Source organism: Ixodes scapularis, unplaced genomic scaffold (assembly GCF_016920785.2).
Source record: "Ixodes scapularis isolate PalLabHiFi unplaced genomic scaffold, ASM1692078v2 PGA_scaffold1__304_contigs__length_218370807, whole genome shotgun sequence".
Classification (NCBI taxonomy): Eukaryota; Metazoa; Arthropoda; class Arachnida; order Ixodida; family Ixodidae; genus Ixodes; species Ixodes scapularis.
This window is the reverse complement of record NW_024609846.1, coordinates 142,416,195-142,488,283: the sequence shown is the minus strand read 5'-3', so window position 1 is coordinate 142,488,283 and position 72,089 is coordinate 142,416,195. Positions and strand designations below refer to the sequence as shown.

The 72,089-nt window shown below is 46.0% G+C and overlaps 3 protein-coding genes across 3 annotated transcripts; 2 read left to right on the top strand and 1 right to left on the bottom strand.

The window, feature by feature from the left end:
- The first annotated feature begins 44,754 nt into the window (after window positions 1-44,754).
- On the top strand, window positions 44,755-47,488 carry LOC115332568. The gene is made up of 4 exons (XM_042290962.1): window positions 44,755-44,959; window positions 45,374-45,572; window positions 45,660-45,797; window positions 46,656-47,488. The coding sequence occupies exons 1-4, from the start codon at window positions 44,937-44,939 to the stop codon at window positions 47,427-47,429; spliced, it is 1,134 nt and encodes a 377-aa protein (XP_042146896.1). The 5' UTR covers window positions 44,755-44,936; the 3' UTR covers window positions 47,430-47,488.
- Window positions 47,489-47,504: 16 nt separating this feature from the next.
- LOC115332569 lies at window positions 47,505-48,740 on the bottom strand. The gene has a single exon (XM_040207782.3). It carries the CDS (start codon window positions 48,678-48,680, stop codon window positions 47,763-47,765), a length of 918 nt encoding a protein of 305 aa, XP_040063716.1. The 5' UTR covers window positions 48,681-48,740; the 3' UTR covers window positions 47,505-47,762.
- Window positions 48,741-59,961: 11,221 nt separating this feature from the next.
- LOC120838048 lies at window positions 59,962-61,238 on the top strand (the record flags this gene model as incomplete). The annotated part of the gene is made up of 2 exons (XM_040207786.2): window positions 59,962-60,184; window positions 60,676-61,238. Coding segments are annotated over 2 exons (786 nt in total), but the record flags the coding sequence as incomplete, so codon positions are not given.
- Window positions 61,239-72,089: the final 10,851 nt, after the last annotated feature.

Genomic DNA, 72,089 nt, shown 5'->3' with positions numbered 1-72,089 from the left:
CATAAGATTGGTGCGGTGTAAACGGGAAGATCTGAGTTTTGGTACATATAGACCTGGGTCGCTAAACTCGTCAAGCACAACTTTGTGCCCGAAGTTTGCGGAACGCGCTAATTGGACTCTCGCGACGCTGACGTCGCGCCGAGCGAGGTGTCAATCATTCGAACGCTCATTTCTTGGAGAGAGGCAGAATGTAGCAAAGTTCATCGAGGCGCGCGTGCGGCGCGTGAGGGGCGCGAGGAGCCCGCTGATTGAACGGCTTCGTCGATGACGTAGCGCCCATTTATCCCTAGATCCCTACGCCAAGCTAAAATTAATGCTTTGCAGATTGTCCCTAGGCGACCTGCTGACGCTCAAAATCCCTCCGAAGTTTGTGTAAAAAACAAACCTCGTTTGTCGAAGTTGTCGCTGACGTCAAAGTGACGTTTTCGAACTTTGCGAGAGCCGTGGTTTGAGCTCGAGATCTTCGCTTCGGATCGAGGCGAAGTTGAACTTTGTCAACATGGCGGTGCCGTACGCTGCTGCCGAGCTTATCTTCCGCCACCGTCGGCGTCGCTACTGAGACCACCGGGGACGCCTTTCAACCCCCCGACGACGACTTTCGGCGACTATACCGGCTATCAAAAGCCGTTGTGCATTGACTCTGCGACGAGCTACGTTCGGCTTCCGGACTTCGAGGCGGCGGACAATCGCGTCTACCATGATCGTGGAACAACAAGTTCTCTGCGCGCTCCGGTTCTTCGGAACCGGTAGCTTTCAAGGCATGGTGGCGACTGACGAGCACCTGTCAGTGTCTCACATGACTGTGAGCCGGGCTGTCAGAGTTTTTGCGGCTGCCATCGTTTTCTTTTTTTTTTTTTTTTTTTTTTTTTGTAATATTTGAAGGGGTACTAATAAGCTCGTATACAATTCAGAATGTTGGGAAGCAAACAAGAACCGGGGTAATTCTTGGGTAGAGTCGAGTCTCCCGGCAGCCGGCAGAATTATTTCCCCAAAATTCTACTGGTAGTCGTCACTCATTGGCGGTCAAATCAGTTCATCGAATGACGTGTCATCGACAGATCGTTTCATCGGAACGCGATGTGATCACATGAAAGAGTTTTTCTTCCGTTAGAGGCATATACACATTAAACATTTTCACACCTTTATACATCTAAGTGGGGTGTCCCATAACTAGGGTTCCGCGTTTTCGGTTTCTATTTTTTCAAAATTCGGCGTACTTATTTCGATGTTTATTTTAAAATCTGATTTTCGGTTTATTTCGACGTATATTTATTGCCACAAAATTTTAATGGCTTTTTTCGATGAATAAGACGAAAACACCAACGGTCACCGGATCAGACGATCCTTGTAGCTCTGATATTTGTGATCGCTTTAAGAATAGCGGCACAGATTCATTCAAAAAGAAATTGACACTTTATTTTTCAGATGTGTGCAACTGTCAAAAAAAAACAAAAAACACAGAAGTACAGACAAGTTGGATATGAAGCCTATAACCAAAAAACATGGAACTTCACCTTCTGTACATCAGAATTACGTGATCTTATTATAGTACACAGACACGTACTTTCTCAGGCTCTCCTCGTTGATTCGCACTCTTTATTTCCTGTTAATATGACCCTGAGCTTCGAGAAGGACCTCTCAACGCTAACACTGAACACTGGCAGGCTGATGAAATGGAGTGCTGCCTGAGCCAAAATCGGCCAATCAACCAAATGTGACCACGAAAAGAGACACGGTGCGACGTTTTGAAGCACAACACAACATGCAGAGCTTGCGTCAAGTCAGTCTTCCTTACAACGAGTTTGAAAACACGCTCGTACATGGCGAACTGATGAGGCATTTCGCACATCACGTTCCGATCAATGATGCGTAAACCAAAACGTCGTGATGGCATCCGTGTATCGTATCCTATACATTCGGACACGTTTCGAGAGACACTGTCGTTCCACTTTTTCGCCACGGCTCTGCGGTACGAAGGAACGTGAGAGTGACCTTTCCCGGTTAAAACTGAATTAAAAAAATGGAATCGATGTACTTTTATCGTTTTTTATTGGTTTAAATCGGAAGTGCCGAACCTAAAAACTGACCTTTTTCGGTTAAAACCGAATTTCCGAAAATGAATTCGGCATACTTTCATCGGTTTTTACCGATTTAAACCGAAAACTCCGAACCCTACCCATAACTAACACCCTGATATGTGTAGCGATGGGCCTTATAAAAAGAAATGTAAACCACACACCTTTAAAATTATGTGATAGTGCACTACGCCTTTTTATAAAGATGTAAAACTACAATACCCTTTCTCGTCAGCCACGTAGCCAGGGGGGGGGGGCATAAGGCCCGCCCCCCCCCCCCCCCCGAAATCCCGAAATCTTCAATTTTGCTGGGGCCTCCTCTCCCCCCCCCCCCCCCCCCCCTCGTAGAGCACTTTGTCATGGGCGCCCTGCCCCCCCCCCCCCCCCCTTAAACAATATTAGGCTACGTGCCTGCTTCTCGTCAAGGTGTAATTACCACAGTACATTTCTTTTTTGGGGTGGAAGCAGTGGCCAGGGACCCAATAATATGTCTGAACAAATAAATTATATAAACGAGTCGCCGAAACAGCACGTTGCTTGTTGGCGAGTGTGGAGGCCATTTCGGCCGAAAACCGGCTTCAATATTGGCCGGGTGTACGGTTTTGCGCCTCGTCCCGACATCCGGCAGGTATGGGTGTATCGATGCAAATAAACGATTTATATCTAATAGCACTGGCACCACTGATTTCTTAGGAGGCTAGATCGCGGATTGAGGCCTGTATTGCTGGAGTCGAGCGGCACCACCGGCAGTCATCGCTTGACATGAGCTAACGCATGCTATAGGAGAAACGTGAAAACTCAATTTTATTACGTTAGTAGGTTGTTCTCTATCATGAAACTTCTATCGTGTTTCCGCAAATAACAGTTGATATTGTGGGCAAGAATATTAAACGCGTTAGAATACCAATCTTGTTTAACTAAATGTCGTGTGGTTAAGGGTCGAGGGCGACTTTGTTGGGCGTTAACTGTGATGTTTTTAATGAGACAAGGGCTACCGTGAGTTATTGTGGAGTCATCCGTGATTTCGGAGTCATCAAAGCTCAGCAAACGATAAGTTAGAAGGCCTTTACTGGGGACATTCGCATCGTTTTAACCGCTTGTACCTAGTACTTTATGGTGAAAGCTTTTTCTTTGAACTGCTGTGAGGGCTTCCGTGACAAACTGAAACTCGGAGCGTGCCGTTCAGTCGCTGAACGTACCATTTATTTAGCAACCGAAGCAAGCGACGTCGGTAAAGTCAGTGGTGCTCCGGCCGATTTTTTTTTCAATCGATGTTCAAACGGTTGACGATCGTCTATTTGATCTCCAAGAACCCGACATAATCATCGCAGCACGTCATAAAATGCTCGCCCTCGAGCACCGCGTACAAGCTTCCAATTTTTGCGTGTTTCTCTCTTAGACTTGCGTGTATTGGCTCATAATGTAATAGGCCAAAACAACAAGGACGAAAACGAAGGGAGAACTAGACAGGACGCGGCGTATTGCCTGTCGTCAAACAATGGCTGCCGGTGAGGCCAGTGACGAGCTCCCGATTCGCGATCCAGACTTGCACTGTGAGAGTTCGAATGCATTACACCCGCGGAGTGCTGCACGGAGAACAGGCCCCGAACGAACTTGCCGAATGCACCGAGTGCAGACTGATGCAGTCGCCATAGATGTTGTAGAAATGTACCGACCAACCGAAACTAGCGCCTTTTTGTTCGACGTGATGGGTGGGAATGCGAGAGTGCAGTCGCTGCCATCGTTTATCTATAAACGTTGGTTGCTGCAACGTGGAACTTACATTTGCGATGACTTCCAATTAAGCAACTCGGCTGTCAGAGATATCTACAGACGGCATAAGTTTCCGAAACCGGCTGACTACAAAACAGCATACACTTGAGAAAATTGATGGCACTGAGAGCTTGCTTCGTTTTAAGCAAGTAAAACGAGCAAGAGCTTGCTTCGTGTTAAGCATAGTATTATGAGTGAGCCACTGAGAGGATACGTCTTAAATCTAGTTCTTTGAACATCTAGCAATACGTTTCATAAGACTTTTTTATTTCCCTGGTAAGGGCATTGAGAAGGAGAGCTTTCTCAAAACAAAATATGACGGGGCAAGATAGCTGCCGTTCAAATATGACTTTGCTTGAGTCTCGGGCAACGTCTCCATGTTCAGCCTTCCCGGACGCTGAGTGAATGCGTCACATTTTTCTGCTGTGGGTGCCTTGTCGACAAATCTTCCACTTTTCACCCATACACAAATGATGCTAGATCTCGCGGCCTCTGTGGCTGTCCTGTGCCTTTCATTACACACTGGTATGTTTCAGCGTCTGTACGGCTACAAAACGACTCAAATTTTGCAAATAAAACACGGGTCGTCGATTCCTCCGTTCGTGAAATATCACACGCTTACAATTCAAGCTCGCGTCTGAGTTTGTGGCCCGCGGGACGCGATTTCGAGCAGAAAACCAACTTTTTTTCTTTCAGTTCCGCTGTGCGAATGCCGCATCGTAGCAGACGAACTCTCGTCGTCTCCTCTCGCTCCTTGCCTGGGCGAGGCATGACGGGATTGTCGAGAGCTCAAAGACAGCGTACAGCGAGCGGCGTGAACGCTCGCCTCCCCGCGCTGTCTCGTGCTCTCGTGCAACGCCTAGGGATCGCGGGGGATTTCTCGTCAAAAGTTGCGAAGTTGAGCGCGCGCAGGGAGGAGGAAACTTTGCGGCGTTCGTTTGACCACTCCCCCCGCTACGTCAAAAAGCGAAGAATGTTTTGCTCCACGAGTTTAGCTACCCAACTCAGCTCTTTGACGTCACATCACTGCGGTGGCGCTGCTGTCGGTACAGCGCATGCGCAGCGCCTCGCTTCCCCCGGATCTAGTTCCTGCACACACGCTGTGGGGGCGAACGAGGGCTTGTTTTGTAAACACTGTGGTGGTGTATACGGTAAATAAAATGAGCGCGAATTACTGCCTCGAGGTATTCAAAAGTAATTTTCAAAGTAATTTCAATACTTCTGGAAGGAATCGTAATTTAATGTCATTATATTAAGTCTGCGGTAATTTGCAACGTAACTTAATTACATTTTTTCTGTTTTCAAAAAGTAATTAGTAATATAATTTAATTACTTTTTGAAAGTAATTTTGTCAATCTCTGGACGCTGCAGTCGCTCTCTCGCCGAGGAGCAGGTTCGCCGTTGACGCGTTTCTCTAGGTAGCGTGACTGAACCTCGTTTGGCGCTTAGACACGACGCGGTCTCTGCGAGGTCCTTCAAGACCATTCGCGGGGCTTCTGCTATCTCCCTCCGAGGTACCCCTCCCGGCGCACGACCATCTGCCACATTCGTTTCGGCTGATAACGGACGGCGCGCCGAAAAGATACATCCGCTTCGTTCTAGTTTTATCTGTTTTGGGGTTCACCCTCGCGCTTCTACTTCAGGCTAGGTTAATTAAAGTAATGAATCGGTAGCCGAGCAAATAATTGATCATAATGCAAAGTTATAAAGGGGCCCTCGTACTTTGTATTTGGAAGGGCGTTGCGCTAAGGTGATTCCACGAGTCAATGAGCAAGATGGTGCCACATTAACAACGTTCGGAGCAGACGTCCCTCAATAACTATACTTCGTTTCGCCCCAAGTCTAGACGCAGACGACGCCACGAGCTGATGGGACCAATCAGACAGCGTTAAAGTGGCACCACCAATGGTGTTCGTCATGTTTTGTACGTGTTCTATCACGGCAGAACCAATCATAAACAGAAAAAGTCCAGTGACTTGCGCTTTTGACGCGGTTTGATTGGTCCGACTAGCTCGTAGCATCGGCTGCGTGAGGACATAAAGGGCCTCTCCAGCCTAAAAATAGCGATCATGGGCCTTCACGCCGCGCGCATGCTCGCGTACCCTCAAATACGGTGCTAAATTATCAAACCAAAAAAAAAGATCTCTTCATCGGCAAAGTAATTTGGGAAGCTCAATACACTGATACACACGTTTTCGTTTCGTCACTAGACAAAACCTATGACGTAACAAGATACTCCGGCCACTAATCGTGACGTCACGCCTTTTTCGGTTCCACTCCTTCCCAACATCGAGCCGCTTTCCCGAGACACCCAAATATCTCGAGAAAGCGTATAGTGTAATTTTTTTCACAACCCAGAGTGAGGATACCTGAACTTCCTCTGCTGGTGCAAGCCCGTGCAATGCCAAGCTTCTATGCACTATAAAAATTAAAAGGCAACCGCTTGGGTAGCACGTGTACATCCCATAGTGAGGAAAACAAGAGCGCCCCTAGCATGCTTCTCACTGCGAAGATGAAGCTCTGTTCGGACAAACTGTCAGATGCCTAAATGATCGACCGTGATTATAACATGAACGAGCTGTCTCTTGCCATCTAGGGGTTTACTGACGAGACGGTGGTTGTGATCCCCAGTTCACAAAATGCACTCTACTGGCGCGGTGTGGCGACCCTTTATAGTTAGAAGAAGTATTAAGGCAAAGAAGATCGGCTACCAGATGGCAAGTGTATCAGCGCCCCTTCTGTTTTTTTATCCACCAAAGAATTATAGTACTTCGCAAAGCAGTTTATGTGATCAGCGCAAATTTCCAGGATACTTTTTCCTTCGTTGTTGTTGTTGTTGTTTTTGTACCATGCTACTGTTTCTTACAGAGAAGTAAGAGAAACGTAGCTTGTAAGTTATCGCTGTGTTTGTCCCTTTAAATGCCCTCTCCTTTTGTTCTTGCTCGTAACGCGCTGTTGCTGCTAATATGAGCCCGAGATACGTTGAGCAACGCGATGACAGCAGACGGAACCGAGGAAGGAGAGCCATAAGGAGAAAGCATCCTGATCTTATCACGTCACGGCTCGTTCATCGAGTGAGCTGCAAATCAGCAATTTACAAAGGCCGTTTTAATGCTTTATTCTTCACATCGCGAACTGAAATTTATTTTGTGAACACTTCCACGAGGAGGTTCTGGTACCTGCCACAAGGTAGGTTTCTACGTAAAAATTTCCGACCCCATTTTTAGTTAACTCCGCCGACTTTTCGAGCTACCTAATCCAAAGGCATAATCTGAACGCGGATGGCTTCCTGATTCCGAAATGCTATCTCGTTCTCTCAGATTCACTCTAGTTAATTAAAAAAGTGATATTTTGTTTCTTGCCGAAACCGAAACATCGTTCGCCCTAGTTTTGCCCGCTGCTGCTGCCCAAACGTGACGTCACTTGTGTGCAGCGAGGCGCGCGGCCGGCAATCGGGTACGCTCGCGCCCGCCTTTTTCACGTCTAACTGCAAGAAAACTTGGGCGTTCGTGCTGTTTGAAGTTAATAATTATATATATTTGCACGAAGTATGGCCTTGGCCTACGTGCATAACTATAAGAAAGTAAAAAAAGAAAAACGAAAGCATTTGGAATTTTCATATAACCGTTTTTGCAACACGCTACGCTCAAGCCGCGGTTCGCTAGTTTCGTGATATCGCTAGTAAATCCGTTCTCTTTTATTAGAAGATGGCTGGCGAAGAAAGGTCGAAGAGTCACGAAATACATTTTTTGACGAATTGTCAAAGCGCCACAGAAAATGCTCGGAATGTGGGTACAGATGCCCCACATGCTAGAATGACCTGAAGGAACGTGCCATTTGTTTTAGATTTTCTTTTGAAAAGTTACTGTTGCTGGCGTCAGGATGTGTAAGTACTTTTGTGGCATGAATGTACGCCTTGGGGTGCTTAAGTAATTTAGCAAAATATCTATAGATTGTTTCTGAAAAGCGCTTCTGGTCGATGCCATTTTCAGCGTACGTGCGTGTGGCGCGTAAATTTCTCGCCTTCCAAAGCGATGAACATGTGCGTGCTGCCTGGGACCTAAGACACGTAGACTGTGATTCTCGTAAACAATGAAATGTATAGAATGGAATGAACTGCATTTGTGTAGATCAGATGGCAGGTTACTGGTCATGAAGATCGTGTTAAAATGACAATTAAAAGAACTTCACAACCACCAAGCCAAACATCAAGATGCAATTGAATGAGTATAAAATACAAGAATACACTGTTCATCCCCAAATAAAGAAGATTTGTTTGAAGATACAATAGTGCATGAGGTACAGAAAGACATCATAAATCTTTTAATTCAAAATAAGTTAACAAAAGTTCCTAAAAAAAGGTGTATTCGTATTTTATTTTTTTTAACTTTTGGAGTAGAATGCAATGCGTTCAAACACCCATCCACGAGAGCACATGGGAAGATTATAAGATTTCCATATAAGATTTCTTTTTTTTAATTAAGTTGGTTTAGCACAGTTTCCACCAGCTGTAAATTTGCGTGCCTTCCCTCTACGACATTAATATTTTCATGGTTTAAAAAAATGTCAGCCCTATATAAATTTTCTTTGCAACAGAATAAATTGAAGACGTTGTCATCACTTCTTCTGCAGAGAATATTGCACACCAACCATTTGACAAACCAGTCGAGGCTCAACACCTGCTCCAAAAACCTCTGTAATAGCAGACAGGAGTAGCAATATGTCGAAAGTCATATCTAAATTCAGACTTGAACTTTGTTTAGACGTTTCACTTCTCGTCTTCAACATATCGGCCGCGTGAGTGGAATTCCGAGAGTAACCGAGCTAGATTCGACGTTCGAAACAAATATAGTGTTTATAAAAAATTTAAAAAAAACACTGAACCAATTGTGAATAACAAATATGTGACTGTGCAAAACGTAGACTATAGTGCTACGTTGTGTACTATATTTCTCAATATTATTAGCACTCTTCTTTGGACGGATATCGTAATGGTCACAGCCGGCTTGAGTTTGCCCTTGCCACTCTTGAAGCTGTCCCAGCTGCTGAAGGATACTCAACTCGCAGCACGCGGTTATAATGTATTCCGAGCAAAAGTGAAAATGTTTCACGTGACACTAGTTCTCTCGGCACACAGCTCGGGCAAAAAGCACCTTGACGTGGCTGGCCTCCATTGCTGCCGGGAAACGCTTTTTTTTTTCTCCCACGAAAACAAGAGTAAACAAAGAAGCTTTTTCCCGGCACTGTTTCTGCAATCGTGGAGCACAAATTGCAACCCGTTGCAAAGGAACTTTCAACCTTGCAGCTGCGAAAAAATAATCTCGGTCGTGGCTCCCGGAAAGCCACTTGGCGGCTGCCCGGGTCGCTTGTCCGCCTGCATATCCGTGACGTACGCGGGTTAGGGAAAAGTAGGGATTTTTCATCGTTGCCAGTAGAGAGTCGCCCCCTGGAACACTCGCGGCGGGGGAACTGGAAAATGCGATAACTTCACGGAAAATGTTTATTTTCGTTTAATATTTTGGTTTTCAGTTGAGAAAGGGGTATTGATGCGGTCTGCAAATTTTCAGCGAAATCGAAGTTTACCGAAAAATCGGCGGAGTTCCCGTTAAGGTGAGTCGAAGTATGAAAGAGTTCGTTTCTCTAGTGATACAGGAAATTATTAAAGTTGCTTTTCTATACAATAGGGCAAAACATTCCGCGTAGGTGGTCTTTCTTTTAATTGTGTGGAGATAAAACGCGCACTATATAATATCAGTTCTGATCAATTTTTACATATCCGAGTCGGATCGCGGGCGTGAGGTGGATGATGCGATGCCCGGAAAGACCAGATGGCTACACTACCATCCAAATCGATGAAGAACAAGGCGTACAGATATCGGTTTTCGTTTGCACCAAAACAAATACGCGGCTAGAAGCGGCCCAGACCAAGACCCGATAAGCTCTAGCGACAGTTCCAACAAGCAACTGTTGCCATGTCCTAAGTCTACATCTGAAGTACGTATATACCACGCTTGCAGTCCCAATACTGTCATGAATAAAAACGAGCACACAAAAGTAAAACTTAAAAGTTTAAATGAGGTAAACGTGTGCCTACAGACTAAATCAGAAGGTATCGCACATCCTGTATCGGCCACGGAAGGGCGACTGATCCGAAGCAGCGCGTTACCGCTCTTTTTACACACAATTGCGCTGAGTACTGAGTACTGCCATTGGCAGTATACAATTATAACACCACGTTCCCGCGATTGGCCGGCGCCTGGTCAGATTGGGCCATCTTTACGACACATCACATGCGACGGTCGTGTGGCCGTCGGCCTTTTTGTCGTGAATGCGTCTTGCAGCTTATTCCTCTTTCAAAATATCGCATCCACGTTTCGTATTTAGGGTGCCTTCATGTGCGCGTTGCTTAGGGTGGAGACGTCTGGCCATTTTGTCCCACACGTTTATTTTTCTTTTTTGTTCAGAAGCGCGTGAAAGAGCGTGTTCCTGCATGCGCTTCTAACGATGACTGTGCTATAGCGACATTTTTTTTTCGTCGATTTTTTTTTTGTATTTTACTCATGAGCGCGTTCTGTAGGCATCAGGTACTACAAAGGGTGGCATCACACAAAACAGGAGGCCATTGAGGCACCCTAGTCATAATATTTGCCTATTTTTTATACCAAAAGAGGCAGGTGCCAATACGCCATTAGTTCTGTACTATTCCAGTCCCTAATTACCGCGCTACAAATACGCCATGACGAAAGGTTCATTGCACGTCACTTCGCATAAAAATCAATGCGTCCATCGAAAAATTTGGTCAAACGCCGTCAGTTGTAAAAGTTGCCATTGGAAAGAACGTAAACCATCTGTTTCTACTATGGATGCTAATAAAACCATGTTTTACGAGTCTGGCTCAATAACATAGTTATACAATAAGGGATCAAGCTTGATGGCCTGCGTCGTTATTTAGAAAATGGTAAAAAATAGCTTCACACAGCTCATAGCTGTCGGGGGAAAAGGAATGCGTGCTTGCATGGCGGTTCAATAAAATAGAAATTAGTATGGCGTTAAGAGGGCGACTGTGCCTAAATGTTGGAACAGGAGTAAGGTAGCAAGCCAGGCAGGTTGAGAGTTAAGCATGGTGAAAAACAGCGCACCAGTAACAAGGAGATAGCAAATGAACACACACGACACGCAGGCTATGACTCGTATTTCAGTATTTTTTTTTATATATAGATAGAAAGCACGAAAGCAGAAATTAAAGGAGATGAGAGGCATGATCTATCGGTCGCAGAAAGCAATAGTAGCAGCAAGGGAAAAGTAAAATATATCAACCAAACATATTGCACCTGTCTGACAAATTATGTCACGGAAGACTGGCGAACGCAACCCACACTCAAGATACATACATATCTCAAACTTGATATATCAAATGCTACTAAAACTTATATTGTTCATTTATTTATTCTATAGGCCCGTTTACACATACACCGCAGCGCTAACCTAACGCTATGCACTGAGAAACTGAGGAAAGGAGGAGCAGACGTGACAGCGCAGATACGTCAGAAAGCCGAATTCTGGCTAACATGATTAGGGAGTAGGCCTAATCATGTTAGCTTCCAGTGTGAATGAAGGGATACTACAACGAAATTTCGACGCTTATTTTTTTGGTCTGTATATGTTCAAAGGAGCAGTGTCACATCGAACACACCAATATCTTGCTAAAAAAGTAACGAAAAGGAATTTTAAAACGAATTAAACGATTAGCAAGGAGCACCTGGTGGATGTCGCTAATGCCTCGTTTGTGATGCCCGTCTAGGAACCTTGAGTGGTAGTGACGGTAACTGTCTCGCCTCCGGCCACGAAGAGAGAAGAGGGGAAGGAGGAACTCCCCTCTTCCCGAGAATCCCTTTCGTGTGTCCCAGAGGTGACTATTGTCCCTCTACAAGATTATAGAAGATTAACCCGTCACTCAAAATTCGTATACAAAAGCAGACGCTTCTGTGGCTGGAACGACTGGGACATCCTCTTGATGTCAGCCTCGCTGTAGCTTTGCTCGACTCGAGACGAACTACGTCACGATTGCGTTGGATGTCACGTGGTCTCCGCTGGCTGTTCTCCGAGCGCTTGCCAGAGTGGGCCGTTTATAACGAAAAATACAGCCAGAAGGCTCGAAATACAAACGTGCCATTGTCATTTACGGATATTGTGGATCATATATACTCAACTTATTTTTGAACACGACGGGTATATTTCAAATTTCGTTGAAGTATCCCTTTAAGGCTGGTTCACACTGGCCCATTTTCTTACGTTAAGTTACTTTACGAAATATTACGATGAAGTCCCCGGGATCTCTGTGCTTCAAATTAAGCAAGGCCACCACTTCAAGGAGAAAGCATGACACGCGAAATTAGAGACACTAATGTTTCGGTGACGTATACGTAACGTAACTTAACGTACGAAAATGGGGCAGTGTGGATGAGTCTTTATGCGTCAAATGACGGACCAACTTTACCCGACGCCACACGCAGAGCAAATGCTGCCAAACGAAATTCGTTGATTTTTCGTGGGATATTATTTGCCCCATGGAGTGCACTCTAAAGGCGTTCGTCGAGTGCCGAGGAGACCAAGGCAGCTCTATTTAGGTCTACCCTCTAATCATTCCAACCAGAGCTCGGCGTTCTGACGGCCCTGCTTGCTCTCGTCTCCTTTGCTCCCCAGCTTCTCGGCGCATAGAGGTACAGCGCAGACTTCCTGCTACAAGCACCTGCAATGTTGTTTGGTTTTGCGCTATCTAGCGACTGAAGCAAGAAAGATTGGGTATTCCTGGGAGTGGCGGCTGCATTGTTCAAACGTGAGCTATTGCTCTGGTGGCGCCGCTTAGCCTAACGTCTGAAGCAAGAAATACTGAGTAGGCCATGAAGCCATGATCGCGTAACATCCAAGCGCGGCGGTAGCTACGGCCCTGGCGGGCCAATCGGGACGTGACTACGTATCACTGGAGTGCGCTTTTACTGCGAAGGAGTATAAGGCTTTTCGCTGCGTCATGCTCCAATATGTGTGCGTTCACCCTTTGCCAAGTTAGAGCCGTCGGCACGCAAGGTGGGGCTTGTCGTTCACCCTTTGCCAAATTACAGCGAGACAATGTATAACCGTGGGTTCTCAATCTGCTGGCGCCGCCTGGCTGTTGCCGGCTGGCTATAATATCAGCGTTGTCTCGGCGCTCCGTTGCATGGAACTCCGTATTTACTTGCTTCCCCATACAATACAGCAATAACTCAGCACTGAATCAGCGTCGACGTTAGCGCTGACACGACGCTGACTTCGGGTTATCTCAGCGCCGAGATACATCTGTAGGTATGGGCGAGCGCTGCGTCAGCCAGTCACAAGAGGCATTATCAGACAAGGAACTGCAAGACTGTTGATTCAAAACCAACACATTAAAGCGCTTTCTGGTGCGTGTCTGCTTTACTTCGGCGAGGGGGTTCTATTTTCTGGTTTTTCAGGCCCGTGTGCTTCTTCTCACCAATCTTTTTTTTTTGTATATGTAATATAGCTTAGAATTAGCTCTCCTGTGTCGTCCACGTTCATTCCTTCTTGTATTGTGCGCCGTTTCTCACCATGTATATTGTTGCGACAGCTGCCTTTATTAACAGATATTGTGTTAACACCAAATATGTTCATGGGCTGGATTTTATGCGAGAGTGTCACGCTCGAGTTTGACAAAAACGAGTTACATGCCGGCCAAGAAATAACCCGTAACATGCAATAGAATGTATAAGGATACACAGCTCACAGCAGGCAATGTATAAAGATCCAAAGCATATAGAAGGCATACAAAGTCGTAATATTCGTAAATAATTATAACTCGACACAAATGATCCCAGACAGCGAGGTTCACCAAAGGGCTCACCCTAGTGAAATATCTAATTTGTACGGGAAATTTCTTGTGTCCAATAAACACATATAAATCTTACAAGATATGTAAGAACATATAAAAACCATATAAGAAACGGAACACGTCCTGGCGTCCCGCCACGCTTCATTTAAGATCATATTCACTAATGGCTCTGTTAATCTCATTAACGATTCCGCGTCTGCGGCATACAATATCCCATCAGAGCACCATTCTTGGTCAGGACGGCTTGATCATGCTGTTTCATCGACTACGGCCGAGCTTTGTGGAATTCACGCAGCTCTTCTTTATATCTTGAAAAGGCCACCAGAAAACTGGCTGCTCGCAACGGACTCTCAGTGTGCAGCGCAAAGCATTCGAAGTGGCAGAGGCGTTAATGCCAACATGACTCGTGAGATATTTAACTTGGGACGTCTACTTGTTTTCCGAGGCTGTAACATTCGAGTGCAATGGACACCTTCACATGTCGGCATTCTTGGCAATGAAAAGACGGACCAACTGGCTTCCAACGCTCTGCTCCTACCTACTGCTACTTTACAGCTTCCGACCCAGACTGACTGAAAAATAGCAATCCAAACCTGGATACAGCATAGACATCCGGTTTCAAGAATTGCAGCGCATGACCCGCCTCCCCTGGCATGTACGCGGGGCTTAACACGCAAGTTTGCTTCCCTTCTTCACCGTCTTAGATCAGATTCCGCTTATACAAACGTTAACTTGTACCGGATTGGAAAAGCGGCCAGCCCTAATTGCCAACACTGTGACCGACAAGAGACGATTGAACACATTTTTTTAAGTGCGAACACTACTCATCCGAACGAATTGAATTCTTGAACTGCCTGAGAGGGCTGGACATTCCTTTCACGCTCGAAGCTACATTATTTACGAGGGGACCAACTTCCACTTGCATACGGCTGAGAAAATGTGTGTTTTGTTTTTTGGGCGCGTGCGAACTACTCTCAAGACTGTGACTGTGACGTGTAAGAAACTTTAGAACGGTAGCCTATACTTCGTTTCGCCTTATCTGCGGGCGGGGCCGGGGCTGAGGACGCGAGACCAGCGCTTTTAGCGCTTCTCCCCAGCTCGCGCGCTCGAGCAAAGCCTGAACGCGCGGAGCTTTCGTGCTCGCGCTTCCAGCTTTGCCTTCGCTTGCACGTGGGGTGAAACGAAGTATAGTTAGATCGATAAAAGTACTCTCATTATTTATTTTGTGCTTGCTGGTGCGCGTTATGGGGTTCTGTCGTGTATATAGTGGCAAAAGCGCAAAATTTTATTATTTGCTTGGACGTTTTTGAAGTGTGCAACAAGGGAATGGTTGGTTGGTTGGTTGGTTGGTTGGTTGGTTGTGTTGTTTGCCAGACGTGACATTTGCCACCAGGCGGATTTTTTCGGTCGCTCACCAGTCACCTAGCTGTGTTTGGAGATTTGTGTTTGTCCTTCGTCCCTCTTGTTCCCCTTCTCCAGGGATTATTTTCATAATTATTGTCCAGCTCACTTGCACCTTTGCATTTAATTGCATTCTAATAATAACCTTAAATTGCAAGCTTCACCCTTGTTGGTGTTAGACTGGTGGCGGCTGATAAAACCCGTTTGCTGTACTGACGTCTAACCCCTGGTTAGCTCAGTTGATAGAGCGCTCCACCTGTAATGGAGAGGTTCCAGGTTCGATACCCGGACCAGGCGGATTGTTTCGGTCGCTCACCAGTCACCTAGCTGTGTTTGGAGATTTGTGTTAGTCCTTCGTCCCTCTTGTTCCCCTTCTCCAGGGATTATTTTCATAATTATTGTCCAGCTCGCTTGCACCTTTGCATTTAATTACATTCTAATAATAACCTTAAGTTGCAAGCTTCACCCTTGTTGGTGTTAGACTGGTGGCGGCTGATAAAACCCGTTTGCTGTACTGACGTCTAACCCCTGGTTAGCTCAGTTGATAGAGCGCTCCACCTGTAATGGAGAGGTCCCGGGTTCGATACCCGGACCAGGCGGATTTTTTCGGTCGCTCACCAGTCACCTATCTGTGTTTGGAGATTTGTGTTTGTCCTTCGTCCCTCTTGTTCCCCTTCTCCAGGGATTATTTTCATAATTATTGTCCAGCTCGCTTGCACCTTTGCATTTAATTACATTCTAATAATAACCTTAAGTTGCAAGCTTCACCCTTGTTGGTGTTAGACTGGTGGCGGCTGATAAAACCCGTTTGCTGTACTCACGTCTAACCCCTGGTTAGCTCAGTTGATAGAGCGCTCCACCTGTAATGGAGAAGTTCCAGGTTCGATACCCGGACCAGGCGGATTTTTTCGGTCGCTCACCAGTCACCTAGCTGTGTTTGGAGATTTGTGTTTGTCCTTCGTCCCTCTTGTTCCCCTTCTCCAGGGATTATTTTCATAATTATTGTCCAGCTCGCTTGCACCTTTGCATTTAATTACATTCTAATAATAACCTTAAGTTGCAAGCTTCACCCTTGTTGGTGTTAGACTGGTGGCGGCTGATAAAACCCGTTTGCTGTACTGACGTCTAACCCCTGGTTAGCTCAGTTGATAGAGCGCTCCACCTGTAATGGAGAGGTTCCAGGTTCGATACCCGGACCAGGCGGATTTTTTCGGTCGCTCACCAGTCACCTAGCTGTGTTTGGAGATTTGTGTTTGTCCTTCGTCCCTCTTGTTCCCCTTCTCCAGGGATTATTTTCATAATTATTGTCCAGCTCGCTTGCACCTTTGCATTTAATTACATTCTAATAATAACCTTAAATTGCAAGCTTCACCCTTGTTGGTGTTAGACTGGTGGCGGCTGATAAAACCCGTTTGCTGTACTGACGTCTAACCCCTGGTTAGCTCAGTTGATAGAGCGCTCCACCTGTAATGGAGAGGTTCCAGGTTCGATACCCGGACCAGGCGGATTTTTTCGGTCGCTCACCAGTCACCTAGCTGTGTTTGGAGATTTGTGTTTGTCCTTCGTTCCTCTTGTTCCCCTTCTCCAGGGATTATTTTCATAATTATTGTCCAGCTCGCTTGCACCTTTGCATTTAATTACATTCTAATAATAACCTTAAGTTGCAAGCTTCACCCTTGTTGGTGTTAGACTGGTGGCGGCTGATAAAACCCGTTTGCTGTACTGACGTCTAACCCCTGGTTAGGTCAGTTGATAGAGCGCTCCACCTGTAATGGAGAGGTTCCAGGTTCGATACCCGGACCAGGCGGATTTTTTCGGTCGCTCACCAGTCACCTAGCTGTGTTTGGAGATTTGTGTTTGTCCTTCGTCCCTCTTGTTCCCCTTCTCCAGGGATTATTTTCATAATTATTGTCCAGCTCGCTTGCACCTTTGCATTTAATTACATTCTAATAATAACCTTAAATTGCAAGCTTCACCCTTGTTGGTGTTAGACTGGTGGCGGCTGATAAAACCCGTTTGCTGTACTGACGTCTAACCCCTGGTTAGCTCAGTTGATAGAGCGCTCCACCTGTAATGGAGAGGTTCCAGGTTCGATACCCGGACCAGGCGGATTTTTTCGGTCGCTCACCAGTCACCTAGCTGTGTTTGGAGATTTGTGTTTGTCCTTCGTCCCTCTTGTTCCCCTTCTCCAGGGATTATTTTCATAATTATTGTCCAGCTCGCTTGCACCTTTGCATTTAATTACATTCTAATAATAACCTTAAATTGCAAGCTTCACCCTTGTTGGTGTTAGACTGGTGGCGGCTGATAAAACCCGTTTGCTGTACTGACGTCTAACCCCTGGTTAGCTCAGTTGATAGAGCGCTCCACCTGTAATGGAGAGGTTCCAGGTTCGATACCCGGACCAGGCGGATTTTTTCGGTCGCTCACCAGTCACCTAGCTGTGTTTGGAGATTTGTGTTTGTCCTTCGTTCCTCTTGTTCCCCTTCTCCAGGGATTATTTTCATAATTATTGTCCAGCTCGCTTGCACCTTTGCATTTAATTACATTCTAATAATAACCTTAAGTTGCAAGCTTCACCCTTGTTGGTGTTAGACTGGTGGCGGCTGATAAAACCCGTTTGCTGTACTGACGTCTAACCCCTGGTTAGCTCAGTTGATAGAGCGCTCCACCTGTAATGGAGAGGTTCCAGGTTCGATACCCGGACCAGGCGGATTTTTTCGGTCGCTCACCAGTCACCTAGCTGTGTTTGGAGATTTGTGTTTGTCCTTCGTCCCTCTTGTTCCCCTTCTCCAGGGATTATTTTCATAATTATTGTCCAGCTCGCTTGCACCTTTGCATTTAATTACATTCTAATAATAACCTTAAATTGCAAGCTTCACCCTTGTTGGTGTTAGACTGGTGGCGGCTGATAAAACCCGTTTGCTGTACTGACGTCTAACCCCTGGTTAGCTCAGTTGATAGAGCGCTCCACCTGTAATGGAGAGGTTCCAGGTTCGATACCCGGACCAGGCGGATTTTTTCGGTCGCTCACCAGTCACCTAGCTGTGTTTGGAGATTTGTGTTTGTCCTTCGTTCCTCTTGTTCCCCTTCTCCAGGGATTATTTTCATAATTATTGTCCAGCTCGCTTGCACCTTTGCATTTAATTACATTCTAATAATAACCTTAAGTTGCAAGCTTCACCCTTGTTGGTGTTAGACTGGTGGCGGCTGATAAAACCCGTTTGCTGTACTGACGTCTAACCCCTGGTTAGCTCAGTTGATAGAGCGCTCCACCTGTAATGGAGAGGTTCCAGGTTCGATACCCGGACCAGGCGGATTTTTTCGGTCGCTCACCAGTCACCTAGCTGTGTTTGGAGATTTGTGTTTGTCCTTCGTCCCTCTTGTTCCCCTTCTCCAGGGATTATTTTCATAATTATTGTCCAGCTCGCTTGCACCTTTGCATTTAATTACATTCTAATAATAACCTTAAATTGCAAGCTTCACCCTTGTTGGTGTTAGACTGGTGGCGGCTGATAAAACCCGTTTGCTGTACTGACGTCTAACCCCTGGTTAGCTCAGTTGATAGAGCGCTCCACCTGTAATGGAGAGGTTCCAGGTTCGATACCCGGACCAGGCGGATTTTTTCGGTCGCTCACCAGTCGCCTAGCTGTGTTTGGAGATTTGTGTTTGTCCTTCGTCCCTCTTGTTCCCCTTCTCCAGGGATTATTTTCATAATTATTGTCCAGCTCGCTTGCACCTTTGCATTTAATTACATTCTAATAATAACCTTAAGTTGCAAGCTTCACCCTTGTTGGTGTTAGACTGGTGGCGGCTGATAAAACCCGTTTGCTGTACTGACGTCTAACCCCTGGTTAGCTCAGTTGATAGAGCGCTCCACCTGTAATGGAGAGGTTCCAGGTTCGATACCCGGACCAGGTGGATTTTTTCGGTCGCTCACCAGTCACCTAGCTGTGTTTGGAGATTTGTATTTGTCCTTCGTTCCTCTTGTTCCCCTTCTCCAGGGATTATTTTCATAATTATTGTCCAGCTCGCTTGCACCTTTGCATTTAATTACATTCTAATAATAACCTTAAGTTGCAAGCTTCACCCTTGTTGGTGTTAGACTGGTGGCGGCTGATAAAACCCGTTTGCTGTACTGACGTCTAACCCCTGGTTAGCTCAGTTGATAGAGCGCTCCACCTGTAATGGAGAGGTTCCAGGTTCGATACCCGGACCAGGCGGATTTTTTCGGTCGCTCACCAGTCACCTAGCTGTGTTTGGAGATTTGTGTTTGTCCTTCGTCCCTCTTGTTCCCCTTCTCCAGGGATTATTTTCATAATTATTGTCCAGCTCGCTTGCACCTTTGCATTTAATTACATTCTAATAATAACCTTAAATTGCAAGCTTCACCCTTGTTGGTGTTAGACTGGTGGCGGCTGATAAAACCCGTTTGCTGTACTGACGTCTAACCCCTGGTTAGCTCAGTTGATAGAGCGCTCCACCTGTAATGGAGAGGTTCCAGGTTCGATACCCGGACCAGGCGGATTTTTTCGGTCGCTCACCAGTCACCTAGCTGTGTTTGGAGATTTGTGTTTGTCCTTCGTTCCTCTTGTTCCCCTTCTCCAGGGATTATTTTCATAATTATTGTCCAGCTCGCTTGCACCTTTGCATTTAATTACATTCTAATAATAACCTTAAATTGCAAGCTTCACCCTTGTTGGTGTTAGACTGGTGGCGGCTGATAAAACCCGTTTGCTGTACTGACGTCTAACCCCTGGTTAGCTCAGTTGATAGAGCGCTCCACCTGTAATGGAGAGGTTCCAGGTTCGATACCCGGACCAGGCGGATTTTTTCGGTCGCTCACCAGTCACCTAGCTGTGTTTGGAGATTTGTGTTTGTCCTTCGTTCCTCTTGTTCCCCTTCTCCAGGGATTATTTTCATAATTATTGTCCAGCTCGCTTGCACCTTTGCATTTAATTACATTCTAATAATAACCTTAAATTGCAAGCTTCACCCTTGTTGGTGTTAGACTGGTGGCGGCTGATAAAACCCGTTTGCTGTACTGACGTCTAACCCCTGGTTAGCTCAGTTGATAGAGCGCTCCACCTGTAATGGAGAGGTTCCAGGTTCGATACCCGGACCAGGCGGATTTTTTCGGTCGCTCACCAGTCACCTAGCTGTGTTTGGAGATTTGTGTTTGTCCTTCGTCCCTCTTGTTCCCCTTCTCCAGGGATTATTTTCATAATTATTGTCCAGCTCGCTTGCACCTTTGCATTTAATTACATTCTAATAATAACCTTAAATTGCAAGCTTCACCCTTGTTGGTGTTAGACTGGTGGCGGCTGATAAAACCCGTTTGCTGTACTGACGTCTAACCCCTGGTTAGCTCAGTTGATAGAGCGCTCCACCTGTAATGGAGAGGTTCCAGGTTCGATACCCGGACCAGGCGGATTTTTTCGGTCGCTCACCAGTCGCCTAGCTGTGTTTGGAGATTTGTGTTTGTCCTTCGTCCCTCTTGTTCCCCTTCTCCAGGGATTATTTTCATAATTATTGTCCAGCTCGCTTGCACCTTTGCATTTAATTACATTCTAATAATAACCTTAAATTGCAAGCTTCACCCTTGTTGGTGTTAGACTGGTGGCGGCTGATAAAACCCGTTTGCTGTACTGACGTCTAACCCCTGGTTAGCTCAGTTGATAGAGCGCTCCACCTGTAATGGAGAGGTTCCAGGTTCGATACCCGGACCAGGCGGATTTTTTCGGTCGCTCACCAGTCGCCTAGCTGTGTTTGGAGATTTGTGTTTGTCCTTCGTCCCTCTTGTTCCCCTTCTCCAGGGATTATTTTCATAATTATTGTCCAGCTCGCTTGCACCTTTGCATTTAATTACATTCTAATAATAACCTTAAGTTGCAAGCTTCACCCTTGTTGGTGTTAGACTGGTGGCGGCTGATAAAACCCGTTTGCTGTACTGACGTCTAACCCCTGGTTAGCTCAGTTGATAGAGCGCTCCACCTGTAATGGAGAGGTTCCAGGTTCGATACCCGGACCAGGCGGATTTTTTCGGTCGCTCACCAGTCACCTAGCTGTGTTTGGAGATTTGTGTTTGTCCTTCGTCCCTCTTGTTCCCCTTCTCCAGGGATTATTTTCATAATTATTGTCCAGCTCGCTTGCACCTTTGCATTTAATTACATTCTAATAATAACCTTAAGTTGCAAGCTTCACCCTTGTTGGTGTTAGACTGGTGGCGGCTGATAAAACCCGTTTGCTGTACTGACGTCTAACCCCTGGTTAGCTCAGTTGATAGAGCGCTCCACCTGTAATGGAGAGGTTCCAGGTTCGATACCCGGACCAGGCGGATTTTTTCGGTCGCTCACCAGTCGCCTAGCTGTGTTTGGAGATTTGTGTTTGTCCTTCGTCCCTCTTGTTCCCCTTCTCCAGGGATTATTTTCATAATTATTGTCCAGCTCGCTTGCACCTTTGCATTTAATTACATTCTAATAATAACCTTAAGTTGCAAGCTTCACCCTTGTTGGTGTTAGACTGGTGGCGGCTGATAAAACCCGTTTGCTGTACTGACGTCTAACCCCTGGTTAGCTCAGTTGATAGAGCGCTCCACCTGTAATGGAGAGGTTCCAGGTTCGATACCCGGACCAGGCGGATTTTTTCGGTCGCTCACCAGTCGCCTAGCTGTGTTTGGAGATTTGTGTTTGTCCTTCGTCCCTCTTGTTCCCCTTCTCCAGGGATTATTTTCATAATTATTGTCCAGCTCGCTTGCACCTTTGCATTTAATTACATTCTAATAATAACCTTAAGTTGCAAGCTTCACCCTTGTTGGTGTTAGACTGGTGGCGGCTGATAAAACCCGTTTGCTGTACTGACGTCTAACCCCTGGTTAGCTCAGTTGATAGAGCGCTCCACCTGTAATGGAGAGGTTCCAGGTTCGATACCCGGACCAGGCGGATTTTTTCGGTCGCTCACCAGTCACCTAGCTGTGTTTGGAGATTTGTGTTTGTCCTTCGTCCCTCTTGTTCCCCTTCTCCAGGGATTATTTTCATAATTATTGTCCAGCTCGCTTGCACCTTTGCATTTAATTACATTCTAATAATAACCTTAAATTGCAAGCTTCACCCTTGTTGGTGTTAGACTGGTGGCGGCTGATAAAACCCGTTTGCTGTACTGACGTCTAACCCCTGGTTAGCTCAGTTGATAGAGCGCTCCACCTGTAATGGAGAGGTTCCAGGTTCGATACCCGGACCAGGCGGATTTTTTCGGTCGCTCACCAGTCACCTAGCTGTGTTTGGAGATTTGTGTTTGTCCTTCGTCCCTCTTGTTCCCCTTCTCCAGGGATTATTTTCATAATTATTGTCCAGCTCGCTTGCACCTTTGCATTTAATTACATTCTAATAATAACCTTAAATTGCAAGCTTCACCCTTGTTGGTGTTAGACTGGTGGCGGCTGATAAAACCCGTTTGCTGTACTGACGTCTAACCCCTGGTTAGCTCAGTTGATAGAGCGCTCCACCTGTAATGGAGAGGTTCCAGGTTCGATACCCGGACCAGGCGGATTTTTTCGGTCGCTCACCAGTCACCTAGCTGTGTTTGGAGATTTGTGTTTGTCCTTCGTCCCTCTTGTTCCCCTTCTCCAGGGATTATTTTCATAATTATTGTCCAGCTCGCTTGCACCTTTGCATTTAATTACATTCTAATAATAACCTTAAGTTGCAAGCTTCACCCTTGTTGGTGTTAGACTGGTGGCGGCTGATAAAACCCGTTTGCTGTACTGACGTCTAACCCCTGGTTAGCTCAGTTGATAGAGCGCTCCACCTGTAATGGAGAGGTTCCAGGTTCGATACCCGGACCAGGCGGATTTTTTCGGTCGCTCACCAGTCACCTAGCTGTGTTTGGAGATTTGTGTTTGTCCTTCGTCCCTCTTGTTCCCCTTCTCCAGGGATTGTTTTCATAACTAATTTAACGACGCTTTAGCGAATATGCACGTGCCTTTCCCGGAATTGTGGAAACTGCCATCTTAGATGCTGACTATGTCAACACCCGTTGTATCGTGGCGCCATCCATGAGTGGCAATCGAAATCAGATATGCCCACTGTAGTGGCCACTATGCAACAAAGGGTCATATATCTTATTTAGTTCTTATATGGTTCTTATGTTATTATATATCTCCTATCATTCATATGTTAATTGCACACAGAAATTTCTCAAATTGGATTTTTCTATACACCAACTTATGTTTACAAACAAACCGGAGCGCCCCCAGCGGACGCCACCGACGCCGCGCATGCGCGATGGGGGTGTGGGCAAGAAGCTCGCCATCGCGCATAAACAAACCATTGGTATGGGATGTTGTCGGCGTCGGCGTGAGTCCCCGCGCTTTTTTTTCACTTTGGAATTGTTGAGTCTGCGTCTTCCTGGGCAATGTCTGACTACTTGAGTGGCCTCAGCGAAATTAACGAGGCTCGTTACACCGCTAAACTTGGACCGAATAATGTCACATGCGGCGATTCATTCCGCGTGGACGCCGCAGAATCGACGCTAAAGCCAGATCCACATGGTGAGGTTCTGCTCGCTATTTTCAGTCATGACGTCGCTCGGACTTCAAAAGCCTGAACCGTAGCCTAAATGTCGACGTCGATACTGAAAATCGCAAGCAGAATCGGACCAAGTGAATCAGGCATAACAAGTCGGTGATGGCCACAGGTAACAATTATCAACATCTTATATCTGCTGTTTACACCGGGCCCACTAACCCAAAGTACCCTTCAAACTTAAACGTCTTTTGAGGTCTGCACTTATTATCGCAATTACCGGGTCAACGTTTGTTCTACGGGTCACTGTCGTTTGAACGAGCAGACGATAAGCAGAAACGTTTGAGATAGCAGACGACAGCTCGAACGATGAGGCGACCGTTTGAACGTGGTGACGCACTGAACGTATTTACAGGTGGTCCGTGCAACTTGACGGTTTTCCCGCGTTCATGTTGGAACAAAACAAATAAATCCGACGATCACAGGTATCCGTGAAATCAATCCAAGGTGCTTTCCACCCAAGCAATCGTGGTCCGACGGCGTCTGTTTTTCCTTTTTAACGCGCGTGAAAGCGAAGGCAACGCGCGTGGATCGACCGTCGTAACGCGCTTTTAGTCACATACGCGTGTTTTATTAGCTAAAATGAAAGCTGCACATAGCGACGGGTATAGAAAACATTTTATTACACGGGCGAAATATTACACCACTAAACAATCGGTATGAAATGGTACGAGGTAGGCGAATAAGAGAAAACATTGAGTCACGCTATTATTGCTGTAGGAATGCATATTTTACACAGAAATACTTCGGCAAAATGGCGAGACACGCAGTGATTTGGCACAGCAAAACAGATCACAGTTAAAAATCAGGTAGACGTAGTCAACGCGGACACGGCTAGACAGGTGTCACTTACGATCATGTAAGCGATGTTATCACGTGCAGTCACTGAATTCTTGCATCATACCCCGGCCACATGGCAAAAGTAATGCAATTTCGATCGAATGACATTATGGGATCGACAAATCAGCTTGCGACGCTCGTATAATCACTCAAGAGCGCGAGCTGATTAAGTCCCTTATCATTTAATGAAAATATATTAACTTTTCCGTGTGGCAGGGGTACTAAATTTACTGTTTACAGTCACCTAATTTGTTTCTCCCTATGGGATCGAGCTCCCTTAGAACAAATTATCTTATTTTGTATACAATAATACTATTACCTTAATACAGTTAAGATTCTAGTATAAAAGCGGTAGAGGCAATAAAATAACATTAGTATAAACAAATAAGCACAAACAACGCACTTCGTATAATCACACAAACTTGTTATTCACCTTCCAGTGAAAACTAGAATATTACCACGCATATTTACAAATGTCGACGCAACCGCACATGGATAACGACGAACAAGATACCATTCTATCACGAAAAAAAAAACAAAAAAAAAAACCTACTGCAGCATTTTACTCGCGTTTCACATGACTAAGAAAGCCCGTTAAATGAGTTGTATCTCACCTGTCGATCGTATTCATACGTCCCACAATATCCGTGACGAAAACATTTTAACACGAACTTTAAATCTCTCTCTGTCGAAAGAGGTCTATCAATAATCGACCAGTGTCATCATTGGCTAGTTGCCACGCATGTCACTGAAACCGTTGCAGGACTTGTTCCGCGAATCCCCGTAAATGCCGTAATATCAAGCGAACACAAAAAAAAACTACCCGAGACTGCAATGACGACCAAGAAACGACAGGAAGGATCAAAAGAACCACACACACACACACACACCAGAGCAGCGGGCGGCAGCAGCGTGGGAGGCTTAACCTCGTCGACCCATCTCTTGCTCGCGTGCGCTCCCTGCGGCGAGGACTGGAATTTTTTCAGTTCCCTTCCCTTCTGAAAGTCTCAGCGTTCCTTTTTAGATAGTCAGCAGCTCACACACAACGTAAATTTACCAGAATCGGAGCCCGTACGAGGGAAGAAAACGTCGCAGTGGACTGGTTCTATCGAAAAGTGTCGGGATCTACGGGATTGCACGTAGTCCCGCGGTTACGGGGATAATCAAAAATGTAAAATTGGTACTTTCAACCTTGGAAGCGCGTTGTACATTATGTTTATATTAGATATATATAATAAATTGTAAAATACTGCGCTTTTAAAACACATATTAATGTCGGATAAACGCTCACGAACACCCCGCGCACAAGAAACGTTTTTTTCACGTCGATGCCAGAACTTTTTCTCACGTAGTTGCTCTATGGACTTCCTTCTCCGACATTGTGACGTAACCACTCGGAGTGCTACGGCCTTTTCTTCTAGGAGGCGTTGGCTGAGCGAGCGCTACCCTCTCTTTAGATGCACGTTTCTCGCGGTCACAAACAACGCCGGCGGCGCTCCATGGGGCCAGGTAATGCTTTCGCATTAAAAAAGAGAGCCCATAGAAAGCTTCCATTAAAATATGCTCGTGATACATTCCACTCCTGAAGAAATATTGATCGTTCTTATAAACCCGGAGATCACAAGGGTGCGGCGTGTGTGCTGTGCATTCGAAGCCAAACAAAATTCCCCGTAACCAAGCGTAGCGAATCATAACGCACGAATAATGCATGCAGAACGCATTCTGCGCTCCCCGAATTTATCGGAATGTTCGAGATATGTCTTTTTCTCTTTTTTATCTCTACATTTTGATAGGATGTGTGGTACCTAGTATGAGTCTGCATCTCTCACGTTTTTAACAGTGCCACTTGCGAGTAAAAGTCAGATGTTGCTATTTGGTCGCTATACGGGCATGTGCGTGTCACTGAGCTCCTTCAAGCTACTCACAGAAGCTAGGTTGACCCACCCCTTGACTCAATATCAATTGTTGAAAGAAAGGAACGAGTGAAAATAAATTAAAGTAGGGAATGTTTACCATTGAGGTAGCACGCCGGACGCAAGAGCTATTTTGTTCATTTTGAGTTGTTTGTAGTTCGTTCATTTGTTTTTTGTTTACTCAAACGACTTGTTATGCTTGCGGTGGTGGTGGCAAAGTAATTTTTGTTCAGTTTTGAATTAAAACATCTGTGTAAAAAAAGAAGGAAAAACACCTAATATTTTCCCGATAAATAAGACAGACTTAATTTAGTTCTAGGTCTTGCAGAACTCAAATTGTTAAATGTTCACCATGACTATGGATTCACTGCTATATCTTTATTCGAAGGTCATGAAAATGTTCAGTCATTTTGTAGATCACCATTTATTCGCTAGAAATGGAAATGCATAAAATATCGCCGTTTCCGAACCTCTTCCATTCAACGACTTCAGAAAGCGGTCGGCTCGTTTGGTATGTATACAATGGTTGGGCTTATATTTAAAGTTGCAACAACGGCACGTTCTGGTTTTGGTAGACCCCGTTGGCGTAGGCACGTTCTCAAGTCGTCTTAACGACCCACGGGGTCTCTGTCTTAGCTCCTGACTACGACATCACCGTCAATCGATATCTCCTCAAGCTCGATCACAAGCACACGCAAGCGTACGAAATCGTTCACAAAAAGGGAAACTGAAGCCATTACTAATTGCTCGCTCGCAGCCGAGAGCTCAGCTCGAAACTCGGAAACAAAGCTTGATCCCCCAAAGGCCCTCGCTTGCGTCACCAAAAACCAAGTCCCGCGCGACGAGCCGCCCAACCCGGGAAAAATATCCAAAAGCGGCGGGCGTCGCCGCGGTTGCAGCAGCACCAGCAGCGACAGTCGAAGAAGCTCGTCGGCAGCGGCGACGACGACTTTCCGCGGGATTTATTTACAACCCCGAATAATTAATCGGAAGCGAGACGAGATAGGAAGGAACGAGACGACAGAGGCCCGAAAATTGCCTCTCCTCTTATTTTTTTCTTCACTAACATGTCAACCAGTAAACTGGCGCCGTCGTGGGGAAGTTTACGGACAAAGAGAACAAACGAGCATGTTGCTCGAGGCAGAAAATACTTTTTTTCTTCTCAGTCTTACAGATGGGGCCGAAGAAACATTGTTTAAACGTCGCCACGCCCCTTCTTTCGTCGATGCCACGAACAAAAGGATACACAAACGTAACATAGACGCAATTAAATTGAGAAAATGACCGCGTGCGTTTATCACGTCTCTCGCTACTCAGATAGAGATAAGTTGAATGATTTTCGGGACTAAACTGTCTACCGGGGTAACGAGTACCAGGAAGAGTGTACGCGATCGCGCTAATCATTGGTCGGTAATACGCTAAATTACTCATATTGTCACCGACAGCTTACAATGTGCTGGACGCGGCCTATCATGATCGAGCTTCTCGCTTCGCAATTCGTTCTTATTAACAAATGCCACAATCTGATTCGCTGGGCAGCGATGGTGATATGTTCGATGGACTTGGCAGGCCCTACGGGTTATAATAACAATAAATGCCTTTATTTTGCCAATAGTTTACAGTTGGAAGGTGAAGAGGGGGAAAAACTGTAACACAGCTTGTCTAGTCCCGAGCGACCTAAATAGCAGTTGAGACGCGGGCACCAAAATATTTACATATGATTAGGACATAAATGAAAACATTAAGACATCCTTTACACGAGAGAAAAATTGATTAGTGTCATTATATAATGCAAATTTAGCTTGAACAGACTAGCATTTGTAGACAAAACGCGGCCAAAAAACAACTTCAACCCCCAAGAATAAACACTTTTTTTCTATTTGTTTTGGTTTAAGATGGGTATATCAACACTTAGCTTCTATTAGGTTTGGTTTGAGATGAGTATGATTAATTTTTGTAAGCTGCTCACCGACACCCATTGTTAAGTTCTCTATTTTCCAGCTGAACGTATTCAGTGTAGTCGGAAGGGTATATAATGTAGCGTTGGATATGCATATACCTTTTTTGTTAGTTTTGCTAAGTTTTCGAATATTGTTGAGATTGATTTTTTATACCATATATTTCGAACATAACCAATATTTGTATAAATCAAAATTTTTCATTACTCTAAGTTGATTGAAAGCCTCACATGAGAAATTCTTAATATCTGTTTTTGAAATATAAATATATTTTGAAGATTGGTATATGTAGTGGTTCCCCATATACACTCTAAAAAAAGTCTGTGCGTCTACTTTCTCGCACAACACTCGCAGAGCCAATCACCTCAACTTACAGAGTCAGATCAGCGAATGACGATGCCGAAACATATGGTTAGACCAAAAAACGCAGTCTGAGTTGTGACATTAAGCAATGCAAGCGTGACGTTATGCATTGCTTAATGTCACAACTCAGACTGCGTTTTAGAGCGCAGCTCTTAGGCGCCCGTTTCCGGCTTGAGCGGCGTCGGGGTCGCCGTCGCCGTCGGTGTAACCGCGCGGTGCATTATGGGTAAATTTCCCGGCTAAATTTAGCGGAAAAATCTCTCCTTGCTAAATCTAGCGGAAAAATTTCCCCGCTAAATCTAACGGAAAACTTTCTCCCGCCAAATATAGCGGAAAACTTTCCCCGGTAAATCTAGCGGAAAATTTTCCCCACCAAATCTAGCGGAAAAGTTTCCCCGCTAAATCAAGCGGAAAAGTTTCCCCGCTAAACCTAGCGGAAAAATTTTCCCGCTAAATCTAGCGGAAAAATTTCCGCGCTAAATGTATCGAAAAAATTTTTTGCGGGTTCACGTGACCCCCCGAGGTCACGTGACACCCCCAGGCCACGTGACCCCCCGAGAACACGTGACCCTCAGTACCCTTCCCTCCTCCTCAAGAGCTGCGCTCTAATTCGGCGTTACAGGGAGTTGTAAACGGCTTTTTTTATATATTTTGGTCTAAACATATGTTTCGGCATCTTCATTCGCTGAGATTCCTTTGTAAGTTGTGGTGATTGGCTCTCCAAGTGTTGTACGTGAAAATAAATGCACAGACTTTTTTTAGAGTGTAAGATGGCCATCATTTATATGCGAGTAAAAGAATGAATTATATAATAATAACTTTGTTTGAAGAGGCAAGATGTGTTTATGACAATATAAAATACCAACGGCGCATGATCATTTAGATAAGATGAAATTAATATGATCGTCCCATGACATGTTTTCCTGAAAAAAGATACCTAAAGTTTTAAATGTGGGTACAATTTCAATTTTTGAAGAATTTAAAAAAATATCTTCGGTAATGTAGACATTTATTACTTGGTCAAAATAAGACTGCTTTTGTCTTATTGTAATTTATTTTAGAGCGTTACATTTACTCCAACTATCAAGTTTTTGTAATATTTCGTTGGCATCACGTTTAAGCTCTGTGGCGTTTTCTCCAGTAAAAAATATACTAGCATCATCAGCGTAGATAAAAAAATTCGTTGTTGAACTTACGTTCACTATGTCATTTATGTAGATATTAAATAATATAGGCCCCAAAATACTCCCTTGGGGAACACCGGATTTAATCGGTTTTATTTCAGATGACTGACCATTTATATCTACTTATTGTCTCCGGGAAGACAAATATGAATTTAAAAGAAGTGACACTTGGCTACGAAATCGATACTCATTCAATTTCCTAGTTAGCAAATTATGATCCAGGTAGTCAAAAACTTTAGTGAAGTCGATGTATATACCGAGAGTAAGTCTTTTATCCTCAAAATTTTTAAGTATATGTTCTTTTTGGGCTAAAAGAGCGAGTTCGGAAGAGCGATGTTTACGGAAACCAAATTGACAACTTATTATGTTGTGGTTATCCGCAAATGTGGTCATTCTAAGGTTTATAATTCTTCCTAGACCCTTAGAAAATACCGATAGGATTGAAACGGGTCGGTAATTACCTAGGTCATTTTTATCACGCTTTTTATATATGACTGTTACTTTAGCTAATTGCATTCGACTGGGAAATACTCCGGCTAGCAAGCATAGATTAAAGATGTGCGCTAAGCAAAGAGAAATAAGATCAATAATATGCTTAACTGGCATGATCTGCAATCCGTCGGAACCCCAACTTTTACTATTTTAAGCGCATTAAAGACAGATATGGCATCTGTATCAATGATAGGCGTAAGAACCATTGATGCATCGGTCTGAAAATTTATATACTTGCACGAATCTGGCTCGGGACTTTCTTTAACGAGGTTAACAAAATAATTATTAAATGCATTTGCCAATGCTCGACCTGATAACTCCTGGCCATTGTTGTATATATTTTCTATTGGTTTCGGCGCACATGAACGACCCAAGACAGAATTTAGTTTTTCTCCAAACAACGTCGACTTTGATACTACACGTTATAAAGAACTCACAAAAATACACTTCTCTAGCATTTTTCAGTTTTTTACTTTGTCTGGTTTTTACGAATTTATTATAGAGCGCATTCTTGGTACGAATTTTTGTTATCTATGGTTTACGACTCTTTCTAGAAGTACGTAGTGATTTTCGTGAAAAACAACTTTCATATAGTTTTCGTTTCGGCTTTCGTTTCGTGAAGAACGTCGTTAGAGTCTAAACAAGACAGTTTCTGTCTAAAAGTGTTCAAGCTATCGGGTGTTATGTTTTGTAATTTACTTGACTGATTATTCTGTTTTTCTGTTTGCAATTTTATTTTGTATACACAAAAATATGCCTAAATGATTACTTATGTCGGCTATTAAGACGCCAGATTTAGTGTATGATTCATCATAACTTCTGATAAATAAATCAAGTAGTATCGATGATTCAGTAGTAATCCTTGTTGCCCAAGATATCGTATTAACACATCCGCTGCCCCTTATCAGTGCGTTCATCTGTATTTTACACGACGTTTCAAGAAGCATGTTTATATCTTTGGTGACTCTAGTTGTTAACGATCACCTTTCGATTAGCTGACGAGGGTGATGCCACCTATCTTGTGACCGGACAGGGCGTGAGCATACACCAGGTCACGCCCAGCATTGAGCGGTAGTAATGTGCCAGCAAGTACGACGTCGTGGCTACCGATCCCCGAGTGGTTTATAGGAAAGTGTATGCGGAGTGCAAGTTCGTCTGCTTCTTTTGCAGGGGTTGTGGTGACGTCAGAACGCAAAGCTCTGATTGGCTTTGATGGAAGGATAGTGGGTAGACCTGAAGGCAGCTTGCTTTGAGGTCTACCCACTATCCTTCAATCATAGCCAATCGGAGCTCTGTGTCGTTCTGACGTCACCGCATCCCTTGCAAAAGAAGCAGACGATTTCCTCTCCGCATCGATTACGGAGTGGGGTGCAAGGGGAGGGGGGGGGGGGGGGGGGGGGGGGGGGGCACTTGCCACCTCTTGGGAATCCGGGGGAATCGAAGACGAGATGGTTCAGGGTCGTAGGCCGCAGTCGCACTTCTAATACATAGCGCAACACAAAGTCTGCAGACACTGTCTGGGACGTTCCATGTGTGACGGTCACATAGGCCATACAAAAATAAACTGTCTCCACAGACACATGTTCATACCTATGTATAAAGCAAACATGCTTCGAACATACGCGAGGTCGCGCCCGCACATATTTCTGTCGTCGTGTCTGCCGCGAACAACTTGTCTTTTTGTATCCGAGGTATGAGCAATGGGACTGCCGCTTTATGGATCCTACTTGCGACGGTGTATGACCAGGGGTATCATTTGTGAAGCTCGACGGTATCTGTAACAAGCACGACGGACACCCGAAGCCGTCGTGCTCATAGAACCAACACCATCCAAGTTGCATCCTGACGATTTACGCTTTCATTTCCGTCGATTAAAGCAGAATAGTACGACCAAAGAATTCCGATACCACTAAAACATTATGTCTCAGCGACGTTTTTGTCGCCTCGTAATTCCAAAATTGCTCCCGTTTAAAAGAAATACCTTCCACCCCCCCCCCCCCCTTACTCCTACAAGATATCGGTACTATTAGGGAGTTTTCGTAGATCGTTTTCGCCGTCCCGCAAGGCCCTCCGCAACCCGCTACGATAGCGGGAACTCCACAGTCAAGGCTATCGGCGCGCAGGCGCAGTAGCAACTTCTTCGTTGCGGAACGCTTAGCGGAGGGGGCAACGCGGTCTACGAAAACTTCCTATTGACAGCTTGTTGCGGAGTCGTCTACAGCCTTTCCTTGTGACGTGAGTGACCCCACGATATCACGATCACGCCGTCAGGTGACTCGACCGCGTGATCGTAGCATCGTGTCACGATCCCACGATTGAGCCCGTACCCGTGGGTCGTTCTTGAGCATGACGACCGGTGATCGCGGCGCATGTGCGCTCCATTGTCGGTATGGTTAGCTGTAGTTCCAGACAGCTTAAGGAGCGCAACTTATAGAAACGCTATTATGAGCACGCTTCTTGCTTCGAGATTCATTTTTCTGATCGGTTCATGCCGCGGTATCATTGGCTCTGGAGCGACAATGACACACTAGCCCAGTCGATACCACTTAACTCTATTGTACTAGGCCGGATCGCATACCGCGGGAGTACAACGGTGCGTCACCGGCGGCCATTGATTGAGACCATGGAATACATGCATGTATGTGGGAGGAATGAAAAAAGAACGCTTTGACGCTCGTGTCAATGGACCGATGCCACTAAGCGTTCGGCGCATGCGTAATACCGTCATAACTTTAGTTCACGGGAGGCAGGCGGCCGTGCATGCGAAAGCTCGTGCAGTCTCGGGATCCACAGGCGCGGAGCCCCAGCAAGGAGCTCCGTGCTGATTACGTGTTGATATATATTTATTGCACCTGCAGAAAAACTAAAGCTTCCTCGATGCATTGCGGCAGCGGTGGCGTAGTCAAACTGGCTGGTGGGATCGGTCTATTGCCTTGTAAAGAAACTTTTATGGGGTTTCGCAGAAATAGCGAGACAGAAGTTGCAGTCGTCAGTAAAAAAACTCCGCCGATTTTTGAGCTGCTTTATCCAAAGACATCATCTGAACTGCATTCCGTGATTGGCGGTGCAAACACTGCAAGACGTATAATCTTTTTTTCTTTTTTTTCTTTTTTGCGCGCGCGTTTGTTTACTGTGGAGCATACTAAGCTGAGCTTGTGTAGGGCGGAAAAAACCACATTCACTTCGTATCTCGAGGCGACTTTCTTTAATCGGTGGGAAAGGCGGTGGATGTACAGTACGATCAAATACTTTAAGGAAATACCATTCCACTCCTTGAAAATACAACAGTCTCTGCGCGGACAGGTGTGATGATGATGATGATGATGATGATGATGATGCGGCTTTTCCCTTTATACCGGGCGAGCTCGAAAAAGTCTTCGTGCCCTAGCCAAAAAAAAACTATAAGCTATCTGTTCTAAATTTTCTTCCACCAGTGTTCCAGACGCGCTTTCGTCCTTCGCACGCACTGCATGGTAGAAATGTCATGCATGTCTTGTGGAGGGTCGTCCGCTTCGCCCGTGTAGGGGTTGTTTGAGTCAGCCGTCGTTTTAAAGCCCAGTGCATATGCTAGCATCGCCTCTGAGTGAAGCCGGCGATCTACCAGTGGGGTTGGCAGCAGGCACTCACAGTAGAGCACTAGGTGTTCAACTGTCTCAGGTTCTTCTCTGCACGCGCGGCACATCGTGGAAACCACCTTGGGGTCAAACCGCTCCCGGTATACCAGAGTTCGTAGAGCGCCCGCTCGCGCCTCGAACAGAAGGCGGCTGCCCAAGCTGTTGTCATAGAACAGGGTTTCAGCCGCGATCAGTTGCTTGTTTTTACTGTACACCAGCAGCGTTGGCTTCGATTGAGCGGCTTCAAACCACTGGAAGACTTCCCTCTCACGTACTCTGCTTCTCACTTTCGACTCCAACCTCTCGTTCGTCACTACCTCTAAGGGTTCTGCAAAGAAGCCATACTTTTTTTGGAGTTGATAAAGGCGCTTCTGCCACCTTGTTCTTGTCCCAGTCATGTGAGTGTATACAAAAAGTTTTTTGGCCCATCGGTTTCGATCCATGTGGCGGAGTCGTGTATCATAACTTATCTTGCTGGTGGCTTCCCTGGCTTCGAAGCTAGACCATCCTAGGTCTCCCTGGACGGCTTCGTTAGCCACATTTCCGTGGCAGGCCAGAGCCTGTCGTCCCACTGCTCGTTGTCGTCGCTCCAGAAATTCTCCTAATTCACCAGAAACGCACACTACAGCATTCGCGAAAGTCAAGCCTGGAACCATTACTGCCTTCCACACTTCCCGTGTAACTAGGAACCTATTGCAGCTCCAGAGACTTCTTTTTCGGAGGACGTTGGCCCCTCGCCCTGCTGAGTGGCGAAGATGAGCGTAATGGTCTCGAAGGTATTCCGGCGTATTGGCAAGGATGACACCCAAGTATTTGTACGAGTCCTCAAGTGGCACCACCTCGTCACCCAACTTAAGTGTGCAGCAAAGCGTGTCTTCGACCCCTGAGAACTGTACAAGCGCAGATTTTTTTGCGTTAAAGCCTATACTTCGTTTCAGCTTCGGTCCAGACGCAAGCGATGCTACAAGCGCGAGCATGTAGCCCAGAACAGTGCTTGCACTGCACGAGCGCGCGTGCTTGGCAGGGATGCTGAAAGCCCGGAGCTCGCGCTTGTAGCTTTGGCTGCGTCTGGACCGAAGCTGAAACGAAGTATAGGTGTCGCACAGCAGCCTCCGCAGTGCATATATCCAATAGCCGCTGCATATCTTCCGCTGTCTCAGCCATTAAAACGATGTCGTCGGCGAACGTGAGCCCTGGAAGCACCCAGTTCACCTCCTCGCCGTCCTCTAGGTGGGTTAAAGAGAAGCCCACTCTTGACTGAATTAGCCTCTCCTCCATCCCAGCCACGTAAAGCATGTAGAGGAGCGGGGAGAGTGGACACCCCTGTCGAAGTCCCCTAGTCACTATCACGTCTTCGGATTCTACCCCTTTCATTTCTGCCCTCACCTTATTGCCCTCATAAAGAGATTGGACGAGAGAAACACACTGTTGTGGCAGGTCTGGTTGTTCCAAACACTGAATGAGCAGTGAATGAGGGACATTGTTCTGAGCTTGGCGAGTGCCATCTATCGTCGGGAAGGCCTCGGCTGTCGGGCGGTTAGTGATGATGATGATAATGGTGGTACTTGATGATGATGATGATGATGATGATGATAATGATGACGCCGCTGGCCGTTCGATTGTGCGTTTTTTTTTATCTATCTTATTATATATATACGCGTATAAATAAAGAACACAACGACGACGACGTTGAGAGGATGACATACCGGGCGACGGCGGTGCCTCAATCTGAGCCCTGGCCCTCGGCTCCTCGGAGGCGGCAGTTTCTACTTTTACTGCGCTACGTCATTGGACCCTGATGCTGATGTCATTGGACCCTGACCCCAGTGAGCAACAGCGCCATCCTGTTCCTGGGGCTCCTTCATGCACCGATCGAACGGCGTGCCAGATCCCCATGGCTCGCTGCTTTTTGGCAGGTCATTACTCATCTTCTTTTTGAATTCCTTTTTGTGGGATTGATGTCGTTCGAAAGGCAATGCAATCCTCTTTCATTTGATATTATGTATGTATTGGTTTATACAGTTCATGCGCAATTGTAGCGTTGCAAATATGATGGCGCGGACCCTCGCTTGCTCCGCTGGTTCATATTTCATCAACGATCAATTAAATAAAACACGCTTCCAATGGAGCAGTCTCGTTAAGATGGTGTCGGAGCAGAAGGTAACGATATACTTTTTTGGTATTTGCACTACTTTGTTTTGTTCATCTCTCCAAATATTGCCCTAAAATTGTAACTTTTCAGTACAAATATGTTTTTAATGACATGCGCTAGGGCAACGAAATTAGCTACAGATGTAGTGCTTATAATCCGTAATATGTAGAGAAAAATGTAATGGTGTGTAAAATTTGTTTGTTTAGATATTCTATATCAAACGTAGCACATTTTCGTGCTTCGAGTCACGGTGCTTCAAATGCCGCTGACGAAATAATTAGACTATGATAAAATCTTTTTATAACATTTAGAACTACAAATGTTGCCCAAGAAGTGGACGATGGCTTTTTTTTTTTTTTAAGTGATAACGCTCCAGGAGCCCTTCAGAGTGGGCACGGGAGCAGCGCGACGGCCGCAATGGCTTACAAACCTTGTTTCTTCGTACCTCAGGTCCTACTACCACTCCTGGCTTACTGCGCGTCCCGGTATAATGGTTTCGCCTTCGACTTCATCACCATGGATTCGCTGCCGCAAGTTCCAGTCGGCGATTCCCGCCGACATAATGACGTAAAGCAGGCCACCTGGATCTACGATTCGCCTCGCTTCATCAAAGAAAACCCATCGACATCGACGACGCCCGCAGCGCCAGATGTAAAAGGCTGGCAGTTCAGTGAATTCTCCAGTGGGCACGGGAGCAGCGCGACGGCCGCAATGGCTTACAAACCTTGTTTCTTCGTACCTCAGGTGGGTATCCACATTCCTTTGAACCTAAAAAACAAAAACAAACGTTTGCTATTGCTGTTCCCGAGCCCACGGGTGTTTCTTAGTGTGATATTGGAGTACTTGAAAAATTGTCTTCTTTTATTGATGTCGGGTGACGTAGAGTCCAATCCCGGCCCTTTCACACGAACCACGTCGTCACAGTCCACCAAAGGAAAAACTAGCCAGCCCATGGTTAGTATGACAGAAGATAATACTGAGGGAGCGGTTGCACTGACCCAGGCAGAGCAAAACATAGAAATTTTGCGCATGTTGCGCGATCTTCAAAAGAAATCAGCTGAAATAGCAACAGGTAATCAGGAATTAAAACAAAGCATCACTGAAATTAGAAACGGTCAACAAAACATTGAATCTACGCTTACAAATATAGGCGGTAGATTAACAACTGTCGAAGAGAAGCTAGAGGTGCTAGATAGTGTTGAAGTTGATTTGCGGAATACTTCCAACACGGTAGAAGGTCTTCAAAGACAAAACCAATTATTGCAGACTCGTATTAACGAACTAGAGGACAGGTCACGGCGTGACAATTTGATTTTCCACGGAATTCCTGATATTCAGGAAACGTGGCCACAAACAGAAGAAAAGGTATCAAACTTGTTGTCCAACTGGCTTAGTATTCAGCTAGCCTCGGTTGATATCGAACGCGCTCACCGTTTAGGAAAATTTTCCGGCTCAAGGTGCCGCCCCGTAATAATAAAATTTTCTAGTTTTAAAACAAAAGAAAAGGTACTTCAGGCCAAAGCTAAACTGAAAGAACACGACGTGAGTGTAACTGAGGATTTTTCACCCGCGACGCGCGAAGTACGGAGGAAGCTGACCGAATTTGCCAAAACGATGCCTAACAGTCCCTCCTTCCAGCTGAAATACAACAAACTGTCCGTTAATGGAAAATTATACACGTACGACCCTGTCTCCGATAAAATCTGTGAGTCACGACTTCCGATATCACAATCAGCTACTACCGATACACCAACAACTGTGCCCTCGGGACAACACGCTGCGTCATCCAGGCAACGTGATACGTCAGACACGTATGGGTTACCGAGGGGCTGTGGTTATCGTGCATCCTTATCACAAGTCTCTATTTTATTTACTAATATCAGAAGCGTTGTCAGAAACCGCACCGAAATTTCTTCTGCTATTGATTCTTGCTCTGCCGATATTGTCGTGTTAACAGAGACATGGCTTAACAGTAACATTCGTGAAAATGAAATATTCGATTTGTCCAATCAATTTCATTTCTACAGACGAGATAGGGAAACGAGGCAAGGTGGTGGTGTACTAATAGCGATTAAAAAGGAATTTGAGTCATTCGCACTTCATATTGCGTCATGCTTAGAGATTATATGGGTGTCTGTAAAACTAGCTCATTATAGAATGGTTGTCGGGGTTTGCTATCGCCCCCCGAATGATTCCTCTACCTTTGTTACTGAGCTCTATGATGCCATAAACATCGTTATCACACGGTACCCAACATCCCCTGTATTCTTGCTGGGTGATTTTAATTATCCAGGAATCAAATGGTCAACGTCCCCCCCTTCACTAAATTCGTCCTCGTCTGTTTGCCAGGAATTTATTGAGTTATGTTCATACTTTCACTTTACACAGATTATTTCCGAACCAACCAGAGTTACACCGACAAGTGCGAACCTGTTAGATTTGGTATTAACTACTTGTCCCGAGTTATGCTCAGAAGTAACATACATGCCGAAAATAAGTGATCACTCTCTACTAAATTTTTCTGTGACTATTCCTGTAAAAAATTTTTCTAATAGAACTAAAGTAATACGTAATTATCCTAATGCTGACTTTAACCAAATCAATGATGAACTGTTTTTATTTCTACAAGCGTTTCTAAACGGGTTCGAAGCACGCTCAGTTGAATATAATTGAAAGCTTCTAAAAACGAAGATGACAGAGCTTGCTAACCGTTTTATTCCAGTTCGTGTAATCTGTTATAATCCGCAAGCACCATGGTATAATTCATTTATCAGGCGCCTTTCCAATCGAAAAAAACGCATGTATAGAAGTGCAAAAACGTCTAGTGACCAACATCGATGGTCTCTATATCGTACCTCGGCTGATGAATATAATTCTGCAGTCAAATCGGCGAAGGAAAATTTTCTAACCAACACATTACCAAATATGTTGCTGAACAATCCAAGAAAATTTTGGAATGTAGTGAACCCGGCTGATAGTTCGCGAATTGTACTAACGAATTTGGACGGTGAACCAATTGATGACAAACAGTGTTCAGATACGCTTAACAACGTGTTTTCCAGCGCTTTTTCGTGTGTTTTTTCTGACGTTTTGCCTTCATTTAGTAACCCTGAGTATTTACCCATGTATCCTGTGCAGATTGAGACTGATGGTGTTGCCAAAATTATTGACTCTCTCAAACCTTTCTCCTCCTCTGGTGTTGACTGTATTACTCCCATGTTCCTAAAAAACACGAAAGCCTATACCTCTGTCGCCCTCGCTAAAATTTTTCAGCAATCCCTCAATTCTGGTGAGCTCCCGCAGGACTGGAAAATAGGGAGGGTGGTTCCCGTGCACAAATCTGGCGACAAGCACTCACCCTACAACTACAGACCCATATCAATCACTAGCGTTCCTTGCAAAATTCTAGAACACATACTTTTCTCCCATATCGCGAACTATCTGGAATCAAATTCTTTTTTTCACCGCGCACAGCACGGCTTTCGCAAATCTTTTTCGTGCGAGACACAACTGGCTTTATTCATTCATAAGTTGCAATCTATACTCGATAACCGATCATCCGCCGACTGTATATATCTGGATTTCGCGAAAGCATTTGATAAGGTATCTCACCAGCTCCTGCTACTAAAACCAAAAAAAATAGGTATTGATATTAACATACTAAAATGGCTTGAATGCTTTCTCACACATCGTCAGCAATTTGTAACCGCGAATGAAGTCAGCTCTCTCCTTCACCCTGTAATATCTGGCGTACCCCAAGGTACTGGACTTGGGCCATTACTTTTCCTTGTCTATAATAACGATCTACCAAACTGTGTATCATCTTCGATTCATCTATTCGCAGATGATTGTGTTCTTTACCGGGAAATAACCTCTATCAATGACGTGCATGCACTTCAATCTGATATTGACGCTATCACTTCTTGGTGCAAAACGTGGCATATGACACTAAATGTTAACAAGTGCAAATTCATGCGAATCTCTCGTTGTTCCGCTAACTTACCTTCATATCACCTTGATAGTAGTCTACTCGAAACTGTCGAATCATACAAGTATTTAGGCGTCCATATTACTTCTAATCTTAGCTGGCAAATTCACATCGACTCCATTACTAACAAGGCTAACCGTATGCTTGGGTACCTAAAACGCAACTTTTACTCGGCCCCTACTTCTATTAAATTACTGTTCTACAAAACAATTGTGCGCTCACAACTAGAATATGCTTCAGCGATATGGGATCCTGGCATCGGAACTCTCGTTAATCAGTTGGAAATGATTCAAAATAACTCGGTTCGATTTATATATTCTAACTACCAACGAGCTGCTAGCGTATCCTCCATGAAATCTAACCTAGGTCTTTCTTCCCTAGCGTCACGACGCAAAAACGCACGACTTTGTTTGTTCCATAAAATTTTCCACCACACCACTTTACGCGGTGAACTGTTAACATCACCTTCATACATGTCGTCACGGATGGATCACCCACATAAAGTAGGAGTCATTTCATGCAACACTAATTCCTTTTTTTATTCCTTCATCCCACGTACGTCTAGTGACTGGAACCACCTTCCCTCTCTGATAGCCACTATTAATAATTATGATTTGTTTCAATCTGCCTTAAAAAATATATCTGATTGATTATTTAACTGTATTAGTAGAAGACGTTGTGTTTGCCGGTTTCAGGCTAGTGGACTATATAGTATCAAAGTGTATTAATCATTTGTAACCATTGTTGTTGTTTTTTTATTTTCTTTCGTGTATGCTTTCCCAATTATTATTCCATTTTACTTATTGTATTTGCTGTACCACTCCCCTCTATAATGCTTCATGCCTTGAGGGTATTTATAAATAAATAAATAAATAAAATTTACCCGTTCTTGACGCATATCTTTTATGGACATCAAACAGATTTATTGGCATCTAATAACGTTTATTGTATAGAATAGATATATATTACATTCTATTCGATTTTCACAATGATCTTGCTTTGGTTTCCTGATATGTCTAGAGCTTCGCTTATTTTAAGAACAATTAAACACTGTTTGTGTATTTTGTTGCGCTATCTGTCAAATGGCAGGCAAAACTGCTGATTTCTAATGTTGGAAAAATTTTCGAGGGCAGCGATGGCATCTGTATCTTCATCAATGTCCGTGTCTTTTTACCTTCACATTTAGAAAATATATTGGAAGATTTACTATTGACAAATGAGAAGTTTAAGTACTGGGTCAGGTAATAGATCCAAGATAAATGATTACAGAAGCGTAGATACAATGTGTTCGTTATTCGATATGATTGAAATCAATAAACAATAAAGACGAAGAGGAAAAGAATATAACCGAGTTCACTTCATGCCTAGAGCCACTAAATGAGCTGCGCTTAGAATATTTTCACTCCGTTCCCCAACATTGTTGTGGGCGCCGCAATTTTGAGTCTTGTGCAGAGCAAACGCAACTGCCGATCGTCATGATTCAAAAGTGCGACTTCCTCAGCATTAGATCCGGTGTTAGAAAGCTTATACAATATTGCTTTGCTCTGACGCGGACTGTTTAAACATTTGTGGAGGACGGAAAAGCGTTTCTTGTGATTTTAGATAAAGCTTCAGATAACTGGTGACCATGATTTTAAGCCACAATATACCCAAGTGTCGTTACTCTGAAGCGCAGCTTATTTAATGACATTATTCATGCCCTTGTTCAAGGAGCTTGTGATATCTGAAGGGGCCATATGGCGTAACCCCCCCAGGTTCCACAAGCCAGTACCTTTTGACGCCTGCCTCTCCCTCATTGTTCACGCTAGTGTCACTAAATTAGCTACGCTTCAAAGTAGCGACACTCGGCCATATTGTTGCTTAAAATCATGGTTGCCAGTTATCTGAAGCTTTATATGAAATCACAGGAAACGCTTTTCCTTCCTTCACAAATGTTTAAACAGTTCGCAACAAAGCAAAGCAATATTACATGAGCTTCCTAACACCGAATCTAATGCTGAGGAAGTCGCACTTCTGAATCATGACGATTGGCAGTTGCCTCTGCTCTGCACAAGCGCCAAAATAACGGTGCCCACAACAATGTCGGGGAACGGAGTGCCAATACTTTAAGCGCAGCTCATTTAGTGGCTCCAGTTCCCGAGAACCTCCTTTCCCCTGACTGAAACTGAAACTAAATATGAATAATGCACCATTATTATAGCTTATTTGGTTATAACTAACTACACATAATGAGAGGAGAAAGCCGCCGGGTAGGAGAAACGCGGGTTTTATGTGCGACCGTTCTCACCGTCTCAGAAGAGAGAACACGCGAGCTTTCGCTGGTTTAAAAAAGACGATCCAAAGATCCGAGAGCCCGTGGCAAACCGCCGAACTAGCACACTCTAGCCGAACCGCATCAATTACTACCTAGAGCCACTATATACGGCAGCGTAGCTGCCAGAGTAGCGACACGACGCAAAATTACCTAGATGCACGGCGTCAGAAGCGCCGACAGTGATCTCCATTTTGGGCCCGGGAGTTTGCCATAGTAACCGTGCTGCTAGTGACGCTGGGCGGCAACTTTTTTCTCGTAGATATCTCCATTCGTTCATTGAAAAGTGGTAAGAGACGCTTGGTATGGCGGTACGGCACGGGTCTCTAAAGGAACGGTGCCTGTTTCTTCTGTGAAGTAAGTCGATTTACAGCCCGGGGACTGTCGGGCGACGACAGCTGCTAAGTATCGTAGGTGCACGGACAGGGCGAGTGGTTTTCTGCGCCGCCGGGATGGCAGCCGCTTCGAGGGACGTGCGTACCGTCCTTGTACTTTCAGACTTCGCTCCTAGGAAACAAAATCCGATGAAGCCGGCCACGACAGGACGATTGCATCGGGACATGATTGCTGCTCGTCTGCCCAATAGTAAGCTAATGTATGCCTAGCATCATACTTCTTCAAGACCCAATCATCCATTCAAGATGAGATTATCTTACCGACTGGCGAAGAGCGACGTCGACGACGATCTAACACACGTCTGGACAATGCATAGTCGACGGGGTTAAACCAAAAAGGACAGCATGGTGGTCTCCAGAGGATTGTTAACGTCATCGAAAGAGACGGACGCCTGATATGAGGTGTTCTTGCCGACAGGCCAAGTTGTTGTCCGGAAGTTTACCGGCATGCAAAAAGACAATATTTTTCTCTGGTGTAGCACACACATCCGTGTTAAAAGGGCCAGGAAATGATTTTTTAACTTCTTCCTTAGTTGTAATCCTCAACTCAAAAGCGAACTGTGAAATCACGCGGTCGCAACATGATAGGGCACCGGTGCGATGACCCCAAGCTTCCACCGTGCTTTTTAAGCACACCATAGAACTTGGCATTCGCAAGTGATGATAAGTTCCGTCAGGGCACTCATTGGCCACGAACGCGATTTCAAATATTCGTCAACGAATTGATTGTTGACGAGCGTATACGTCCGAGTGACGCAGTTTTCGTGTCCAATGCGTGAGCTGGGGTCGGCTGACCTTATTTTGGCCTTTGTAGGCATTGCAAGGAGGATATTTAGATTCATACACACATGGTGATAACATCGTAGCACACTGACATTAATGAGCACAAAACGGGCCCAGCTACAGAAAATAAATATTACACTCGTAAGGAATAATTATGTCTGTAACTTGTTAATTACAAAGACGAACACAGCTCTGAGCATTAAGTTTAATAGTATGTGTTGATGCATTGTTATGTAGCAGGATATTTCATATACGTCATTTGAGCAAACACCAGCTTGTCACTTGAAAAAACTAATAAAAAATAACTGCGATCAAATGCAAGCTCATCTATTGCCACGAAAGCACGTTATCTTCAGAACTGCCGATTGGTAAAATCGGCGATTACACTCTGTCTCATCCTACGATGAACTAAAGGCCAAAGCCACGGAGCGCCAGTTCCAATTATGTTCCACGCTATACTATGACACGCTTTACATTGATTAGGGGTGCACGCATAATGCTCGAATCCAGAAGCGCCGCATAATTTCTATAGCTTCGACGCTGCAAAGAGCCTACATCTCGTGACTTTTTTTGCGATGTAAAATTGTTGAGTCACTCAGTGCTCTTCGATTCACACCACTGTCCACCCGTCCCCTCATCAGTGATCCGAGACGCGGGCGCCGATACGTGCATCGAGGCGAAATACCGCAAAATGTCTAAGTGGCTTGTGATTGGATCTGGCGGTCCGTAGCTCTTGCCTTTAGTCCATCGTAGGGTGAGACGAAGTATACACTCCGTGCGCGGCGACCGGCGCGCCGCCGCGCGGCCGTCAGAGAGGACAGGCCGCGAGAACCGAGCTGCCCGAGCAGAAGGAAACAGCGCGGCACCACCGCTTACAGAGGCTTGCACAACTGCCGCCGCGACGCCCAAACTGCGCCGCAAACGCGCTGTTTATTGCGATTATGAATTACTGCGTCGTCGGTTGTACTAATAGGTACACGTCGTGCCCCGCGGGGACGACGTTGTACAGTTTTTCAACTCGTCCGTGCTTCGTCGGGCAGCGGCAAGAGTGGATCAGAGCCGTGCGGCGGAAGAAGTAAGTTCCGCTCCGGATCTTGTCTTCCAATGGATCGTAATGGCGAACTTATCTTCTCCGTCTCGCGTTGTGTTTTGGTTTTTCTTCTGCCACTAACGTTTGCGTATTTCAGTGCCGACGGAACGGACTGGGAGCCGACCCGGCACTCACGGATATGCAGCGTTCATTTCGTCGGAGGTGCGTCCTCGAAGGATGTTTCGTCCCCGTCGTATGCGCCGACGACATTCCCCGAAGAGTACCGCAAGCGTTCGGTGCTCCCTGAGGATAAATCCGGACGCTACGAAAGGTGAGAACATTGTCAAATTGCCGTATTTGAACCTACTTGTTCCGGTCTGTCGGCTGCTTTTAATTAGCATCCTTACAGACGCGGCAATTTTGTTTTCTTTTCGACGGTTTCGGGGAAGCAGTTTTATGACGCTGGTTTCTCGTAGGTCGCGGAAAGACAATGTCAAACGCAACTGCTGCACAGTTGGGTGGGAATGCGAGAACAATTGCAGTGTTTGCTCTATTTAGAAGCCAGGAGCTTATTTGTTGGTATGCAGCCTCACTGTGATTAATGAGAGAAGTGAAGGTGTGATTTCTTTTTCTTAGATACAAGAAACGGAGGACAGCTACTGCAGCTCTGCCCCAGACCTCAACGTCGCTGCCAGACTTGCTGCAAGCTGCGCCACCAACAGTGGTGACCGAGGCTCCTGTGGATCTGCCAGCATCTCCAGCATTCGCACCAGAGTTTGGAGAACCTGAAGTCACTGGACAACATAGTGAAGCTCGTCATCAGGAAGGTGTGGAGGTAGGTTCTCCTCTGCTAACATGAGACTAAACATTTGAGTTTTGCTTTAATTGTAAATATTGTAACATGTCATTGCTTCAACTTCAGGTATCAACTCAAACATCATGGACATCAGAGCCCCAGGATCAGGGTGTGCTGATGATATCCTGCGTCTTCTGGACTGGTGTCTGCGAGGCATCCACCCAGGTTGCATACTTAGCGCACAAGCGACCGACGACTGCTGATGCAAGTATCGCTGCGGTGTGCCTCCAGGATCACCAACCGAAAGGTTTTTATGGTTACCATTCTTTGTTTACAATGCTAAGTCATGTCACGGCAAGCGGAATTGTCTAAATTAGTGACTCCACAGCGGCTGTGCTCAGCTTCTGCGCCATCAGTCTAGGAATGAAAACACGTTAATTCACAGCAAAGCTACGAAAGATCATGCGCAACACTTCAGAAATGCAAGTCACATCTCAACAAATACTGCCCGTGCCAAAGCCTCTCTAATTCTGTCCGCATTCGCGACATGGTGAATGCTCGAGCCTAAACATAAAGAGTCGACGAGAAGGACGCTGTCCCACAAGTTCAGCAGATTTGCACCATTGCTGTAGTTAATGATCGTCGAGCCTGTCCGTGGGGATTAAAGTAGTCGCAGAACATTAGCTCTCACTCATCACAACCAGAGTCTGCGTGTACATCCGGTCTCGGTGTCTCATTACATTCGCCATTTGTACTTCTGCCATACGTCACTTTTCAGCATGGTTCTCAGACAGCCGAGATGAGACTGGCGAGCTGGTCGGATCGGTTGGGGGTTGGGAAAAAGAGCAGTAGGATTCAGTCGATCAGAGACAGAATTCGCAGACAACAGTTTTACTGTCGTAAAAGATGACAATTTGCTGGCAATTATTCTTATCACCACAGAGTGACGCAAGCTTCGTGTAGTAGTGAAGCCAAGAGCTAGTGGGCATTCAGCCATTAGAGTTTGCTAGATACTCTTGGCAGCTACAAGGGACTTCGGTTAAGATTTCACCGCACTTCGAGCAAAAATGTCTGGTCAAAGAAAACTTTATTCTGTTTACATAAAAAGTATTTTCGTTCCAGGTACGTGGGGAGCGATACTTGGATCTGGGTATGGAGAGCAAGCTCCTGCTTTTCCTGGTCAAGATGAAGCATGGACTGACCTTCTCTGCCTTGGGTGTATTGTTTGGTATCCACCGAACCAGTGCATCGCGCATCTTCTACACGATTCTAGATGTGCTCTATGTTAGTACGCAGGGATGGATCCAGTGGTTTTCTAGAGATGTTGTTCATGCATCAATGCCTGCATCGTTCCGGTCGAAGTATCCCAATTGTAGGGTTATCGTCGACTGCAGTGAAGTCCGGATTGAGAAACCGAGCAAAGTCTCTGACAGAGTGAACTGCTGGAGTAATTACAAAAGTGACTTCACGCTCAAATTTCTTGTTGGCATCACGCCATCTGGGTACATTACATTTATTTCAGATGTTTATGGCGGAAGGGCAAGTGACACTTACATCATAGCAAACTCTCGGCTGGTTAACCTGCTAGAACCAGGTGATATGGTTATGGCCGACAAAGGGTTTCCTCACGTGAAGTGCGACTTGGAGAGTAAAGATGTGACTCTCGTTATGCCACCATTTGCAAGAGCTAATGAACAGTTCACGGAGGCAGAGATGAAGGAGACATACAAGGTTGCATCTCATCGAATTCATGTTGAGAGATGTATCCAGCGGATTAAGAGTTTCGCAATCTTGAACCAAAGGTTGACGCCAGAACTCAAATGCCACATAGACAAAATTCTACATGTATGTAGCATGCTCGCGAACCTGCAAGGTCCCGTCATTAAGACTCTGTGAGAGTTTCGAACAGAAATCTGTGCTTCCGATAAAGTACACAGTGCGCAAAAAGACAAAGACCGACGAGAAGGAAGCACACAGGATGAGAGGACGAAAATTAGCATTTGTCGTGTTTGTTCCTTTTTCATCAGTCTTTGTCATTTTGTACAATCAGTCTTCGTCGTTTTGCACGCCGTGTATTTTATCGTAAGCGTGAACCAACTTGCCCACGTTGCCACTATGAATCAGAAATAAATGGTCACACACGTTTTATTTGTGATATTTCAACTGGACATTTGCACTTCGTATTCCATACAGAACAATTTTTCACATATCAGCACTACTCTAGCTGATTTAGAGGCTTTGCCGCTTCAGAACAGCTGGAAAATAGTGCCTAAAAAAAAACCATTCCAGCTTTGGCACAACTTTCTTCAAGAACGGCATGTCCTTCATTACTTTGACACACTCGGACCCCTTGGGTGAGTAGACGTAGAGGTCGCACACATTCGCACCAACAACATACATGCTGACTTGAACTTGTGTGTAGTACACATGGCTTTCTTGCAGCTTCAGCTTTTTCCCCTCGTATTGCAGGTAGTCAACGTTAATGTTCTCGTTAACTACGGGCTTGGTCTCGCACCTAGACGGACACTTGATCTCTAGGAGGCGGACTTCCCCATTCTCTTCCACCAGTCCGTCGGGGCTGCAACACAACCACGGCTGTGGGACGCACACAACAAGTCCTACTTGTATCACCTTTTTCTTTTCCGAGGACTCGTATTCTTTCCTGGCTTCCGGTTCTTTCGCTACACCGTAAGAACATGAGGCACTCTTGAATGACCGTGGTGAGGCAAGGTCTTCGGCCAGGGTATCGAAGTCAGCTGTACGTATTTTCACTCTGTGAGCCTTGGAGCTTGCAGAGATTCTTGGTGCCCGCAAGCGGTGCCATTGTGGGCATGCACTTTGAAGTATTGTCTCTTGTGCAATCTCTTTGCACTCATCCTCGCTGACCATGACAGCGAGAAGAATGTCGTCACATAGCTCCTCACTCAAAATGTCATCTGCGCCAAATATTACCCGCGGTTGTCCGACACGAGGTAGAAGCTTGTTGAGACTTTTGAGGTTCTCCTTCACTTGCTCCTCTTGACGAAGCATAATGCCTAACGGGCAGTTGGAGTTTACAATAGACGCTGGCACCGGTTGTCCCTGCAGCCTGCCATCCGGTAGCTTCGATGCAAACATTTCCGAGAATAGCACACCCTTGTTGTACATTCCAAGCTGCTTTGCCGATGGCCTCTTCCACACATTTGTTGTGGACGTCTTTGTGGAAGTGTCCTCCCTGTTCACGTATGCCACCACTGCTGTCGTGTGCTTGCACTGGCCGCATGTGCCACCTCTACAGGTGCAGTGCGCCTCTGTTATCCTCCTGGTGTTGTCCAGCTGATGACAAAAAGAAAACGTGGATGTAAGACTCCTTAATGTCCAGTCAAGTTCATGCAACATTGTCATTATGAATATCATCAGCACTACACGTTCTCCTGTGCGCCTGGTCTTTTTCTCGGAACAAAAAGATCATGCTCAAAAATATACAACAGCAGGGCAGAAAGTGCAGGAATTTGTTTTTGTTAGGTCGACCAAGGGTTGGAATGGGATGAGTGAGACAACCGTGCAGCAAATGCTGATACATTTATTTCGTTAATGTTCGCCTCCCTCGCGAAAATAGGAAGTGTGAGGAAATTGTCTTTGCAATTCTGATCGGACGTGCGGTCCGACTTTAGGCATCAGCGAAATGATCCCGCTTTGATAATAAAGGAGAGGTCACATTTCGCAGTGGGCTCGAGTCTAGCAATCGATCGGAGTTGCCGAGGCCCTACAGGTGCTGCAGAAGTTTTCTGATCAAATAGCAACGGGTCTTGAGGCTTTTGTGATCGTAGCACCCACTCACGAGATTTGTTTACCCATATCTCTCGGCGCTCGATACGATCGAGTCAGCTACGACGAGGAAGAGCTGGCGTGCACAGAAATCGGCGAAGAAACTAGAAGGCAGTTAAATGAAGGCAAGATAAACAAAGAAAGAGATTGTTACACACCGCAACAAATTGAAGTGAAACATTTCGCGAAAAAGACTCCGTGCGAATTGCCGTGACCCGAAAGGATAAACATCATTCCCAAGATTTCATCTAGGCATTCGATAATCACGAATAGCTCTGAGATTCTGAAGGAGACAATACTAGTAAATACGAATAAATAATTCTGTGAGCATGAAAGAACGCGCACTTACTTTGATCGTTATGGAGTAAGCTTCTTGACAGACGCTCGCCTGTCGCACACACCTTGCCCTCAGGACCGACGACGCCGCCGATAATCTCTCGTTAACGTCGAAGACGTGGCCACTCTCGTAGAGGTCTTCACCCTTTTTCGTAGTGTCATCGCGAAACATCGAGCCTACTAACACGTCTTTAAAACCGGCTCGAAGTACCAAGCCTCCGACTGCGGACGTCTGCGCCGCCATAGCGTCCTGGTGCAAAGGGCGGCTGCAAGCGGCCGGACGAGTCTCGCGAAGCAACACCAGCTCCGCCGCCAGTGGCGCTGCCGTGCAGCCCCACCGCGCCCCCTATAGTTCCCGCACGGAGTGTATAGTACAAAAGGTTAGAGATTGCAGGCGCTTCCTCGCTAAAAGTTGCTGTGATTATTCGGTGACCCATGCTGAAACAACTTCCCCTAGGCCCTACACGCAACGTATACCTTTCGTTTTGATTCTCAGATATTCAAACTTCAAAGGAAGCTACAAAAATGCGAAAATTTTATCCTAAAAGGTATATCGTAAAATCGCTGTTTAGTACAAAACGTAAAGATCGCAGGAGCTTCCTCGCTAAAAGTTTTTGTGATAATGCGGTTACCTGGTGCTCCTTGGGGAAGTTGGGAATTTTCACGAAAAATGAACTCCGAAAACACGGAGCCCTAGCTATGGGTAGGGCTCCGTATTTTCGGAGTTTATTTTTTAGCAAAAATTCGGTGTTTATAGGAGTTTATTTTTCGTAAATCCCCGAGTCTCCGGAATTCGGAGTTTAATTTCGCTGTATTCTCAATAATCCAAAATCTTAGATGAAATGATATCTGAACACGAACACATCAGAACACACGAAACACATTTTAATTGTCTGGAAGGTTTGAATGTACAAACATATATACACAGGCACAAAATACTTGTATACAAAACATGTATGTTTGTTCGTGTTACAACCTTAGAGCTTGTTATAATAGACGCAAGCATACTTTAGGAGGTGTCTGTCGCTGATGGAAGCGCGCTCCTTTCGGTTGATAACTCTCAGCATTGAAAATGCCCTTTCAACGTTTGCGCTAGAAACAGGGAGAGCTAGAAGCCTCAGCGCGCAGCGAGAGAGCACTGGCCACTGGACCGTGTGAAGTCTCCAAAACGACAGGGGTTCAACAATGTTGGTGATTTCATAGCTCTGATAGTTCGCAAAATCACTCATGAGCTGGCTCATGTCGTCAGTCTCAAGAAACACTAACTTGAAAATTTGCTCATAAGTTTCGAACGCGCGGGGCAGCTCGAGCTTCTCATTTGGATTCACAATTTGAACGCTAGCTTTACCAGAACGATTCCCTCGTGTACTGCAGTGCATCGCAAAGGTTCCTCTCAACTTTCTGACTCCACTTTTCAGCGACAGCAGCGTAGTATCCATGAAGGTCTGCAACAGTTGTTGAGCGGTCATTCCCGTCAAGGAGATCTAACAGAGTTTCGACATCCGATGTGAACATCTCAGATGGGTCACGCCATTGACTGAGGAGCGCGCGCAAACGAACTCCCAGTATCGGGTAAACCTGGTGTGCCAGGGTACTCTCTGCCTCAAGTTCCTTCTGGTTGAGAGCACAGCACACGAATTCGACTTAAGAAACCTCAGCTTAATCAGCAAGTCGTGCACACCTTCAGGCGATGAAACAAGAGTTTTGAGCCTTTCGCACTTCTTTCCCTTGGCATCGTCGCTTCTCAAGAAAGACGAAATGGCACGCCAATAGTCCAGAACGTCTTCTGGCTTCATAGAAAGAGAACCACCTAGAAGGACATACAGTCTTCAGCGACTTGATGGTCATGCCCATTGCCACGCACACGAGACCGAAGTTACGGCGCAGCTCCCGCGACGACTTCAACAGGGCAGGAAAGTGCACAACAAAATCTTGGACTACCTTAAATGAGCTCGTCTTAATTCTACCCTCCAGAGCGTTGTTAAGGAGGTGGCACGGATCTTTAAAGTGAAGGGCCTTGAATTCGGGGCTGGAGAGTTGCAAGTCCTTGCGAAGCTTCTGCTTGTAGGAGGCTGAATCGGAGCACAACACAGCTACGTCGGCTAAGGCCTTTCCAACCTTCTGAAGAGCGGTTTGTATCAACATGACAATTGATACTGCGTTGCACTGCTGAAGTACTTGCAAGTCTATCATGAGGGTCCTACGTCCAGGAAGGTCGTCGTCGTAGAAGGTTGCAAGTACCGCCACTGCCGGACGACCGCGGAGTTCCGGCGACTCGTCGACGGTGATGGAGATGGGGCGGTCTTTCATCGAAGAGCTTATCGTCGCAATGTCTTTCTCACTGACCTCATGCAGGTATTTCCGATATAGTTGATCACTACCTGGCATTGTGCGCACAGCCGGACACTTCCTTCAAAAGAGGTTGCCGAGAGGTCCGTCAGCGTGGTGCAGTGGAATCCCAGCATGACAGAGTGGACGGCAAAACTGGTGCGGAATGTCATCCGCGTCTTTTTCTGCTGGATCGGGCCTGAGTGATGCATTCTTCCAGCGAGCTTTGCTGTGACGAGTTGCCTAAGGAATAGGAATAACAAGTCGAAGTTAACAAATTGGCTCGAAATGTGTGATTCCGACCGTGTGAAGTTTGTTAAGACACTTGGCACAGAAGGAAGCATACACAATAAACGGAGAAACCGTGTCAGACTGTAAGAAGGATTCTACATACAGTTTCACATAGCCGTAAATTCAGAGCACCCACAGTTAAGAAAGGACTCACCTGTGTCTAGACGGGGCTTCTTCAGCTGGACGTGGCGTTGTGGTTGCAGATGCTGCGCAATTATCAAGGCGCCCTTGCCGTTGTTAATGCTAACTGTCACACGACAATACTTGCGGCTGATTCAGTTGACGCTGATTCTTCAAAATCACTAAATTCCTTTACATAGTCTCTGGAAAGCTTTCGTTTCCTTCCAATTTTGTTTGCCCAAAATGTCTGCTTCACGCGCTACAGATATATGGGGGAACCGCGCAAGTTGAAGGTGGTAATAGAGGAGCTTCAGCCCCACAACCCCTCGCCCACTGTTAAATCGAGGCAGTCATGGCATCCACTGTTACAACACCATCCCTTCTCCCTTTAAAAAAGCGAAATGGTATGGTCTAAACCAGAAACCGGAACAATGACTAGCACTGACGGGTGCTTAGATAGCCTTCTTTGACCCGGAACTACATTGGCCCCTTGTCCTCAGCAAAAACTGGGGAAACGAAAGAGGGCAAACTAGCCCCTCCTCGGGACCGCTGGCCGTTCACACCTATCTATCGGACATTTTGTTGTCCGAACTTGGACCATCACGTTTTGCCACCGTGACCTCTAAAATCTGAGTTTATCGGATAAATCTGAATTGTTAAAAATTTTACCGGCGAATGTTTTTCGGATTTTTTCGGATTTATCCGAAAACACGGAGCCCTAGTTATAGAGTAGAGTTATTTATCAAGGGGAAAATATGATAAATGTCTAAATTATGGATGGATGGATGGATGGATGAATCCGGCTGAACCCTTTGGATGGGGCGGTAGCCTACACCACCTAGCCATTTTGTTTTACCATTTACGGTTAGAATATTAAGTGTGTGACTGCAGTGCCTGCAGAAATTAAGTGTGTGACTGCAGTGCCACTTAATGGTCGTCGTAGTCCCTAGCTCTTGGACCGCGAATCGGCTCGAGTGGCCACTCTTTTCGTTTACTGGGTTACTCTATGGTGAAAGGGGGAAGGTCTCATCCGGGTCCGGCCATACCCGTCCGGCCCTGTCCCCCTCCGCCTCCGGCTTCTGGCGGCTGTTCGCGGTTGCAGATAGAGCTGACGGTTTTGTGGACCTTGGATAGATGGCGCCACTTAAACTCCGTATAATAAAAGTTTTGTCGATGATACCAGGTTTTTGACGCTTTTATATTTATGTTGGAACGACAAGATTTATAGAAAAGTTACCTTTTATCGAGCAGGCATTCGTACAACTTGCTATCTTTCTACAAAAACTCCATTGACGTCATGCCGCGTGTTTCTCATGGCCGCCGCTCGCGGCTGCAGGTTGGTGAATATTCTAATTTTTGCCTCGCTATTACGCGACGGAATCGCAACATTTCGATGAAAGTAGGTGTGTTTTTTGTCATTTGTGACAAGGTGAACAATGTCAAAAGTACAAGATTACAATTATTTCAACGTTAAAATCGTTGCACAGCTCTTTTAAGCGCCTGGTCACCGCAGAACGCTTTCAGTTGGCACAGAGGAGCGGCGGATACGCGGTGGCTTCAAAATCCCTTGTGCTTCATTCTGCAGATTTTCGCCTTCCTTGGGACATGGCTACCTCCTCCTCGCCAGCCAGCCACCATCTCTGCACAGTCACCATGCTCTATATTCCTGGCGGCTATTTGTAACGACATCGCGCCCGTGTTCGATGCCACAGTTGCATCCCTCCTCTTCACCAAGCCAGCATCATCGTCAACGACAACAGGATTCTCTGCGAATTTAAGCGCCTGGTCACCGCAGGACGCTTTCAGTGGGCACAGAGGAGCGGTGGTTATGCGGTCGCTTCAAAATCCCTTCTGCTTCATTCTGAAGGTTCGTTAATACCCATCCTTTCACGTTAAACAATCTTGCAGTGGTTTTGTGTTGCTCTTCCAGTGCCTGCTGATTATTTTTAGAGTTGGTTATGTGTTTTTTCACGTTTTTAAGCTACTTTTGTTATCTGGGGACGTTGAATCAAACCCCGTCCCTATCACTAACAATGATATTCTGGCTACCGTTGCTGAACAGTCTGCTATGAACGATGCGCGTCATACCGAGATGGTTCACATGCTAAATCAGGTCAAAGATAACCAGCATCAACTAGAACTAAAAGTGTTAGACATCAACTCAAGACTTGCAGCAGTGGAATCACTTGTAGAAAGACTAGATGTGCCAGAGTGTCCTGCTGAATTTTGTAATGTGGTTAGTGAGGCCGTCCGAGGCGAAACTACCGTTCTGAATTCACGGCTTAATGAGCTTGAAGATAGGTCACATCGTGACAACTTACTTTTCTACGGTAATGCTGACGCCCTTTTCAAAATCTGGTCGCAGTCAGAGACTCATATCCACGAAAATCTTTCTACGATATTAGGACTAGATTTGCCTGGCGAGGCGATATCCCGTGCTCATAGATTAGGCTCATACAGAAGTAATAACTGCCGGCCAATAGTTAATAAATTTTCTTCCTCTAAGTTCAAGGCGAATGTTTTTTCTCGGCATTTTAAGTTCAAATGAACAGGAATTTCAGTCAGTGTGGATTTCTGTCCGGCTACGCGGCAGTTACGTAAAAAGGTAATAGATTTCGGTAAAGGCACCGGTCAGAGGTTCTCCCTCAGACTAAACAGGCTGCACGTTAACCAAAATGTGTATACTTACTGCCCTGTAACAGATTGTGTTTGTGAAGTGTCTCCTAGTCATGCTTGTGAAACTAACAACACGACGTCTCTCCCTGGCACCAATAATACTGTTTTCGCGCCACAACCGGGCACCGATAATGCAGTTTCCGCACCTGTCCCAAGCAATAATTCACACGCGCCATCAACATAACTATCTAAAAGCCCGGCGACTAACACCATCTCAATATTGTATTCTAACGTGCGAAGTGTGTGCAACAAACCCGATGTCTTGTCATCTTTTATCGACGCCTGTACAGCTGATATTGTTATTCTGACCGAAACTTGGCTTTCTAGTAAGATTGCTGACCGTGAAATTTTTGAGTGTGAAGTTATGTACAAATTTTATCGTTTCAATCGTGACTCCCGCTCAGGTGGCGGTGTTTGTATCGCTGTTCGTGGTTCTATAATATCGAGCGTTGTGCCACTTAACATATTTTTGGAGTTTGTTTGTGCCCATGTACTTGTCAGGAACAAGGATTTTATTTTTTGCACCTGCTATCGACCCCCCACTTCGTTAAATACATCTTACTCTGAGCTTCACGATGTTTTAAATAGACTGGTAGTACGGTTTCCTTCTTAGTCTTTGCTTCTACTGGGTGATTTCAATTTTCCCACAATTAACTAGAAAAACGACACTCCCACAATAAATGATCACTCATCGCGGGTTTTTTCGTTTCTAAGTCTTTGTCTTGATTTTAATTTGAAGCAACTTGCACAACAGCCTACACGATGTTCATCTTATTCTTCCAATGTATTAGACTTCATTCTCACTACAACCCCTGAGCTTGTGTCTCTCTTAACGTACTTACCAGATTTAAGTGACCATTATGTTATTCAGTTTGACCTACAGACATCTGCTTCCTCATGTAAATCATTTAAGCTTATTCAAGACTACAAAAATGCCGATTTTGTTTCAATTAATAATAAATTAGATGCGTTTCTAACCAAGCACATTTCACGTTTTCATACGCGAACGGTTGAAGGAAATTGGTCTCTTGAAACAAGAAGTGAGTGACCTAACTAACCAGTACATCCCTCTGAAGCGGATCCGCTCTAATTCACAGGCAAGGCGGTTTAACGCACGCCTTAAGCGTTTGCAAAATAAAAAGAAACGGTTATTTTGGTACGCTAAATTAACAAAATCTGCTGAGTGCTGGCACGCTTACGAAGCTGCTGATACAGAGTATAAACAAGCTGTCGCACAATCAAAAAAGGAATTTTATCAGTGTACTGATAAAATCCTTGGTGAAATCCAAGGAAAATCCTTGGTGAAATCCAAGGTGAAATCCCCTTGGTGAAATCCAGGGGGGGGGGGGGGGGCTCTGCCTTCCCCCCCCCCTGGATTTCATTAAGGGCCCCCCTCCCTCCCCCCCCCCCCCCCCCCCCCCCCCCCGTAGTCGATGCCTATGGAAAAAGTTGTCTGGAGCAAGAATGAACGTGAATCTTCTAGAAGCCCGTGACCGAGCGTTGCTTTCTAGGCTCTGCGGACGGCAATATGACGGGCCGGCCCTTTTTTCGTGCGTTTGTTTGGCTCTTTGTGGATTTCCAGGAAAACGTGATGACGCGATAGGCTTCCGTATCAAAAGTCTAGTTTGAGGAACTAACTACATAAAAAATCAAAACAAATGAACTATTTTTTGGGTGGTCAGGTGTCTCATTTAGGTAGCTGGGTGTCTATTTTGACCAAAAAACCACGAGACTGGAAAATACAAAAATTGACACTCAGGCTTAGATGTTGAGTTTGGTAAACCCAAATTAGGACTGGTGCGGGAGTCATAATAACAAAAAGCCGAGGTTAAAAATTAACTCGCAGCAATAAATGATACGAATTAATTTTACTACCAATCCAGTGATAAATGCAATGACTGGCCAGGGAAAGATTCTGGGTCGGTGGATATCTTTCACACATAGTTTAAGCAATGTACAAGGTGTCAAAAAAAATGTAATTTTTTTTTTTTTTACAGCGAGAATAAACTAGGCATCGCCGAACGCTTATTCTCCACCCAAAGGTAGCGCTAGAGCTCACAACCAGATGTCAAAGTTTCAGCCCGATCCGATACCTTATTCAAAAGTTATAAGCGATTTTTTGAAAATTTCAGTGAGAAAATGGCGGCCGACGGAGTTTTTGAATACATGGAGGTTTTATGGCACCAGAAACCGAAAACGGGCAAAAATGGGCTTCATTTTCCCATTAAAATTTTCATAAAATCACTTATAACTTTCGAATAAGGTGTCCGTTCGGGATGAAACTTTGGCGTCTGCATGGTTGTGACCTAGTGCTACCTTTGGGGCAGAGAATGAGCTTTAGGAAATGCGTAGTTTATTTTTGCGATAAAAAAAAAACCCAGTACATTTTTTGTGACATCCTGTTCCAGTCTTAATTTACTGATTTATGCGCGCATGTAGTGGTGTGCATAAATGAAAAGATGCAAACGGGTATAGAGTTTGACGTTGTATAAATTATAGTGTAAGCACGCGCATGGTACGCTGTTTAAGAATGAAACAGACCTACATTTTACTCCAGCCTTGACCGTATCGAAAGTTAAGGGTGCATCAAAAGCTAAAGCTTGTATACATATACTGCTCAGGCCGTTATGTTTGAATGCTCATAGTACTTCATTACCCTCAGATTTGGTGTAAGTTGTCTCCTGGTTGCTTACAACAAAAAGAAGGAAATATTCTAACGCTGGGTTGATAGAACTCCACCTGGCTGACTGCTACCAATCATCTCGGCGCCGATTATGAGTATTCACTGCATGCCAACGGTCGCGTGCTTAGAACGAGTTTTTCCCAGATAATTTCATAGTCACAATTGTTCTTGACAAACAAAATGTTTACTCAGGTAAGCGGTCATATGTAAAGCCCATAATATTTTGTATTGATTGTGGCACACGTGACAAGTTGCATAGACTTTTTTTTACTATCCGCGAAATAGAATGCTCCTGGGTTACCTTGGTCTCTAATGCATGTAGCACACAAAAGCACAAGCTGAATCGCAGTGGGAAACGAAAACAATAATGATAAACAATCGCGTAATCACGCGAAAACTGAGGGCTTTGCATGTATACAGACGGTAAGCTTTATTTTACTAAACATATAACCAGTAAAGTATTGGGTTTTATCGCGCGAGCGAAGCGGAACATAAAAGTGCGAGCATACTGCCCTGAACTACACTTCCAGTGAAGAAGCGCGCCATCAAAAGCATTGAGCTCGCTTTTATGGCTTTTGGTGCGCTTGAACCTTTGAAAACACAATTATATTCAATTCTAATATTTCAATTATTTTTATTAAGTGCGCCTATGTGTGTCTTCTATGCTTGTCTTTTGCGTTCACGTGCCATTTTCTTATATTTTTCCAGAAGTCTGACAACTATAATCTGTTTGATCATAAGTAAGAGCTACATAATCAAAGATGCATACAAAAAAGAAAGAATCAAGGAACGCGTACACGCTAACACACATTAAAAATGAAATGTAACGGCGCATTCAAAATTAGTCGTTCGTTTTTTAGAGGGCAGCAGTTGCGTAGGGCGACACTGTTACCCGTTAAACATTATAAAAAATAAAGTACAACTGTTAGCTCGGGGTCCTTAACGTGCATTACGCAGTATATGTGGTACACGATCGCACGACGGTAGGATGCAGATGGGCGATTGAACCCAGGGTCCCTGCTAAAGGGGTATCCACACGAAGGAGAACTCCGCGGACGGATGTCGTGACGTCAGCAACCCAGAAAACTCCGTCCTCGCGGCTCCACTCGACGCAGAACTCCGCGGACGGATGTCGTGACGTCAGCGACCCGGGAAACTCGTTCTCGGCTTTATACTTTATACGCAGCCGAAGCTACAAGCGCGAGCTCCCGGCTTTCAGCATCCCTGCCAAGCACGCGCTCTCATGCAGTGCAAGCGCTGTTCAGGGCCACATGCTCGCACTTGTTGCATCAGCTGCGTTTGGACTTAAAGGAGCTGTGCAACGATATTCAATTGGAATGTTTTTCTCTCTACACTAGCTTACTGGCACACCTCGGACTCAAGGATACTCACACGCAACACCATTGGCCAAGAAACTCCTTTGTTGTGGTGTAATTTCAAGGACAAAAGCGATCATTTTCATTCAATCTCTCCTTTGCAAAATTTGATGACGTAACTCGGGGATCGCAGTACACCCAAGTGACGATATTTGAATGCGGTTCACAGATTGGACCCGAGCATTGCGTGGGCACTCGACTTGGGCTCGTGACAATTGCTAGCTCGAGAAGCATTCGGGTTGTGACCCGTGTCCAATCGCTGCAACGACGACAACAGCCGAGCCATAACAATGTCTGGAACTCAGCGCGTGTCCTGCGCTTTGCCAACCCCTGCGCGTGGCTATGATCAACACTGGCGGCATATAATCGGCTCCAGATCACGTGGCCGCTTGTTCTGGCTGCGAGTTGAGGGGGTGAACGCCGCTCGTTTTTCTTAAATTTTTTTCTGGGACTTCTATTGCGTGGGGTGAAAAACGAACGCGTGTTTCCTAGGTCATTAACGTTAGGGATCCGATTTAAGCGGTATTTGTGCACAGTACAAAAATTGTTGCATCGCTTTAAGCTGAAACGAAGTGTAGCATCCACACGGACGGCGAACAGTCACGAGGGATATCAGTGTTACCAGCCGAATTTAGCGGTCGCACTCTCAACAACAACGTTCGGAGCACGCTGTACAGAGCGCGAGCGCCGTAGTTTTAAGAACAGGAAAATGGAGGCGCAGATGAAGCGGCGGTTTGCCGTTATGGCAGCAGCGCTGCTAGAAACGGACGACGACGACGTTCTACCCACTAAAAGAAGGTTCTGGGTGAAAGATTGGATGGAGAAGAAAGAACTTGGGATGCAGAACCAATTGTACGAAGAGCTGCTAGAAAGCGACTCCATGGAATATCGAAGACTCCTTCGGGTGCCCCATGACATCTTCGTTGAACTACTGGCCCGCGTCCGTCCGCGAATACAGAGGCAAACGACGAACATGAGGCGTCCTGTGAGCGCGAAGACCCGTCTCCAGCTGACACTGCGATACTTGGCATCTGGTGAGTACGTGCTTGTTAAAATCAGTCACCAATTTTCTTTGTGCTGCTGCGATTATACTGGGAAGGAACCGAGAACCGATTAAGTTGAAAAAGAAACAGTCAATTAGGATCCTTCAAAGCTGGCGTGTCTAGCTTACCTCCAGCAGCGACCAAAAATAGCAGTTGTCCATAGGGTATCAAAGCATTTATCTGCAAAAAATGAAGATGTATCCGTGTCATTTTGGACACAATTTTTTCATTAGCTATAACAATTAGAAGAGCATTATTTTTTATATTTATTTTAGCTTTACTTATTCCTTACTCAGGCCATCATTCGGAGCTTGAATGTTCATTGTTGAGTGGTGGGTGTTTGTGCAACATCCATAAGTTAGGGGTCATATCCTGTTACCCAATAATTTTCCCGATATAAAGATAAATGCAGTTGCAATTAGAGCTTCTTTAGCGTTAGCCAGAATGCGCAATAATTTTTTATTTGTTTTTTGTTTTTTTAGGGGAATCCCATCACTCCCTGAGCCGACAGTTTCGCGTCGGCCACAGCGCTGTGAATGACATAATTCACAGCACGTGCGCTGTGATCTACGACATGCTGAAGGACGAAGAACTGGCAGCACCCAAGTCGACGGACGCCTGGCTGCGGGTGGCTCAGCAGTTCAGCGACCGGTGGCAGTTCCCAAACTGTGTGGGTGGCATCGACGGGAAGCACGTCGCCATTATAAAACCTGCAAAGTCCGGAACTGTTTACTATAACTACAAAAAAACGTATAGTATCCTTCTTTTTGCACTTGTTGATGCTAGTTGCAAGTTCCTGTATGTCGATGTCGGGACGCCCGGCTCCAAGGGAGACGCTGCCATCTGGCAAACCACCCCTCTTCAGAAGGCAGTCACAAACAGGAGTTCTGGGCTACCAGACCTGGTAGACATGAACACTTCGTCTGGGCTCCAGCTTCCACCTGTGATCGTGGGGGACGACGCGTTCCCTTTATCATCGAACTTGATGAAACCCTTCGGCGGAAACAGCCTAACACCTGAACAGAAGATCTTCAACTACCGGTGAGTTTTATTAAAAATCGTTAACCACATACCTCTTAAATAAATTTTGCCTGAACCCGCTTGGCATAGTATGGTGTGACCGTCTTCATGGCGTCGAGGTAATGTTTTGGCCTCCGGAGTACTAAGACGAGGGTTTGAACTATGGGTGGTCTCTTCCCCGAAAAGTCTTTGGGGTACACGTGTCGCTCATATCCTCAGTTGCTTTGCGACGTAGAACCCATATTTTTTTTTTCAGTATGGTTAAATTTTCGCGTACTGCAGTTTTATGGATTTCAAACGCACAAGAAAACAAGGTGCAATAAACACGCAAGTAGGCACAACGAACAATGACGCACCCTTGTCTCGTTTATCAATAATGATATTCGCCTTGACTACACGTCTTCCTGTTTCTGCGGGATAAGTGAAAGGAATGAAATCAGCTTGGTTGCACATACTCGTGCATACCCAACGTCTTGTCTGTGATACATTGAAGTTTTCAGTGCACAAATTTGACTCTAAGGTACAATTTTGATGCAAATGACTGCAATTTTTTTTTATTTATTTATTTCAGGTTGTTTCGAGCGCGGCGTGTGACCGAAAATGCGTTCGGTATTCTGGCTCATAGGTTTCGGTTCCTCTTAACCACTGTGCATGCTAGACCAGAGAGAGTGCGCACGATGGTACAAGCAGCGTGTGTTCTGCACAATCTCCTGAAGGGACATCCAGACCAACTCGAACAACCCAGGACAAGCAAAGAGCCTGGAAAGAAGCCAACTTTCTTCAGCCTCAGGCCGTCGAAAGCTCGCCCCGGAGCCCTCGCTGTAGCTGTCCGAGAGAGGCTCTGCAACTATTTCAGTGGAGAAGCTGCCGTGCCTTGGCAGAACAAAGAAGCTGGCGTTGACATCAGTCACCTTAGGAAGCAGGCGACCGTGTCGGTGCCTCCAGGCATTTAACACCCTGTGAAACGTTGCCTTGCGCAGCTCTACGAAGGACTGCAGTTAAACATCATTCTTCCTTTTTTGTTGTACTATCGGGGAAAAATGAAATACGAACAGAGGAGCGCGTGGCTCTCGGTACAGGCTGCGCCACCTGGAAGTGAGGCTAGGGACAAGGGTGTGTGGCCTACTCCGATGTGTGTACGCCCTTCGATCGGCACTCCCCTAGCTTCGGCATTGCACCGCTTGGTGCCCTGAAGGCTATCACCGCTATCGTTGCTCGCTCGACGCGTGCGGCGCGAGGAAGCTCGCCGCTACTAGCATGCTAGAGCGCGCGCTGGCTGAGCGCGCGCGCAAGCTGCTACTAGCGGCGAGCTTCCTCGCGGCGCACGTGTCGAGTGAGCAACAATAGCGGTGATAGCTTTCAGCGCACTAGAGGTGCAATCCCTCAATGCCTAAGCTTGGGAAGCACCGAGCGAAGGGCGTATACCATCGGAGTAGGCCACACACCCTCGCCCCTAGGCTCACTTCCAGGCGGCGCAACCTGTACCGCGAGCAACGCGTTTTTCTGTTCGTATTTTATTTTTCCCCAATAGTACATGCTACATTTTTTCTGAAAAACACGTAATCACTTTTCGGACTGAAGTTTTTATGTGTGCTACCATGGAGCAGAACGAAAAGCTAAAATCATTTGTTCGTCGAAGTTTGTTTACGTGCCAAACTTCTGTGTGTTCGAGGGGAACATATCAAAGCAAAACATTAGCAATACTTAAAATCGACCCGATGCAGAGGGGGTCAGCAGCTTGCGACCTGCTGCAAGCTCTCTGGTAATATCTGCAATAATAACTTACATTTAAACGTAAGGATCTAAGAACTGCAATGTTATGTCATGTAAAGGGTATTACTCCAGAACAATTGCTTGCAATGCGATGGAAAAATTCAGACGGGTACTTTGAGACACGTTTAATCCAAGTGTGCAGCGATTGCAGACAAGACCGATATCTGGCATCTAGCCCTCGCTGCCAGAGACATCGACCGTAAATATTCGGCCACCACCATGCCAAACGCAGCACTGTCATCTGGTGCTGGTGGTGGTGCTTCCATGCACTCTGTTAGCCTTGTAAGGGCTGCCGTCCTCTGTTCCATGAGGGACAGTTCTGCCCCGTGCACCCTCCTTTTTTTGGGAGGTGCAGACGCCGATTCTTTTCCTGTCAAGGAGGGGCCTGCCCCAGAGGCGGCTCCAGGACTCGGTTCAGGGCTCTGTGCTGGGCTGAGCGCATCTTCCGGGCTCCTCTCGTCAGAATCCTGCAGCCGCATGCCAACACAGTTGCTAGAAACCCGCACATTATTGTGTCCTAAATACAGCTGTGTCTTTAACAATGACCGCGGTGGGACTGTGAAGCCTGTCATATAAAATATATTTTGATAAAGGTGCAAATTTCCAACTGTTTTGTCACCTCCTCCATATTTTCTTCTTTCTGGTACCCGCCTGTACGGTAAGGCGTACAGGTATAATAACAAAAGTACAAGGCAGCAAAGAAAAAGCATTTCTTCCCACTTGAGGACATTGTAATAAGGCTAGAAGCTGGTTACTCTTTGACTCACCAAACTATAGAGAGAGGTAAAAAAAAAAAGAACATCTAAAAATAACTGCTTGACTGTAATCATGAGGTTGAGATGTTTCGTGTTTATCCATTTGAGCATTCATCTCTGGTTTTAGTATGTAAAATGTTCCTTGCTCTTATTTACGTGCCACCGCAGTCATGCATGATTGAAAAATTTCGGATGCACAAACACATATAGCACACTTAGGGCTCATTCACACTGGAAGCGGATCCGCGTTCGCAAAGCGGTTGCGAACGCGGTTGTATAAGGATTCAGTACAATTGCACGCGCATTTGATGACATCAAATGCGCGTGCAATTGCACTGGATCTTTATACAACCGCTTTCGAAACCGCTTCGCGAACGCGGATCCGCTTCCAGTGTGAATGGGGGGTTACCCTGCCCAGAGGAACTCCTGCAAAGTCGAAGCTGGACATCCCCATCCCTGCTCGAGTTGTCGCTCCATCCAGGAAGCGCATGGCCGAAAAGAACTTCCATTTTCCGCTGTAGGCTTCGTCAGCTGCCTGGCCACTTTTTGTTTTCAAAATCTTCTTTCTTTCGTCTCGGTACGTTCTTCTTTTATTTTGAAGAAATCCTTTCAAAAAATCTGTTCACAATAAAAAAAAAAAAAAGAAAACCGTCAGAGCTGGGCAAGCACAAGCCACACTATTTCTGTGAAAGCTGTGACACTTGCAATTTGATTAAATGTATAACCTTATAATTAATACGTAACTTTAGCGAAATATGCCTGCTCGGGCTCGTTCGCTACCGGTGAGAGCACCTGGATTGAAAACTCGCACTACAGAACCGCAGGCATACCTAGAGTCCCCTGCGCACAGTTGCGTTTGAGTGCGTTTGACTGCGTTGCGGCTGCGAGAAACCAGGGGCCCTAAACTCGTCAAACACAAAGTTGGAGCCGAAGTTGACGGAGTGCGCCGATTGGACAATCACGACGATGACTTGGCGGTTTTCTCGTCGACGTCCAATCGGCGCGCTCCGCGAACTTTCGGCTACAACTTTGTGTCTGACGAGTTTAGGGCTCCAGGACATCCCTGCTTCTTAAAGCTATTCCTTGAACAGAACGATCTCACCACCCAGTTTGACAACGCCTTCACTGTCGCAATACATCGAGGGAACTTTAGTCTTTCTGCATGTGCGACAAGCTCCCTGGTGCTCTGCGCGTGTAGAGCACGAGACGGCACGAACCGCCCGTGCACTCTAGCCTGCCCCCTGTGAACTAAAGTTATGGCGGTGTCACGCACGCGCTGACCACTTGGTGATATCGGTATTCCACGCCTCATACGAAGCACAGATGTGCCGGTTACTCGCTTTCGTGTCTGGGCGCAACGCAGTCGAACGCAAATGTGTGTAGGGGCCTTTATCCGCACGCTCTCGTGATGTGATTTGACTACATTCAAGCGTCCTGTGAGATTGTGATAGTGTTTGAATCGTCAGCAGCCGCAGAGCGCATTTATCCACTGAACAAAGACGTTACTCACCCACTGTGTATGGTGCAAATTGCGGGAACCGTGCAAACATCTCTTCGGCAATTTTCTCCCATATTGACGTCTTGAGGTTGGTCTTTGAATACAGTTCGCTGCTCATGTCCCACAGTGCAGGGAACTCCTCAACGAGAGAAATTAAAAAAACGAGGCGTCGTCATTAAACTTTGCCATTCTACCACCGCACTGCAACAACAATAATGGAGGAGGCGATTTCGAAAAGCGCGTGAAGAACACTGTGGCCCTCGTGGCCAGACGAAGCAAAAGATTATCGCTAAAAGCATCTAAATGCAAACTACTCCGCGGCCGACCTGCGGAGCTCTCGTGCTGACAGAACAAACCCTCCGTGCCTCCGCCACGGAGGAGGACGGCGCTGCGAGGCGTCAAAAAAGGATGAGGTGTATAGGGCCGCCCACACTAGCGAGAAAACGCGCGTGGCACGCCGATCGCGGCAAGTAAAAAATGTCGCCGAAGCACAGTCAGCGCCACGAGCGCGTGCAGAGACACGCCCTTTATCTTCCCGCTTAACCGATTTATCGGCGCGCCGGGCGCGTTTTCTCGCTAGTGTGGGCGGCCCTTATCTCACGTGATGCGCGATCCGCGGATGAAAGTGGCGGATTTCTCCTTCGTGTGGATACCCCACCTCCGCTGTGGAGAAGGACGGCGCCGCGAGGAGTCAAAAAGGAATGACGTATATGCCACGTGATGCGCGATCCGCGGAGGAAAGTGGCGGATTTCTCCTTCGTGTGGATACCCCTTAAGGGGTATCCACACGAAGGAGAACTCCGCGGACGGATGTCGTGACGTCAACATCCCGGGAAACTCCGTCCCCGGCTCCGCCGCGTGCACTTGCGGAGCTTTCGTGCTGTCGGCACGAAGCCTCCGCGCCTCCGCCACGGAGGAGAACGCGCCGCGAGGCGTCAAAAAGGGATGACGTATGTCTCACGTGATGCGCGCTCCGCGGAGGAAAGGAGCGGATTTCTCCTTCGTGTGGATACCCCTTTAAAGGGGTATTCACACGAAGGAGAACTCCGCGGACGGATGTCGTGACGTCAACAACCCATTAAACTCCGTCCCCGGCTCCGCCGCGTGCACCTGCGGAGCTCTCATGCTAAAAGTTCGAGGCCTCCGCGCCTCCGCCACGGAGGAGAACGGCGGCGCGAGGCCGCGAGGCGTCAAAAAGAGATGACGTATGTCTCACGTGATGCGCGCTCCGCGGAGGAAAGGGGCGAACTTCTCCTTCGTGTGGATACCCCTCAAGGGGTATCCACACGAAGGAGAACTCCGCGGACGGATGTCGTGACGTCAACATCCCGGGAAACTCCGTCCCCGGCTCCGCCGCGTGCACTTGCGGAGCTTTCGTGCTGTCAGCACAAAGCGTCCGCGCCTCCGCCACGGAGGAGAACGGGAGAACGGCGCCACAAGGCGTCAAAAAGGGATGACGTATGTCTCACGTGATGCGCGCTCCGCGGAGGAAAGGAGCGGAACTCTCCTTCGTGTGGATACCCCTTTAAAGCCCCTTGATAAAGGCGTTTATTACAAGTACCGGCAACCCTTGTTGTGCAAACGCATAAGACACGTGCCACGAGCGGGTGCTCCGCCGCCATTCGCTTTCAAGGGCCAGTCATTTTAGTGCTGCGCCGCCACTTACCTCCAAGGGCCGCTCGAGCCGTGGCTCGAGAGACGGGCCTCGTGCACTGCCACCCCCATTTGAGGTTACTTGAAAAACCAACGCAAACACATCGAGGGGATTTAGCCCCTACAGGTTCTGCAGCGTGACCTCCGTGCTTTGAACGGAGCTCGCGCTCGAGCATTTCTCCACGTGCTCTGATCTGCGGTGCCACAACACACTCGCCCAACGATTCCCCACAGGACTTGGCTTAGCTTGCGAGCTAAACCAAATGAGCTACGCTTAGAGTATCGGCGCTTTTCCACCGATATTTTTGTGGGCGCCGCCATCTTGGTGGTAAGTAACAAATCAAACGCAACTGCCGATCGTCATGATTCAAAAGTGCGACTTCCTCAGCATTAGTTTCGGTGTCAGGAAGCTCACGTGATATTGCTTTGCTTTGTCGCAAACTGTTTATACATTTGTGGAGGACGGAAAAGCGTTTCCTGTGATTTCAGATAAAGCTTCAGATAAATGACAACCATCATTTTAAGCACCAAGATGTGTATGAAGCGTAGCTTATTTAGTGGCTCTAGTTTAGCGCGACCGCACAGACACAGAAAGAGAACGAACTGCTTGATTTTGCGCTCTTGGCGCTGCTTCAGTGACTTCATCAGCCCGTAGCGTTGGCTGCGCTCCGAACTAAGGTAAAGCAAAGAAAATATTCAGATCTTAGTGTTTCGCAAGCCAAACCAACAAAATCCCTTAACACTCCCCAATAAAAAAAAAAATTCGTTTTTTTTTTTTGATTAACTGAAGATCTTCTGACGTGCAACCGAAATCTCAGATTGGCCTCCGTCGGATTTCGGCCGCCTCGGCCGATATTTAAATTCGCCAAATGGGCCAGCGCGTTGACTCAGGGACACTGAGACGATTTAACGTTTTGTGTTTTCTTTTAATATTATTGCCACTTAAAAGCCACCGAGGTGGTTTTTAAACAAAATATAGTCAAACCATTCCGACAAGCATAGTTTGATTGCGGAAATTACTTTTGCAAGTGATAAAAACATTAAAATGTTTTCGTATACGTGGCGGAATCTGAAATGGCAGAATGCAATTCATGGCGCCCATTTCATTTGGATCGCGTCGGGCGTGTGTACCGACGCACAGTAGAACGCGCGCAAAAGTAGCTGTGGTGCACGCGCAGCCTTGCGCTTGTTGTTCTGACATCTCTGGCTCGCTCACTGCGGGCATCCAAGCATCTGACACCCCGACATCTGGCACTTTTTCTGTGTTTCACGTGGCGTTCCAAGCGGCACATGACGGAAAATGCACATCAAGCAGTTCTTGAACACGTGTCGCCATCTCTATTTTATATTAAAAAACTACAATTTGTCGTAACTGAATGGGAAAAGTTTGAGGTCTTATAACATTCTTAACGTGTAATATGTCAATATGAAAATTCTGGAAAATGCAATATCGAAGGATGCTTCATAATTTAATGTCTCGTTATTTTGATTAGTTCACGTGATTCTGTATTTATAGCGCCATAAAATAATACCGTTTTGAACTTTATTTTTTATTTTAAAATATACATTATCTGTACCGTTTGTTGCTTACTTTTTTTAAGTTAATATATCCAGCCGAACGCTCACGTAAAATATCGTGGACGATGGGACGTTACAACTCAAGAAATAAGTTTTTCAATATTAGAGACTGTAGTCTATTAAAAGCTGTATAATTAACTAACAACTAAAGACAATCGTAATATTGAGACATTAAAGTATCGTTGAAAGACAGTTTTTTTATATATATTAACTTTATAATTGCAAAATATATAGAAAGAAAGTTATAAGCCGTCAAAGAAGCACCAAAACGTCACGCACGGTGGGGTTGCACCTTAAGGTTCAACACTCGGGCCTGTTGCTTCGCAGGATGTGTCTGAGGCGTGTCAATGAATATTGCTGTCGTATCAGCCACAATAAATCCCAACTTTGTTTCGCCGGACAGCTGTAAAGTAAAAAACAAATGGATATGGTATTGCCGTGTTTTTCTAACTATCACGAGCCCCTTCCCGTCAGTTATTCTACCAAACCAGCTGCTAAACGCATTTTCGACTCGTCTTCATGCTTTTATATTCCCCGAGGCAACGTTTATGATTGTACATGCTCATTCCAACTTTGCCGCCTTGATGGAGCGTGACTCCGGTGCAAGTCGTAGCTGACAATTACTAGCGCTAACAGCTTCACACGACGTCTACTTTGCATTTCAGTAAAACGTCACCTACCCCAGCGAACAAATGCCGAAATATGCGGAGCAACGTCATAGCCGGGTTCAAAGCCAGCAGTGCTGCGCAAAGCTATAACTACGCTAAACGTCGGCAGCCTCGTCAGCGTAAAATAAGGAGTCATCAAGTCGCCTTTGAGTTACCTCACAGCATAAGGATCCTCGTCTTCTCGGTAGATTTCTGTGAATGCTGGGGAAGCACAGGCTGCTGCGCCTTACGAACTGAAGGACGAGGTAGAACCCCCGCATACCATACTCGTCCTCAACGAACTTGGCAATTTCTTTTCTTTTTTTTTTTCTTACCTTTTCCTGTTCTAGCTTAAAGATGCGTGGTTTTTCTTTTTTTTTTCCTTTTGAAACAAAGTTTTACTTTTTTTTATATAATACAAATATAACCGGGCCAATAGAACTACGCGGTTTAGATGAATCAGTCGGCGTTCAATGATCTGCACATGATGTAAGGCCCATACCGGCAGAAGCAGCCACTGCATATCATCGCTGAGGCCAAAGTTGGCATTTTTTATCGTTAACTGTTTCGGTACTGATCGCATCGGAGGCACCGCAGTTGAAGATATTCTTCCACGAGTAAAATTAGAAAGAACGCCGTTTCGTCGCTGGGGCTTTCCACCTTTGTCATCATACTGGCAGATGGGCCAGGCGCTAAATCCAACGTCAAGTGCGCTGCCTGGTGGTTATTATTTAGCTTGGGGTACAGCAAAAGCTACGGGCGCAGGGTCACAACTTTGAGAGGGGCTGATCTTGTTTGGTAGCACGTGCAGCGAAAGCTGTAACCTAAGCTACGAGCTCGGACTCGCACTCCTTAGCCGTCTTGACTTCGGTCCATGGTGACCATCGGATTTAAACCCAGGTCCGCGGATCAGCCGAGGTCCTGCAGATTTCTTCGTAATGACGTCAAGGTCACGTAATCCGCAAATTTCTCTGGTTCGCGGATCTTGTTCCCTTCATTTGTCCGCCGTGAGAATACACTGGAATGTGCCAGACGGGAACCGGCCCTGAATCTCGGGTTCCTCTTGTCGTTGTTTTTGCTGCTGTTTCATACTAAAGTACAGCTGCGCCGCAGACCCGGGCGTTGTTTTACAACCACATCGTGCGTCATCTCTCCCCAAGCACGACATGTCAGGGCACCGCAATAGCGCAACAGCGGTGATAGAACCGGACGTGAAAGTAGCACAGACTTCTACGTCGGCTGGAACAACAACAAGTTGTTGTTTCAAACCGAAGTACGGCTGCGCCGCAGCCCTTGCGTTGTTTTGCAACCACATTGTGCGTAGTTTCTTCCCATGCACGATATGTCAGTGCACCGCGATAGTGCAACAGCGGCAATATAACCGGACGTGAAAGTAGCACAGACTTCCACGTCCGCTGGAACAACAAGTTGTTGTTTCAAACTAAAGTACGGCTGCGCCGCAGCCCTTGCGTTGTTTTTCAACCACATTGTACGTCTTTTTTTTTTTTTTCCATGCGCGATATGTCAGGCTGTCAGGTGCACCGCGCGAGTGCAACAGGGGTGATTGAACAGGACGTGAAAGTCGATCAGAGAAATAACAGGTTGGCACTCAAAGTTTCCCACGCAGATGGTTTTTTCTTTAGTGCCCTTTGCAAAGGGAGTAAACAGGTAACCGGACAAATGCTCCACAGACAAAAGCTCAGTAAACACAAGCTCTAGTTAAACGTGAGCGCGTTGGTTTTTATGACTTAATACAGAAAGAATAAACAGAAAGGACGGACAAGGACGGACATCTTTCGACTTTCAACAACATGTAGCGTTCTTTATTAGAAGTTGGCATCGAGATCGGTGAACCTAGAGAAAAAAGGGAGGGGAAGGAAAGGACAAGTGACAGAAGGGAGGGAGAGGGAAGAGGGAAAGGAGTAAAAGGGGGGAAGGAAAGAGAAAGCGAAACAAGGGAGGGAGAGGGGGAGAGAGAATCGGGGCAGCGGAGGAGCGAGGAATTGTTAGCCCAGTGGGACAAGAAGGGGGGTCGGCATGAGAAAGTCGGGAAGTTGTTAGCCCGTTAAGATAAGGAGGAGGGGAAGGAGAAGAGGGGTCATCTCGAGACACAGAGCGGCGCCGCATCACCGCACTGTCAGGGAGCAAGGGCCCCCCGGGCCCGCGTCAAGGCCGCAAGTTGGGGGCGCAAATAAGCCGCCTCCCTCTCGGAAAGGACAAGCGAGGGAGACGAAATGTTTTGAGATGCCTGCTGCATGGCGTAAGCTTCAATTATCTCGCGTCCGTAGCGGTCTCTATGTGAGCCCAGGATCCGCGCGTTGTGAAACCGGGGCTCACACGAAGAACATGCGCCTCTATGGCGGAGAAAGGGATGCTGGGACTCAATGTCCCCTTGCTCCCTGACAGTGCGGTGATGCGGCGCGGCTCTGTGTCTCGAGATGACCCCTCTTCTCCTTCCCCTCCTCCTAATCTTAACGGGCTAACAACTTCCCGACTTTCTCATGCCGACCCCCCTTCTTGTCCCACTGGGCTAACAATTCCTCGCTCCTCCGCTGCCCCGATTCTCTCTCCCCCTCTCCCTCCCTTGTTTCGCTTTCTCTTTCCTTCCCCCCTTTTACTCCTTTCCCTCTTCCCTCTCCCTCCCTTCTGTCACTTGTCCTTTCCTTCCCCCCTTTTTTCTCTAGGTTCACCGATCTCGATGCCAACTTCTAATAAAGAACGCTACATGTTGTTGAAAGTCGAAAGATGTCCGTCCTTGTCCGTCCTTTCTGTTTATTCTTTCTGTATTAAGTCAACACAAGCTCACCCGTTTTTTTTTTTTTTTTTTTTTTTTCACAGATCCACTTAAATTTCACCTCTTTTTTTTCTTTTTTGCTACCCGGGCGAAACACGGGCTATGCAAAATTACGGATGCGATGGATATTGCACTATTATTAGGCGAACTGGTACCCGATCCCGTGCTACGGGGCCGA

Bases quoted from the DNA above. Each gene is read 5' to 3' on its own strand.
- LOC115332568 (XM_042290962.1), top strand. From the start codon at position 44,937: ATGCAGCGTTCATTTCGTCGGAG. The intron at 44,960-45,373 runs GTGCGTCCTCGA...TCTTTTTCTTAG, and splicing joins CAGCGTTCATTTCGTCGGAG to ATACAAGAAACGGAGGACAG. The intron at 45,573-45,659 runs GTAGGTTCTCCT...CTTCAACTTCAG, and splicing joins GTCATCAGGAAGGTGTGGAG to GTATCAACTCAAACATCATG.
- LOC115332569 (XM_040207782.3), bottom strand. From the start codon at position 48,680: ATGTACAACAAGGGTGTGCTATTCTCGGAAATGTTTGCATCGAAGCTA.